Source organism: Pipistrellus kuhlii, unplaced genomic scaffold (assembly GCF_014108245.1).
Source record: "Pipistrellus kuhlii isolate mPipKuh1 unplaced genomic scaffold, mPipKuh1.p scaffold_m20_p_6, whole genome shotgun sequence".
NCBI lineage: Eukaryota > Metazoa > Chordata > Mammalia > Chiroptera > Vespertilionidae > Pipistrellus > Pipistrellus kuhlii.
The window spans coordinates 1-60,000 of NW_023425562.1; the positions used below are offsets into that span (position 1 = coordinate 1).

Sequence of the window (60,000 nt, forward strand, 5' to 3'; positions counted from 1 at the left end):
GGCGGGGCCGTGGAGGGGACGGGGCTATGGGGGCTATGGAGGCTATGGAGGGGGCGGGCTGTGGGCGGGGCCTAGTTGTGGGGGCGGAGCTACAGCCCGGAGGGGGCGGGCCAGACCCGGCCACCAGGGCCTCCTGGGGTCCCAGCCCGGCACCTGTCTGCGCCTCCCGCGGGGGCGGAGTGGGGCCTGGGCCTCCCGCACTAGGTCAGCTCAACTTCTGGGCTTTTCTTCCTTATTTGCTTATTTGCTGATCGATAGATTTTAGGAGAGAGGAACACGGATTTGTTGTTCCACTTACTAATGCGCCCATTGGCTGACTCCTGCACGTGCCCTGACCAGGGCTGAACTCGTAGCCTTGGCGTGTGGGGCGGAGGCTCTAACCACTGAGCCTCCCATGGGCGGCTCACTTCTGGAATCCGCTGGGAGCAATGTGTGGTTTTCGCGCTTTACGTTCATTTCTCCCCTTTTTGTCTTTTTCTTTGGTTGAAGATGGTGGACGAGAAGGTGTGAGCCAACAGGAGGTCTTGGAGATGGTGTTTCAGAGTAAGGCTCCACGGCAGCGGAATGCGTGCTTATTCTAGGTCCGAGCAGGCGCGGTGGCCCGAGCGTGTGATCCTTCACCGGAGGGCGTCCGGGTCCCAGCGCCGGGGGCGGGCGGGGCGGGGCGGGCGAGGCCCCGGGTCACCCGGTCTGGGCTCCGTCAGGTCAGCCCGCGTCCCGAGAAGCGCGAGAGCCGCGCCCTCTGCTGGCGGTGCGGGGCGCGGCAGAGAACCAAACCCCAGTTCCCCTGCGGGTGGGACCCGAGTCCTTTTCTGAGTTCCAGGTGCAGTCACGAAAGACAAAGATGAAGCAGCGCCCCTTCTGTGTGTGTTTTGTTTTGTTAACATGCCTCTTCTTATTTTTATATATTTTCATCTTTTTTGGGCGTGCATTTACGTTTATTCCATGCATTTCTGACAACATTGCTCCTCGGATTTCAATCACTGAGAGCACTCCTGAGCATTAGCATCAGTTATTTCCACTTTGAAGTTACAGAGATGGAGGTAAGGCTCTCTTTCCCCACAGCGGACTCGGATTCACAATGAAAAGTCCCAATAAATACCCATCGGTCGCAATGAAGAGTGCCATTCCCCTCCCTGCCACACACAGGGCCTCCCCACCTCCTCAGCCTGAGGGGCCCGTGCCTGGCTGGCCGGGCACTGGATCTACAGGGGATCCCTCTGGACCTGCCGCCCTAAACCTTCCCCCTGACCTCTGTGACCTCGGCTCCCAGGGGTTCCCCATGACAGAGCAGTTTGCTTTATGCAGATGCACTCAGAAGTGTCACTGAACCAGCCGCGTCAGCATGTTATCTGGGAGCCTGTTAGATGGCGGGCCCCAGCCTGGTCACTCTGCATCAGAAGCCCCGGGGAAGACACACACTCATAAATACCCATCGGTAGCAATGAAGAGTGCCATTCCCCTCCCTGCCACACGCACGGCCTCAGCTGTCAGGCATCCCCAGGCCTGGAGGGCTGGTTAGCCTCCCAGCTTCAGCAAAGTCCTGTGGAAACAACAGCAAAACCCTTTACAATTAGTAGCCGTGAGTCAAGGGAGTTCCAAGCTGCAGACAACATTTCTGGGACGGGCAGAAATTCTGATGCCCCACAAATTACTAGTATGCCCACCAGTCTCAAAACAGAAACAAAGATCTTTTTACCATATATACAGGGTTTCTTTCTGGTCTGTCTGTCCTACAATTTCAACAATGCCCAAAAGCCTGGTTATATATAATTTTTCTGGTGTATATTTTTAAAATAAACTCTCCTATTCCTAAGTTACATCACCCATCAGCCCCACCCCATAACAAAGTAACCCATGCATGCCTATGGTTAACTTTGAAAATACATGAAAATTGGGAGACAAGAATAGAAACATCATCTATAATTCCACCGTCATGGGTAATCTGTGTCACATTGTGGTGTATTTATCCTTCTATGAAAATCATTTTTACATGGTTGAGACCCTAAGAGAGACTTTTTGCTTGTTTGTTTAAATAATAATGCCTCTATGATTATATACACAATTCGACAATGATTGCATAATAACAAAGGACAGAACGAGGGAAATGAAATTATTAGACATAGGCATCTTTATAAATATGCAAAAACATCCTCCGGGAGAGTTCTATGTATTTGAAAACATTTATATAAATATAACATACTAGAGGCCCAGTGCATGAGGGGGTACTCTCAGCCCAGTTTGTACCCTCTTGCAGCCCAGGAGCCCTCTGGAGATGTCTGACTAATGGGGAAGTGGCCTAAGTTGTCAGTTGGACATCCTTAGTGCTGCCGCAGAGGCAGGACAGGCTCCCACCACCACTGCTACGCTCGCCAGCGTGAGCCTGGCTTCTGGCTGAATGGCACTCCCCCTCTGGGAGTGCACTGACCACCAGGGGGCAGCTCCTGCGTTGAGCATCTGCCCCCTGGTGGTCAGTGCACATCATAGCAACCGGTTAGGGTTAGGGTTAGGGTTAGGGTAAGAGTTAGGGTTAGCAACCGGTTGTTCTGTTCAGTCGATTTGCTTTTTAGCCTTTTATTATGTAGGATGGACTTTTAAGCAGGTGGAGGCATACAGTACACATTTTGTAGTTTGCTTTTTTGCATTTAGCAATATGCTTTATTACTAATATATTTTTGTTAATCCTTACCCAAGGATATGTTTCCCATTGATTTTTAGATAGAGTGGAAGGGAGGGAAGGGAGGTGAAATAAGAGAGAGAAAGCACATCTATTGGTTGCCTCCTACATGCACCTGGACGAGAGCTCGGATTGAACCTGCAACCCAGGTATGTGCCCTGATGGGGAAGTGAGCCCTCCTGAGTTCTAACCTCTGAGAGCACGGCCAGGGCTGCAATAGATGTTTACAACTCCACCCGGAAGCAAGCCAAAGTTCACTGACATCTTCGCTGAAAATAGCCACAACTCATGACTTTGTGCCAGCGGTTCTGACTCAGAAATGGGGCGTTGTTGGCCAAACGTACGGTGACATCATTAGAGCTCGTGAGGGCCTTGGACTTGGTGACTAATCCAGTCCTGGGGGCGGGGACCGCCACGCAGGGACAAGGCCGCCAGCGTGCGATGGCTCCAGACGTGGCGGTCAGCGTTCCACAGTGCTGTTCCCTCCCTTGGAGGCTCTGTTCAGGACACAATTCCCTTTGCGGGGGTTGGTTTTGGTCTCATCTTTCCCGAAAGAGGGAGTCCACCTCTGTAAACTGACGCCTTTCTCCCTCAGACTCTTCGCAAGTCCGAGTGCGATGTGGGCGCGGCTACAGCGTGTGGACTGGCTCAGGCCTCGGACTGAGGAGAGGGCACAGTCCTCATGGCCACGTGCAACCCCTGGCGTGGAGGGCAGAGCCTCCCAGCACAGTGACAGCCAACAGCTGCGGTTGTGAGCGTGAACCTGTGGCCTGAACACTGACCCCACGTGCTTGAGTGATAGAGGCTGCAGGTAAACAAAGCTGGATCAGGTGCATGTAATTGAGGAGGCTCAAAACCCACAGAATGTCGTAACCATCTTGACCACCGCCTCACTTTGCCACGTGGCATCGGCTATAAAATAAAGACTTGGTTTGTAGTCCCTGGCGCTGTCTCTCCATCCGGGGGCAGTGTCCCACTGAGACCCAGCTTTATTCTCTTGTCTGTCTTTTCTCAATCCTTCACCGTCCCCACTCAGGGTCAGTGAATCTGGCTGAGCCGGAGTGGCATATAAGGCACCTGGGGCTGAGGATGGCCGTGCCGGCTCACCGCGCTGCGGGTAGTGGGGAGAACAGCATTTCCCTCAAAAATTAGAGGCTTAAACCCGCTGAGGAGGGAAGAGGCTGAAGACCCGAGAAGTCACTCTTTTTGAGGAAGCTGACGCGGGAACATAAGGTCTTTCATAACATCCTTCGTTTGTTAAAACATGACCTCACCCATCGTTTAAAATTACCTTAAAGTATTGCCTTTCCACGAATACACAGATTTTTCAGCTGAGGGCAAAGTGTGGTAGTCGGGGAGCCTGTTTGTCCTGCTGGTGTTTGGTCGGCTCAGCGGATGAGATTTCTCTGGCTGTCAGCGGGAGGAATGGGAGATCAAGCATTCTAATTTTGCTGGGAGAGCATCTAACTAGTTGTCTGTGTGTTCATTGTTTTTCTCCATATTTTGAAGCACAGGTAGGGGTGGGGCAGCGGCATCAAAGCCCCAGCTCCCCTCCACCGGCTTCCATGCACCGCACCCACCAATCAACACCCACCGACCCGCGACGGACATGTCGCCAGGAAGGTCTACCACATGAACTCACAGGCCCGTCTCCGGGGCACCACGCAGGCCTTGCATCTTCACAGAGTGGCGCCACTGGCTTCCTTTCTCATGACAGAGCCGAGGGGATGCGTTCTGCCCAATGCCAGCCACGCCTCGGAAGTGCTAGGAGTGGCTTCCCCAGTACTGTTCTACCCGTCACAGCCACACTCATCTCAAGACAACATTTACAAAAATGTGTTTTTATTGATTTCAGAGAGAGAGAGAGAGAGAGAGAAACATCAATGATGAGAGAATCATCGATTGGCTACCTCTTGCACGCACCACACTGGGAATGGAGCCTGCAACCTGGGCATGTGCCCTGGCTGGGAACTGAACTGTGACCTCCTGGTTCATAGGTCGACCCTCAACCACTGAGCCACGCCTGCTGTCCACTTCGTGTTGTTCCTGCTGATTTCCTTTTTTTGCTTCAAAGTCCCTTCTACAGAGATGAGGCCCAAACCAGTGACCCTCTTGTTCTAAACATCAGCTGGTGCGTTCAGCTGCCCTCTGGAGCCTGCTTTCACAGCTTCTTCGGCTGAACTTGTCCGAAGCTCGCTCTCTCTGTGTGTGTCCCTGAACTCTGCTGTCTTCCCTATGTCCCACCACGGTTACTGGCACTGTGTGCACCATGAAATCTCGCGTGTGGAGAAGCGTCAACACAGCAAACCTGGAGCTGCTCACCTTAGAGCAGGGGTTGGCAAACTGCGGCTCCCAAGCCACATGCAGCTCAAGAGCTGCCGTTTGCCGCTCCGTTGACTAAAGAGTTTGCTGACCACTGCCTTAGGGAAAAACACCTAAAAACCATTTTAATAAAGTACTAATGTCTTTAACCTGAAGTCAAAACTTCTGGGTAATGCCTGACAGCAGCGGTCGGCAAACTCATTAGTCAACAGAGCGCAAACCGCAGCCCAGGAGCCGCCTGTGGCTCGAGAGCCGCAGTCTGCCGACCCCTGCCTTAGAGATTCTTGCCAGGAGGTCAGCTGTCAGCTGGCATCTGGGGACTCGCTGTCACACTCCCTCTGAATGGTAAAGGCTCACTGAGCCCCAGTTGTTTACAAGCGATGTGGACTGTGCCGAATGCCTGGAAGTCTGGGATTTTGGCAAATGCCAGGCAGTGGGTGCCTGAGACCAGTTCTTCACGAAAAGCCTGGGTGAGTCTCTGTGGCGGTTCCCCAGGGGGCAGCACTTGGCGAGGCTGTCACAACTCTTGAGAGCAAGGAAGCTCGTCCAGTGACTCCGAGGGAGGACTCAGAGGCCTGCACTGCTTCCTGTCGTCATCCATTTCCCTTCCACATCCTGACCTCTCCACCACAAATGTACCGCTAACTGCAGGATGAGCTCTCGGGGTCCTCCCAGCCAATCAGCAAAACGAGGGGCGGTCTTAGGGTCTCCTGACGTCCTTAGAATAATTCCAGCTCTCCTCTTCCCCTCGCTCTCCATGTTCAATTGATCAACTATTTCTTAGCTCTGCCTCTATCCATTTTGAAAAACATGTCTATTCTCCACCCGTACTGCCTCCATGCTGCAACTTTCTCCCCCGACTTCCCACACTCAACGCAGCAAAACAATGATGAGTTTCCATTTGTATTGTCTTCTGTGCCTCTCCTGGGGATTTTTTGTCTGAATAAAAAACCTCCTGGCGCCATGACAAAAATTATCCACAGTAGAAATAATGAAATCGTAGGTCTATAAGGAACATAGAGCTTACAGAGCTGAATCGTTAATTCTAAAATTCCATTTTATTAAAAATCTCAGAGATACCTTCGGATTGAACACACACAGGGAAAAGCAGCAAAGGCAAACCGGGTAGTCTATGAACTTTACTTTGAATTGTAATTGGGAGTATTTCATCAAACAAATGGACATATGAAAACTTCTGTGGTTGAACTGAGCAAATGCCTCATGTAGGAATTGATAGTTCTAAGAGCTCAATGAACTGGGAGTTAGATGAACATAAAACAAGAACCATCTACCTGTGTGCAAATAAATGCAATTTAACCTAAAAAAATTTTTTTTTAGAAGTTCACACCTGAAATCTTTATTATTTTATTAACCAACTACAGGCCCGGTGCACAAAATCCATACATGGGGGGATGGTTGGTCCCCTCAGCCCAGCCTACACCCTCTTCAATCCGAAACCCACCTTGGGGGATATCCGACTGCTGGTTTAGGCCCAATCCCAGGAATCAGGCCTAAATAGGCAGTCAGACATCATTTTCACAATCCTGGACCAGTGGCTCCTAATCACTCACCTGCCTGCCTGGTCCACCCCAACTGCCCTCCTCTGCCAGCCTAATTGCTCCAACTACCCTTCCCCCCCGCCCCAGCTGGCCTGGTTGCCCCCAAATGCACCCCCTGACACTGGCCTGGTCACCCCCAACTGCCTCTCCTGCTGGCCTGGTTGCCTCCAACTAACCCCACCACCACTGCCTGGTTGCCCCTCATGGCCCCCTGCTGGCCTGGTCGCCCCACGCAGTCTGCTTGTTCAGTTGTTTGGTTGTCCCTCACTAACTCCCCTGCTGGCCTGGTCATAGGCAGCCATCTTGTAAGAATGTGAGGGTCAATTTGCATATTACTTCTTTATTATATAGGATGTCACCCAGTAAGTTCAATGAAAAGTAATCCATTTGCCTGTTATCAACCTATGAAACAAGAGATCAGAGTTTGATTCCCAGTCTTGGGTGAGTGATTTAGAGAATCATATTCCCTGCTGTGGGTAATATAATCTGATCTAGACCACATGTGAGCCTTCTAAACTAGAGACCTCTCGCCTACAGTTAGAGGCCTCCTTTAATATTGTTAATGCTACTAGATTCATTTTAATGGCCCTGATATTGATCAAGAGCATTATCCACATAAAATGATCTAATAAAAAGGCCAAGGAAAACAAGTCTCAGTGGAAAAAAAACAAAAACAAAAAACAACATTAAGTTTGTGACTTCAATGCATTTTTGTCTTTTGGAAATTTGTTATCAGTCCCCATAAAACTTTGGATTTAGGTCAGTGATGATCAACCATTTTTGGCTTAAGGGCTCTAACGAAGGCAAAAAATATTAAAAATCTAAGGCCACATTATTTTCCTCTTCAAAATAAATATTGCTTTATGAAATTCCCGTGCGGGGAAGTAATTGCACAACTTTGCAGAGTGGAAGAAAGTAAGGAACCTGGTGCTGCTTTGCAGCTACTAGATATTAATATTCGGGGCTCAGCAATCCAGACGAAGCCTTCTGAGTTTCTATCCTGACGTGAGACGGCAGGCGTGCTGCGTAGCCGGTCAGGCTGTGGGTTGCTCATTGCTGACTTTGCTTGTGAGAATGATCAGAATAAGCCAATATCTGTTGGTTATGTTATTAATCATAACAAACTTTAAGAGGATATCTTCTAATTTCAAAATTGTACTCCATTGTTGACTGATTTAAGGAAAATGCTTTTAATAGTACAGCAAGTTGGTTATAAAAAACTCCTGGGGTTACATGTCCCTCCGTGTGAACATGTATTTACACAGGACACTGGCTGGACACAGAGCAGAACAGGAGCCAGAGAACCAAAGATGTGTTTCTAAGCCACAGAAACACGCGTGTTCGTCACGGTAGGTTACAGCGAGAAGGGTAGCTTGTGTCTGTGCGAGGAGGCACCGACCGAGGCATATAGACACCACTGGTGAGAAAGTGCACCGAGTATGAATGCTGACGCCAGTCTCCGAGGATAATTCGATAAAACCCAGGGCTCCTTCTCGGGGTCCATCAGCTCAAGAACATGCATAGAGGAACACCTACTACCTACGAACAACAGGCTTTTATTACTTCTAGACCTGCTATAGTAATAGCGACGCATTGTACTTGCACATTTCCCATTTTATCCAAGGACCGAAAAGCCACTGGACCAAGCAGTGCGATGTGAGGGCTCCAGATTCCAAGCCTGTTAATGGCCCAGGAAACAGAGTCACAAAAATATAACCAACGTAAAAGCTCAAAGAAGCGTGCACACACACACACACACACACATACACACACACAAACCCGTCCTGTGGTCTGTGATTTTCTGGATTTCCGAGTGTGCCACTTGCATCTGGCTCTTCCTACAATATGGACTCCAGGTACAAATGGCTTTTACATGTTAGGAATCAGACGAGGATCAACTCACACTGTGAACACTCTGTCTCTTGTGTCCAACAGCCCACCTCTGACTTCTTAATAATGCAAGTTCAGCCGAAACCGGTTTGGCTCAGTGGATAGAGCGTCAGCCTGCAGCCTGAAAGGTCCCAGGTTCGATTCCGGTCAAGGGCATGTACCTTGGCTGCAGGCACATCCCCAGTAGGGGGTGTGCAGGAGGCAGCTGATCCATGTTTCTAACTCTCTATCCTTCCCCTTCCTCTCTGTAAAAAAAAATCAATAGAATATATTAAAAATAAATAAATAAATAATGCAAGTTCACATGTCAGGTCTCTGAGACCATGGCTGTGACCCTGGGGTAGGAGGTCATTTTATATGGGGATGACATACATGCATGCGTGTACGGTGTCACGGAGCTACACATGTTAGCACACTTCCATGGAACACGAAAGCTAGAGGGCACGAGTTCATTGGAGGCCAGACCTGTGGTCTCTCAAAGGCTTTCTGTCTCTTTGTCTTTTTACTTACAGCTCTGCGGAGGTTTAACAATCAGGGTTGAACCGAGAGGCCCGAGTGAGTCCAGTTTAAGACGAGTTTCTGCGGAGCCCAAGACCCTGCCGGGCCCGCAGGAGGGGGCTGCCGGCCGCAGGAGCCACCGTGTGAGGAGGGAGCCCCGAGCTGTGCTTCCGGCTCCAGGCACGGCTCTTCGTGGCCGGGAACCTGGGCGGGCACCCGGGGCCTCGTCTGCTTCGGAGAGCCTCGGCGGCTCTGCTGGAGAGAGTGTCTAGGGCGCAGGTGGTGCTGGTTTCTCCTCAGTCAAATATGCAGCTGAGGTAGCTCCTCCTGTGCCGGCCTTGGCCTCCGAGGAGGCTCAGGATGCGCTCGTTTTGGGTGAGTTCTGCTGGGAGCTGGTTGGCCTGGGAGAAGGTGAGACAGGCGTGAGCGACTCCACCGCTGGGGTGGTTTCAGGAGCTCCAAAGAGTGGGAGCCCTCCTCCTCTGACCCCAACCTGCTTCTTTCCTGGTGAAAACCCCACGGCACTCTGCTGGGCGCCCAGCCTAAAGGTCTCTCTGGGATACCCAGCGTGCCTCTCACCAGACTGCCCTCCTGGACGCCAGGGCCCCTGCTTCTTGGTTGTGTGTTCCTGTTTCCAGCGCAAACTCCGTGTGCTTAGCATGTGCTCCACAAACACCGGTGTGTGCCTCGGAGGGCCCGCACACAGGTTCACGGCTCTGGGGCCCCGGCCGGCAGGTGCTGTGCTCACTGGAACCCCCACAACCACCTGCGCCACCTGAGATCCCAGAGGCACAGCCTTCTCAGCTTCTATAAGGTCCTAATGCCCCCGCCCCCAAACCCGCCCCTTCATTCAGCCCTGGAGGGCTGAGTCACAGGACGCTACTCCCTTTGGGACGTCCCTGTCCAAGGTCTAAAGATAAGACAGCGGCTTTATCACAGAAGAGCTGTGCCCGGTGCCTGAAGCACAGCTCAGGGCTCCCTCTTCACACAGCACGCTCACACGCCAGGCCGACCAGTGGAACCAATCTCAGCATCTCGGGAAGAGATAAGCAGAGCCCAGGGGTCAGTGGCAGGAACGAGGAAATGGCTCCAGGGTTGAGAGGAGAGGAGACGACTCTCGGCCAGTGGTTCCTAGTACTGCCTCCCATTTCCTTCTCAAAGGGCCCTGAGGGCTCCTGGCTTGTTTTCCTTATTAATGAGTCAGACCCAGTAGCAGGGGCCGATAGAAATTCCAAAGGGCGTTCCACCATCCCCCTCCCTCCTTCAGTGTGGCTCAGCACTGTCCTGGGCACCACAGGTGGCCGGTTCGATTCCCAGGCAGGGCAGTACCTGGGTGGCGGGCGGGTTCCATCTTGTTAAGGCAGAAACGGAAGGCAACCATTGATGTTTCTCTCTCTAAAAATAAACTTAAAGATCTTAGAACAAAAAACAAAAGTCAGCAGTGCAGTGTGCCTTCTCAGACCTGTCCTAGGCCCCTGCCCCCACCCACCCCGCCCATTGGGCAGCTTATGAAGAAGGTGAATACGAAGAAATATGACAACACCTGTGTTTTTCTTCGGCTACCGTGCACCTTCCACCTCCAGAGGTGGCCTGACTAAGCCAGAGAGTCTGAGTGGTTCTGAAACAGGGAGGTGGAGTCCCGTTCATGGCACCAAGGGGACCGGGGTCCTCGGCTCACGGCCATCCGGCCTCCGGGGCGGCAATAACAACCAGACTCGGGCATGTCCAGGCACTTCGAGGATGACAGGACACTCAGAACCCTGCCCTGCCCCCTGGCCGTCCCCTCCCCCATTGCCTCCCTGCCCCTGGATCGCACCCTTGTTAGCCGAAACCCACGAGGATACAGGGTTTGAGAGTAATTCTCTGGGTCCAGCCTGGCCGGCGTGGTTCGTGGTTGAGCGTCGACCTATGAACCAGGAGGTCCCAGTTCGAGCCCCAGTCAAGGGCCCATGTCCAGTGCAGGAGGCAGCCCACCGATGATTCTCTCTCATCATAGATGTTTCTGTCTCTCCCTCCCGCTTCCTCTCCGACAACAGAAAACATACATTTAGTGTAATTCTCTGGCTCCAAAGGTACTGCTTACCCACAACCCCATGACGGCCTTGCCTGCCGTTACCAGGCAGAAGTACGGAGAGAGTGAGTGACAGGAGCCGGAGAGGTGGTGCCTGACCGGGGAGAGACGCTGAGGCAGGCCGTACCTGGTTCCTCAGGGCCGGGTCCGCCCCTGCCTCCAGGAGCAGCGCGACGGTTTTGATGTTCCCGCTGAGCACTGCGGCGTGGAGCGCCGATGTCCCGTTCTGAGAGGAAAGACCGGGGTCAGGAGTGACTCAGCGGCAGCAGGGACCGGCCGAGGGAGGAGACGGCCCCTCACGCTCCCTCTCAGAGCCACGGCACCTCTGACAGCCTGTCCACAGGTGCACGGCCGCCGGTCAGAGTAAGTGCTGCCAACGCTCTTTTCTTAAAAAAAGAAAAATAGCCCTGGCCGGTGTGGCCCAGTGGGTAGAGCGCTGGCCTGTGAACTGAAAGGTCCCAGGTTCGACTCCAGTCAGGGCACGTCATGGAGCCGGGTTGTGGGCTCCATCCCCAGTGTGGGGCGTGCAGGAGGCAGCCGATCCACTATGATTCTCTCTCATCAGGGATGTTTCTATTTCCCTCTCCCTCTTCCTTCCTCTCTGCAATCAATAAATTTTTTTTAAATATATATTTTTTAATTGATTGCAGAGAAGGGAGAGGGAGAGAGAAACATCCACGATGAGAGAGAATCACGGACCAGCTGCCTCCTGCACGCCCCACCCTGGGGATGGAGCCCACACCCCGGGCCTGTGCCCTGACCGGAAATCGAACCGTGACCTCCTGGTGACCCCTGAGCCACCGGCCGGGCGAGAACAGACTCCTCCGCTCCCAGCCCCCTCTTCCACGCTGGCGACGTTCTCACCTTCAGAATGCCCAGGCTGGGGGAGAACTTGAGCAGCTCCTCGATGACCGCGTGGTAGCCCTTGTTGGCCGCCTTCAGCAGCGCCGTGGTGCCGTCCTTCCGAGACAGAAGACAGAGCGGGTCACCGCCAGCGTGGGCTGAGCGCGGGACCAGGCACGCCCCGCCCTGACCCCTGACCCCTGACCCCTGACCCCGGCGCCTCCGGGAGCACGCACAGCCGCCGATTCTGCTTAAAGGGGCCCGGCAGACCGGGGGCTTCTCACAGCACCCAGGGCCCTGCCAGGTGGGACTTCTCTCTCCCAGCCCTGGGAGCCCTGGGTGAGGGTGACGGACTGAAGGGCACCTCTGTAGCTCCTGACCCAGCAGGACTGTTTGCAGTGACTTAATTCCTGATCTGTTCTGGCTGTTCTAAGGGGTCAGAGGGGCTTTGCCTTTTGTCTTTTCTTGCCTGGGGGGGTGGGGCGCGGGGGGAGGGCTAGAGGAGGGAAGGGTAGATTGAAATCTATTAAAAAGAACACAAAGAGCCAAAACCAGTGTGGCTCAGTGGATCGAGCGTCGGCCTGCGGACTCAAGGGTCCCAGGTTCGATTCCAGTCAAGGGCATGTACCTTGGTTTCGGGCACATCCCCAGTGGGAGGTGTGCAGGAGGCAGCTGATAGATGTTTCTAACTATCCCTCTCCCTTCCTCTCTGTAAACAATCAATAAAATATATTTAAAAAAATAACGCAAAGACAAGCTGAAAGTTAACATCCACTCCTGTCGTCACTCGTTGGCCGAGAAGAGATTTCCCTGTTCATTTCCTCCCGCCTCAGCGAATCTGTGGTGGCCCGGGGAGGGCTTCCTCTGAGGAGAGGAACAGGCCGCCCACCAGCGCCCACGGCTCAGCTGGAGTCGGGAGGGAAGGGTTTTCCTTCTGGCTTCTGAGTCGTGGGGAGAGAAAGAGGGGGAGAGGGGAGTGAAGGGGCCAGGAGTGCCCCTCCGATTCCTCTTTCTGGGGTCAGACTGGGAAAGAGGGGGTCCCAGAAGCAGGAGCCTGCTGAGGGCACGGAGGCCAGACACTAGAACAAGAAAAACAGCGAGCAGCAAGCCGCCTCAGTTCCTATGGGGAGGCCTGCTGGGAGCCGGGGACACAGGCTCTGTGGCTGGGAGCTGAGCGAGAGGCGGGGTCAGCCTGGAGCCCTGAGGGACCCCAAACCACAGGCACCCAGCCGGGCCAGCTGCCCTTTGGTAAGTGCCAGCCGGAGGCGCGGTGCCCCCGGAAAAGCAGCGGCCGGGGACACACCCCAGGAGCCGGGGCCCAGGCTCCCCCGCCCCCCTCCCACCCTGTCCAGAGTCTGCGCAGGGCGGGAAGCATCCTGGAGGAAGCACACAGCTTGTTCTGTTTTCCGCAGAGAGCCGAGTGGCCTAAGCGGCACTGTTAGTTTCCGGCTAAAGAGCAGGTGGAGGCGCAGAGAACGCCCAGCTGGGTGCAGACCCAGCACAGCCGCTGTCTCCGTCTAGGCTGCCAGGCTGGGGCCTCGGCGTGCATTTCCCCTGGTCTCACCCCTCGGCCCCCTGCCCCGTGCATGCATCACCGCCCCCCGGCCCCCGGCCCCGTGCATGCATCACCGCCCCCGGCCCCCGGCCCCCGCCCCGTGCATGCATCACCGCCCCCCGGCCCCCGGCCCCGTGCATGCATCCCCGCCCCCGGCCCCCGGCCCCCGGCCCCGTGCATGCATCATCGCCCCCGGCCCCCGGCCCCCGGCCCCCGGCCCCCGGCCCCGTGCATGCATCACCGCCCCCGGCCCCCGGCCCCGTAGCGTGCGTCTCCCAGGCCGCGCTGGCAGCTGCCACGCAGACTCACGTCCCGTTCGGCGTCACGCTCGGCTCCCCGCAGCAGCATCACCCTCACCACCTCACTGTGGCCCATCTGTGACGCGATCCACAGCGGAGCTGTCCCATCCTGTAGCAGAGATCCACAGGGCATCCACAGGGCATCCACACGGCAGCCACATGGCAGCCCCACAGCAGCCACACTGCAGTCACGTGGCCTTCACACGGCAGCCACATGGCAGCCACACGGCAGCCACATGGCGACCACATGGCAGCCACACTGCAGTCACGTGGCCTTCACACGGCAGCCACATGGCAGCCACACGGCAGCCACACAGCATCCACACGGCAGCCACATGGCGTCCACGTGGCAGCCACACGGCAGCCACACGCATCGTGATGTCACCAGTGGAGGCCGGCAGGGTTGGCAGTGGGGAGCCAGGCCGTCTCGGTCACCGGGGCGGGTACTCAGGGATGGCAGGCTGGCCCAGTGGCACAGGGAGGAGACACCCCTCCACGCCAGGGGACGGCTGAGCCCCAAGAACGAGGCCGCTTTGGAGAGAAGGGCAGAGGAGGGAGGGGACCCAGGACTGCCACCCTGAGGCAGGTGAGATAACGTGGCCGCGGCGGAGGCTGCAGTCAGATAAGGCTGAGTTCCTCCTCGGTGGGGAGTGGGCTGAGAGCCGGGAGACTCAGCTAGGACACACGGCCATTTCCTGCCCGAGGAGGGACGCCACTCCCTCTGCTCACTGCTGTGCGGCAAAGGGACGGGGCAGCGGCGTTGGAGCCCAGAGGACCCTGGGCATTGGGTAGGAGGACCCGGCTCCTCTGAGTCTTGCAGAGACGAGGGGAAGAGGGCTGAGATGTGGAAGGGTCTGAAACACCTGCCCTCTCCACCCCCCAACCTGAGCGCTGAGCACCGTTAGCAATGCCAACACACCCTCATCGGCACTTTGTTACTGAGTACGTCTCACCCGTACCTAACGGACCCCCAGCTCAGGAGCATCGTTCACTCTCTCATCTAACCCCTGCAGTTCTACGTATCTTCCGAGTCCCCGCAGCCTGAGCTAAAAACAACACACGACTGCCCCTCGGAGGGACCGATGAACCAGGATTCCGGTCAGGTACAGGCATGGGCTATGCAGGAGGCAGCGACCCATGGTTCTCTCCCATCACTGGTGCCGCTCCCTCTCCCTTCCTCGCTGAAGTCCTTAAAACATTAAAAATAAGACGTGATCGCTGCTCTGGAAGGAGCCGAGCCAGTGCAGAGGCGATGGATCGGAGCCTGGCCTCAGGGCTCCAGTGGAGCAGACACAGAGCCCCATGGACCTGAGAGGGCCTCTCCTGGTGTGGATTACCGGTCAGCTTCCAGCCGGGGCGCTGGTGTCTGAGCTGGGTTTTGGAGGGGGACTAGGGTTTTGCCAGGTGAGGCGACAAGGGAACCCATGTGGACGGAACATTTCCGGTCCCAGTGGCCTGGGCAGGAGTTCGGGCTCAGGCAGGTGGGCAGTCCAGATGGCAAGGCCCAAAGGGCGCGGGTGTAGCCCGAAGAGTGTGGTGTGGCCCAGGGGAGTGGGTGTGGGCAGGGCCTGAGGGCGTGGGCGGGGCCCGGGGGTGTGGGCGGAGCTGAGGGGAGTGGGTGTGGCCCAAGGGGAGTGGGAGGGGTCCGAGGGGTGTGGTGTGGCCCAAGGGGCATGGGTGTGGCCTGGAAAATGTGGGTGTGGCCCGAGAGGCCTGGGTGTGAGCGGGGCTGAGGTGTGGTGGGGCCTGAGGGGCGTGGGCGGGCCCTGAGGGATGTGGGTGTGGTCCAACGATTGTGGGCGGGGTCTGGGGAGTGGGCGTCACCCGAGGGGGTGGACGGGGCCCGAGAGATGGGCGGGCCTGAGGGTGGGTGGGGCCCAGGGGAGTGGGTGGGGCCTGAGGGTAGTGGGCGGGGCCAGGCCGTGCGCAGGGCTGGGAGGTGGAGCAGGTGTCTGGGCTCCAGGGAGGGTTCCAGCCTCACCAGTGGTGCCTTCTCCCTCCCCATCCGTTGTGGCTCACTGCTCTTTGCGGATGTCGCCACCAGGGGGCAGCCAAGGAAAGGCTATGAGGCCTTGGGTGCTTTCCAAGGGCTTTTCAGTAAAACGCTATTAATTGGCACTAAGGCTCACAGAAGAGAGGTGCAGAGAGCTGCCCTGCTGGGAATGACTGGGAACATCACACAGCGACGCCAGCAGCTGTCGCCACAGGCAACAGCCACAGGGGGAAGGCCACCCTTCCTGGCCAAGGCCTCGGTGTCGGCCTACGAAACTGAGAGCCTCACAGACATTCCTGGGGGATAGACAGGACGGGGCCAGTCTGACCCGGCCAGACGGCCTTTTTTATAAGCTCTCGGCTGGTACAGTGGTTACCTGTGGGGCACAGAGGGCATCCTGGGGTGAGTGTCCCAGGAAAAGGAAAGATTCTGTCCCCCCAAAGCAATTCCTGTGCTATAAACACCGGTTCCTTTCGGAGCGGGACTCACAACTCCAGTCACATCGGACACAATCCTGGAAAGGGCAGTGGCTTGCCCCTCGACCCCAGGCGTCCCCTCTTAAACGAGGCCGTCCACTGAGCCGGTCACCTCCCCTCTGGGGTGCCCTGGCTGCCACAGCCACGTGAGTCCCTCAGAACTCCCGGGTTCCGTGTCATCGGCACAGGACAATCCATGCAGCACATGAAGTATAACCTTATACCAATGTGGCTTTTTACAGACGGTGCCTTAGGCATGTGAATAATATGATTTACTTTACAAATAGATTTCTCAAAACACCAGAAATTATTTTAGTAGGAGGTTCAGAGGAAGACTTGACCATCTCTCATTTCTAAATTCACAGGGGCCTCCTCCGTAGTGACCTCCTAACCTATGCCATCTGAAAACAGCCAGTCTTTTTTTTATTTTGTAAAATTAGGCCTCTCATTCAGAGTCAAGCAACAATTTCAAAATAAGAAGGACCAACAAGAAAATATTAAACTCTGATCCCCAAATGTCAATTCTGACAGGAACAGAAGAGCAACTTTTTCTAAAAGTGTCCTTCCCTGGAAATATTCCTGAGGCCATCGGAGCTAAGAATATCTTTAAGATTCTGAAGATACAACCTCACGTTTATAACAAGGTCTGGCACTTGTTAAGTTCTCACGAAATACTGACTGCCCATGGAATAAGACAGCCACAAAATACCGGGAGCTTGTGCCCTGGCCGGTGTGGCTCTGTTGGCTGGAGCATCACCCCATATACTAAAGGCGGTGGGTTCAATTCCCAGTTAGGGAACGGACCTAGGTCGTGGGTTCGATCCCCACTCGGGGGACCTGCTAGAGGCAACCAACTGATATTTCTCTATCACATTGATATTTCCCTCCCCGCCCCTCCCCAATGTTAAAAAATTAAATAAAAAGGTGGGGCACGTGGAGAGATCGTCAGGATCCCACCCAGCCCCCTACATTTCATGAGGGACAGGAGGTCAGAGAGGCCGGCTCACATGTGCAAACCGCACAGGCAGTGACTGCAGGGCCAGATCTGGAACTCAGGATTCCTGACCTCAGACCCACTTTGCCCAAAGCCCCTTTCTTTTCTCGGGCTCCTTTGGCACCTGGACTCCTCTGGACCGAAGAAGCCGGAGGTCAAGACCTTGGACCAACCTGAAGGCCTGAAGGCTCCCCTAGCTCTTCCTCACGGAATGGCAGGTCTCACTGCTGTGGGGAGCGCGGCGCGACCCCATCTGAGAAGAAACCAGCTTGACTTTCCCCTAAAACTGCAGTTAAAGTCACGGCACCGTACCCGGAAGTGTTCTGTTAAAAACAAGTTAATCAGTGAGGGGGCAGTTCCCCTGTGAGAGCAGCTGATCGCAATGCCTCACTGTGGACGGTCCGCCACACTCAGAGGGCGACCTGCGTTGCCTGGCAGTTCTGTTCTTTTACGTATCACGTAGCTGATTTACCGGCTGTTGACGAAAGAAGTCTCAATAGCGTTGGGATTGTGAGGGATGGGGGTGCGGGACCCGCCAGGGACTGCACTGGGCCCCCTGTGGTCGGCAAAGGCAGTGAGGGAGGGGGAGAGAAGACAGCACCTGGGGAGGGCCTGGGTGGGTACCAGCCACCTGAGCCCCCGTCCACCTGCGCCGGGCAGCCCTCGCTCACCGCACCCCCTCGGAGCCGCTGCCTTAACCTGGAGAGGCTGCGGCAGACTGTGCACCAGACCTCAGACACCCACACCACGTGTGAACACGTCCGTGGTGACGTCGGCCTGGCTCCGGGGGAGCCCAGAGCAGAGAACGGGAGGAACCCTGAGCACAGGCGGGCGGTGCCAGGAAGCCCGGGTGGGAAGGCACCCAGAGGTGACCGGCCTCTGGGGGACACCCGCCGAGAGCTGCCCCCCGGCCCGGCCCCAGCACCCCGACATTACCTGCCTCGGCTGGTTGACTCTCGCTCCGGACGACAGCAGCAGCCGAGTGACGTCCAGGTAGCCGCCCTGGGCAGCCAGGAAGAGGGCAGTGGCTCCATCCTGCGGGCAGCAAGGGGGAGGGTCAGAGGGCACCTCCATGTTTGCTCGGAAAGAAATCACCTTTGAAACTCATGCACTTAATACGGTTTCCCCTTCCACCCCGTGGTCCGCACGCACAGTTAGCGCGTTATCTTTGGAGAAGGGTTCTGAGAGGTCACACGGAGTCGCACAAAAAGGCAAAGGTCAAGAGAGAGCTTCCGGGGGAGGGATGATGTCTGCGACCTCCAACTGCACACGGTCCCGAGACCAGAGCTGCTGACACCATGAGCCTGGTGGTGGCCAGGTCTCCCCGACACACAGCCCGCCTCTTCTCGTCCACACAGACCTGCTGGCTGCTCTGTGTGGCGTGATCTGAGACCACCCACGTTTTACTTCATTTATTTAAAAATGTATTTTTATTGATTTCAGAGAGGTAGAGAGAGGGAGATAGAAACATCCATGATGGCAGAATCATGGACCGGCTGCCTCCTGCACGCCCCCTACTGGGATGGAGCCCACAACCCGGGCAGGAGCCCCAACTACGAATCACACACTGGTTCAAACCATGTTTCTCCGAAAATAAGACATCCTCCGAAAATAAGACCTATTACAGGTTTCCTTCTGAGTGAAATATAAGGCATCCCCCCGAAAATAAGGCCTATCTCCAGACTCTTGATATTGCAATAAACAAGCCATTCAAAGACAATTTGCACATGGAAATTAATGACTACATTGAAAATAGAATGGAGAGACATCAGCGTGGAAACTTTGTGGAACCTAAACTGCAAGAAGTTGTGACTTGGGTGAAGAATTCCTGGGAGAAAATCACTGACAGTTGCATTGCAAATGCACTGTGAGCAGGCTACCTTGACAAGAAGTACTCATTTAAAGACAGTGCTATTGCTAAACATGAGAGATTTGGTCCACTGATTCTGAAAGAAATGGAGTCACAAGAAATTCACCAGGAAATTCAGGAATTGGATTGTTATGATGATGTTCCAGAAGATGATGACATGATTGTCATTGAATAAATGAGTAAATTCTTGATAATGTAGGATTCACAGTTTGGTTTGTGTTGACAACTACCGTACTACCGTACCGTGTACAGGTAATAAATTTCCTTTATTTTCAATAAATGTGTACAGTATTCTTCTTCATGGAAAAATAAGACATCCCTGAAAATAAGACCTAGCGCATCTTTGGGAGCAAAAATTAATATAAGACACTGTCTTATTTTCGGGGAAACTGGGTAGGTCGCTCACTCACCGAGCCACGCCGGCCAGGCCGTTGGTTACCTCTATCCCGAGTGGAAACACCTGGCTCACCGGCTCATCCCCCCCCCCCCCAGGGGCACAAGCCACAGGTGCAAACACGGAGCACCCTCCCTCCCTCCAGCCCAGCCACACCGCGGTGCGGAGCTAACCGTGCCAACGCCGGAAGGCTGTCCCAATGGAAAGGCTCACACCCACACGCTCATCACACGCGTGTGAGAGCACACGGTGCCCCGGGCGTGAGGGCCAGGTGTCTGGTGGGAGGAGGGCCAGGAATGTGTCCTAGATGCTGCCACTCCTCAGGGTCGTCCTCAGCCATGCCCTCTCCCGCCTTAGTTTTTCCTACAAAACAGATCGCATTTGCCACAAACCCTGTGGGATCACAGTGACCACCAACGAAGAGTGCTTGGAGGTGTGCGAACCGCCGATCGCCACCAGCAGGCCAGCACGGCCGGGGCTGCCTTCCAAAGGGCCAGGTCTCCATCCACCGGCCTCACCTCTTTCCCCAATAACCTGGTTTCTTTTTTAAAAAAATGTATTTTATTGACTGCAGAGAGGGAGGGAGCAGGAGAGAGAGAGAAGCATCAATGACGACAGAATCACCAATCGGCTGCCTCCTGCTCACCCAATACTGGGGATCCAGCCCAAAATCCCAGCATGTGTCCGGACCAGAATTCGAACCATGACCTTGAACCATGACCTCCTGGTTCTTAGGTTAATGCTCAACTACTGAGCCACATCAGCCGGGCCCAATAACCTGACTTCTCCTTTTTGTGTGCTCTTTTTCCCAAATAAACCCACCACAGAATGTATTTTTGTTTCCGGCAAGTCCACAGGCTGGGCTTGTCATGTTGCAATGAGTATGGATCCCATGATTTTTGAAGATCCTAACGGCACAGAGATAGGAGATCCTTCATGTGTAAGAGGTTTAAAAGGGCAAAACAAAGGGGTGAATATGATTACGTGGCTTCTGCGCAGAAATGGTCATCGGGTAAACATGTGTTTTGTTCTTCTGTCTCAGACAAAGTCCCATTGCTCATGGACCTGCCCCTGGAGCTGCCCTCTCAGGCTGGGAGGGCCGGGGACGGGGGTGAGCGAGGGCGGCGGGGGGATGAGGGTGAGAGAGGCCGGGGGATGGGGGTGAGGGAGGCCGGGGGAGGGGGGTGAGGGAGGCGGGGGACAGGGTGAGGGAGGCGGGGGGACGGGGTGAGGGAGGCGGGGACGGGTGAGGGAGGCGGGGACGGGGTGAGGGAGGCGGGGATGGGGTGAGGGAGGCGGGGAACGGGGTGAGGGAGGGCGGGGGGGGGGGTGAGGGAGGCGGGGGGGAGGGTGGGGAGGCGGGAGGCGTGGGGACGGGGTGAGGGAGGGGGGCGGGGTCGGGGTGAGGGAGGCGGGGGGTCGGGGGTGAGGGAGGCGGGGACGGGGTGAGGGAGGCGGGGGGACGGGGTGAGGGAGGCGGGGACGGGTGAGGGAGGCGGGGGAGGGGAGGGAGGCGGGGACGGGGGTGAGGGAGGCGGGGGACGGGGTGAGGGAGGCGGGGACGGGGTGAGGGAGGCGGGGACGGGGTGAGGGAGGCGGGGGACAGGGTGAGGGAGGCGGGGATGAGGGTGAGGGAGGCGGGGGACGGGGTGAGGGAGGCGGGGACGGGGTGAGGGAGGCGGGGGGACGGGGTGAGGGAGGCGGGGATGAGGGTGAGGGAGGCGGGGATGGGGTGAGGGAGGCGGGGGACGGGGTGAGGGAGGCGGGGGACGGGGTGAGGGAGGCGGGGATGAGGGTGAGGGAGGCCGGGGGACAGGGGTGAGGGAGGCGGAGGGACGGGTGAGGGAGGCAGGGACACTCACGTAGAGCTGGTCGTGGATGTTGGCGCCGTGCCTCAGGAGGGTGTCCACCACCTGCCGGTGCCCGCACTGGCTGGCGGCCAGTAGGGCCGTGCCCCCGTCCTGCGGGCACACAACGCACAGGCTTTAGAAGCGGCGCGGGCCCACGCACACCCACGCTGCTCCCCTCAGGCGAGAGCTCGGGAGGATAACTTTCCAAGATGACACCCAGCTCACCTTCCTCGCTGGCCCCTCCCCGTTCCTTTGTATTTTTGGTTCATCCCCACAAGGGTATTTTCCCATTGGCTTTTAGAGAGCAAGGACGGGAGGCGGAGAGACTGTGAGAGAGAGAGAGACACCGAAGGGTTGCCCCTACCACACCCCGACCAGGGCCGGGGACCTGCCATCGAGCTGGTCTTGGGAGACTCACAGATTGAGAGCCACTGCTGGAGAGATGAGACCGTCGGAAACACAGATATTTACATTACAATTCCTAACGGGAGCAAAATTATGAAGTAGCAATGAAAGTAATGTTATGGTTGGGGGTCACGACCACATGAGGAGCTGCATTAAAGGGTCGTGGCATTGCCGAAACCGGTGTGGCTCAGTGGTTAGAGCGGCGGTCTGCGGACTGAAAGGTCCCGGGTTCGATTCCGGTCAAGGGCATGTACACTGGTTGCGGGCACATCCCCATTGTAGGGTGTGCAGGAGGCAGCTGATCGATGATTCTCTCTCATCAATGTTTCTAGCTCTCTATCCCTCTCTCTTCCTCTCTGTACAAAATCAATAAAATATATTTAAAAAATAAAATAAATAAAGGGTCGCAGCATTAGGAAGGCTGAGAACGCTGCTCTATGACAGATCACCCCAGCGCGGGTGTCTCAGGGGACAACTCCCTGCTGGGGCCACAGGGTCGGACGGCTCTCCCAGCACAGCCTGGGGTTCGCCCGGAGGCAGAAACCACCGGTGCACACAGGGAGGCGGGAGCATGGCCGTGCCGTCCTGGTGCACCAGCTCGGGTCCGGAGCAGAAGCTCAGGACGAGCAGGGAGTCTGAGCTCCTCGCCAGCCCCGCCGTGAGCCCCCCGCGGGGACAGTCGTGTTTCCCGGACCCGCGCCCCGCCCGTGAGAAGGCAGCGCAGCCCGCGGCCGGGGAGGCGTGGCGCTCGCGGGCCGTGCTCCGGTGAGGGTTCGCGGGCTGACTTACTCTGGTCCGGAGCTCCGTGGACGCCCCGAACTGGAAGAGGAGCCGCACGACGTCGTCGTGGCCCTGCTGGGCGGCGAAGAACAGGGCGGTGGTGCCTGACTGGGGAGAGGGGCTGGTTTCATCGTTTTATTTTGTGAAAAACGTATCTTACTGATTCTTTACAGAGAGGAAGCGAGAGGGATAGAGAGCTTGAAACATCCATGAGAGAGAAACATCCATCAGCTGCCTCCTGCACACCTCCTGTTGGGGATGTGCCCTCAACTAAGGTACATGCCCTTGACTGGAATCGAACCTGGGACCGTTCAGTCCGCAGGCCGACGCTCCATCCACTGAGCCACACCGGCCGGGTGTCGTTTTACCCTGACCTACCTCTCTCTGGAGGTTGATGTCGGCGCCCTGGAGCACCAGCTCCCGCACGCAGGCGATGTGGCCGGCGTAGGAGGCGACCATGAGGAGCGAGGTGCCGCCCTGGAGGAGGGGAGACGGGAGTGAGCCGGGGCCGTCCTGTGGCCGAGGGAGGGCCGGCGAGGGGGCCCGGACCAGCCCCACCAGGCCCCTCCGAGTGCCCGTCCCGCCGTGCCGGCCTGGCTGAGCCAGACTCGGTGGGGAAAGCAACTGGGAGGCTGGTTTGCAGTTTAAAATCCGGCTCCGGCCATCTCCTCCAGGAACGCAGTCCCCAGCGGGCAGGGTCCCTGCGCCTGGAGGCAGCAGGAAGCGAGGACCTCAGGTTAGGTCCGCAATAAAGATCCTCAGCCCAGCTCTGCTGTCCATGCAGGAATCGGTCCAAGGTGCCCTGGTGTTCTGGGCTCCGTCTGTCTTCTCGGGTTAGGGGAGAGGACGGGCACGGCCATGAGACGAGTCTTTAGAGCAGCGGCTCTCGGCCCTCCCAACGCCGCGACCCTTTAACACGGCTCCTCATGCTGTGGTCACCCCCAGCCATGACATTATTTTTGTTGCTCCTGTTATGAATCGTAATGTTAATATCAGTGTTTTACCCAAAGGTTGAGAACTGCTAGCAGGGTCGCCTAAGACCGTCGGAAAACACAGGTATCTACATCATGATTCATAACAGGAGCAAAATTATCAATAGTTATGACGTAGCAATGAGAATGATGTCATGGCTGGGGGTCACCACACCAGGAGCAGCCGTACTAAAGGGCCCGGCCTCGGGAAGGTGAGAGCCGCCGCTCAGGGAGGGGGAGCCAGGAGCCGGCTCCAAGCCGACCTTTGTCCTGAGCCCCGTGTGAGGGGCAGGCGCCCGTGTTGCGGGCTTTCGGGGTGGCTCCCGGGTTCGGGCCTGGAGGGGCATCTGATGCAGACCCTCCCATCCAATGAGCCTTCTGTAACTGAACCCAGGTTTTTTCCAAGGGCTTGAACGGTGACCTGAACCACCGCCTCGGCCTGGCCGGGAACAGAGGGTCCATTGCAGCTGGGACACAGGAGGGACGTTTCATAAAACCATCTGCAAGGCTGCGCCCGGGGCGGGGGGGACGGAGGAGGGAGGGGATGGGACTGGGGGGCTGAAGGCATGAGGCCAGCCCCCCCCCCTGCTGCTGCTGCTGCCAGACGGAGCAGTGAGGGGGAGCCCTGGGCTCCCCAACATCCCTGTGCCCCCCTCGATGCCTGCCAATGCTCCCGGGGCCACACCCAGCGGGAAGCAGGGGGAAGTGTCCGGGCCAGCACACGGCTCAGGGCTGGGCGCCCGGGAGGCCCTGTGGGCGGAGCTGCAGCTCGAACCCAGACCCGCCCCCCACGGAGGCCCTGAGGGCACGGAGCCGCACGCCTCTCCCTGGTGCTGGGCGACCCCCATGCCCACGTGTGCCACAAAAGCTGGAAACGGCACATCCTGTTTTCAGGAAAACAATAAGGCTCCTCTGAAAAACACTTTTATTTAAGCCCTAAAATCAAAACATCTCTGCTGTCTGGACGCCCCCCCCCCCCCCCCACCCCGTGTGTGTCTCTCTCTCATTTAGGTCCTGCTCGCCCCAGACATGAAGCCCTCTGGGCAGAGAGGGTCGGCTGGGATGCCGCCAGGGCGGTGTCTGTTCTTAGTCCCTTTAATTGCCAATTAGTGTAGTGTGTTGGCATTCGCAAAGGTAATGAGAGGATGAGGGCCAGGGAGCTCCATTCTCCTCTCCCTCTCCCTCTCCCTCTCCCTCTCCCTCTCCCTCTCCCTCGGCCAGGGAGCTCCATTCTCCTCTCTCTTCTCCCCTCTCCCCCCTCCCCCTCCCCCCTCTCCCTCCCTCCCTCCCTCTCCCTCCCTCCCTCCCTCTCTCTCTCTCCCTCCCTCCCTCCCTCCCTCCCTCCCTCCCTCCCTCCCTCCTCCCTCCCTCTCTCTCTCCTTCTCTCTCTCTCTCTCTCTCTCTCTCTCTCTCTCTCTCTTGGCAGCCCGGGGAGCAGCTGGTTTGAATTCTGACTGCGCGCCCATCTCTGCCTGGATCGGCTCATTCCGACTCCGGAAGTGCCTCCCCTCGTGGCCTCCGCTCTGAGCCGGATAACTGCTCCGGGCAGCTCTACGCTGGTCCCCCGGCCCCCGCCCCCAGGCTTTGGACACGGACAAAGCGAGCACACGCGTGAGAGCAGCCAAGCCCGGGAGGGGACGTGTTGGGGGCGCCCCTGCCGGGGCCGGCGTGGGCGGCACGGTGCCGGGCCCGCTGCGTACGCTGTCCCTGCAGTCCACGTCCACACGCCCGCTGGTGAGCAGCAGCCGGAGCAGCACCAGGTCGCCCCTCCTCGCGGCCCAGAAGGCGGCGCTGGCGAGCGGCGTCTCCTTCTGCGGAACCGAACAGACAGGATCGCAGTCAGCACGGCCACGGGACACGCCGCCAGCACACGCCCTCCACAGGCGTGCCCCAGCCCGCGCGCGCTGACACACTGTGACGGAATACTCTGCTTCGTTTGTAAATACGTTCTTACCAGTGACCCGGTGCACGAAACTCCTGCACATTAAAAGGAGATTAATTAGAGAAAGTAACTTAGTATTGCTATTTGCCCTTTCTCTATAATAGGAGTGTCTGAGATGAAGGAAAATTAGTAAAATGTGTATGAAAACCTTCCTCCTGTCAGAGTCTGGGGCTCACCATGGAACCAAGAGTCAAGTCCCCGCCCACCCACATGCACCTCAAAATCACATGAGACCCAGACCCGGCCAGTCCCACCCTGTCAAGCCTGCCGGGCGGGGGTATAGCCTCAGGCCCCCTGGCCCGCACCAGGACAGGGGCATGGCCTGAGGTCCCCAGCCCAGACAGGGGCAATGGGCGTGCCTTGAGGTCCGCCATCAAGCACCGCTGGGGGGGCGTGGCCTCAGGTCCCCTGGCAGGGCACTGGTGCAGGGGGTGCAGCCTGAGGTCCCCTAGCCTGATGCCAGGACAGGGGGCGTGGCCTGAGGTCTCCTGTCAAGCCCCACGGGGGCGGGGGAGGGCGTAGCCTCAGGTCCCTGCTGACTGCTCATTAAGGCTCCTTGTGGGAACTTGGCCTCAGCTGTGGGTGCAGCCGTCTTTATGATGGAGTGATGGTCAATTAGCATATTCCCTCTTTGATAGGATTGATTTCTGAGAGGAAGGGAGGAGAGAGGGAGAGAGACATCAATGATGAGAGAATGGATCTGCTGCCTCCTGCACGCCTCACACTGGGGATCAAGTCTGCAACCGGCATGTGCCCTGACCAGCAATCGAACCCTGACCTCCTGGTTCAGAGGTCAGCGCTCACCACTGGACCATGCCGGCCAGGCTGGAACCCGGCTCCTGACTCCTCTGGAACGCTGTGGGCCGGGGCTGTGAGGAGGCGGGTTGTTGATCACACGGCACTATTAATACCGTGTCCCACCGAGGCCTGGCCTTCCTGCCGGGGCCTTTGTTCGAGTTTCCTTTTTGCCTGAAGTGAGCTCTGCTCCATCCTGATGGCTAAAGCTCTTGAAATGCCATTTCCTCCCCGAAATGCTCCCAAACTCTCTTCACCCCTTGGCTCAGAAAACCACGCCCGGCCCAGCCTCCCGAGGGCCTGCACTCCCGTCCTGCCCGCCCCGCCTCCCGAGGGCCTGTGCTCCCGTCCTGCCCGCCCCCGCCTCCCAGGGACTGTGCTCCCGTCCTGCCCGCCCCGCCTCCCAGGGCCTGTGCTCCCGTCCTGCCCGCCCCGCCTCCCAGGGCCTGTGCTCCCGTCCTGCCCGCCCCGCCTCCCGAGGGCCTGTGCTCCCGTCCTGCCCGCCTCCCAGGGCCTGTGCTCCCGTCCTGCCCCCCCGCCTCCCGAGGGCCTGTGCTCCCGTCCTGCCCGCCCCGCCTCCCAGGGACTGTGCTCCCGTCCTGCCCGCCCCGCCTCCCAGGGCCTGTGCTCCCGTCCTGCCCCGCCTCCCAGGGCCTGTGCTCCCGTCCTGCCCGCCCCGCCTCCCAGGGCCTGTGCTCCCGTCCTGCCCCCGCCTCCCAGGGCCTGTGCTCCCGTCCTGCCCGCCCCGGCAGCCGGGCGGCCTTTCGCCGGGAGCTGCCGGAGGTTCCGGCTGAGACCCAGGAGCTCGGGGCGGAAACCTCCGCTTGGTCCTCGTGGGTCCTTCAGGCTGCGTTGTTTTAAAGTTGCCTGGCCGGCGTGGCTCAGTGGTGAGCGTCAACCTCTGAACCAGGAGGTCACGGTTCGATGCCCGGGCAGGGCACATGCCTGGTTGCAGGCTTGATCCCCAGGGGGGCGGAGGGGGGGGTACAGGAGGCAGCCGGTCCATGATTCTTTCTCATGGATGTTTCTTTCTCTCTCACCCTCCTCCTTCCTCTCTGAAATCAATAAAAAATATATTAAATAAGTAAATAAATGATAAAGTTGCAAAGTTAATGCTGGCAGCGGGCCTCTGGGAGGAAGAGAGCCGGAGAACAGTCCCCGAGCGGGAGGGCGGAGCTGGCTGCCGTACAGCCGCCTCCTCCAAGCCAGGGACGTGGGTTTGGAGAGAAGGTGTGTGTGTGGGGGAGGGGGACAGCGGGAGGAGGGCAGGGGACCGACCCCCATGGGCCTCAAGCCCAGCCCTGCACTGGGACACGGGTGGCCTGATGGGGCTCGGTCCCTCCAGCTCAGACGGAGCCACGAGGCCGGCCCTGAGGTCTAACCTGCGGTGTGGACGGTGCTGTCACTGCAGCCCACACATCAGGAACACCTCCTTCTCTCGCTCCCGGTCCCCCTCCCCGCCCAGTGTGAGGGCCTCATTCCAGCACCTTCCGCAGACACCGCTGGCGCTCTCTGCATTCTCGGAGCAGAGCAGGCAGACCGGGGGCGATAAGCGGATTGCAAACATACTCGGAATAGCTTCCTGGCTCCGGAGGAGGAAAGACTCACTTCAGATTCCAGGTGAGAATTCCTTCCCCTGGAGGCGCCCTGTGACCGGCCCAGGCGTCTGCGGGGACTCCGGGGAGGTGTCCACGCCCAGGGCCGGGAGGTCCACGCCCAGGGCCGGGAGGTCCACGCCCAGGGCCGGGAGGTCCACGCCCAGGGCCGGGGAGTGTCCACGCCCAGGGCCGGGAGGTGTCCACGCCCAGGGCCGGGAGGTGTCCACGCCCAGGGCCGGGAGGTCCACGCCCAGGGCCGGGAGGTCCACGCCCAGGGCCGGGGAGTGTCCACGCCCAGGGCCGGGAGGTCCATGCCCAGGGCGGGGTGATGTCCACGCCCAGGGCCGGGGAGTGTCCACGCCCAGGGCCGGGGTGTCCACGCCCAGGGCGGGGGAGTGTCCACGCCCAGGACCGGGAGGTCCACGCCCAGGGCCGGGGTGATGTCCACGCCCAGGGCCGGGGAGTGTCCACGCCCAGGCCGGGAGTCCATGCCCAGGGCCGGGGTGATGTCCACGCCCAGGGCCGGGGAGTGTCCACGCCCAGGGCCGGGGTGTCCACGCCCAGGGCGGGGGAGTGTCCACGCCCAGGGCCGGGAGGTCCACGCCCAGGGCCGGGGTGATGTCCACGCCCAGGGCCGGGGTGATGTCCACGCCCAGGGCCGGGAGGTGTCCACGCCCAGGGCCGGGAGGTGTCCACGCCCAGGGCCGGGAGGTCCATGCCCAGGGCCGGGAGGTCCACGCCCAGGGCCGGGAGGTGTCCACGCCCAGGGCCAGGGAGTGTCCACGCCCAGGGCCGGGGAGTGTCCACGCCCAGGGCCGGGAGGTGTCCACACCCAGGGCCAGGGAGTGTCCACGCCCATGGCCGTGGCGCTGCCCCAGGCGGGTCCCATTAGAGCTGCTGTGAGCCGGCCGGTGTGCGTGGACCATAAGCCACCAAACAACGCCCTGTGATCGCAGGATCGATTGCGGAGGCGCCCACGCCCGGAGGGTGAGCAGGAAGAGCGTCGAGGAAGCCTGCAGGGCCCTGCCGGCTGGTCTCGGAGCCGGGACTCCACAGGCACACACGGCGGGGCCGGCCGGTGGTTCTGCCGCCTCACAGGCACCCTAAACCCTCTCCACATCTCGTCCCAGAACAGCCCCATCGAGCACACGCCGTTTCTAAGCTCACTGTGATGACTGAGCCCACGGTGATGACTGAGGCCAGACAGCTCGGAAGAAGAGGGTTAGAACCCACGTCTGCCTGAGTCCAGAGTCCGGGGTCTCCGATCTTACTACCCCGTGAGGAAGGCTGAACCCAGACCTCAGGGTGCCGTGTTCTCGTCCCTTCCCCCCGTTTATGGCCAGGATTTGGCTCCCGCAGGGCTCATGAGGGCACCTTCAGGAACTAAGCACAGGAAGGAAGGGAGAGGAAACGGGGGCTGGGGAGGAGCTGGGGAGAGAGGGGGGAGAATAATGGTTTTGGGGCAGAACTGGAATTCCGAGGAAAAGACAGAGATCAAAGCTCCGGGTTTGAAAAGGGGGTTAGAAGAGTGTGGGTTTCAGTTGTACCCCGTTAGGTCAACCAAGAGGACGTGAGCTCCGTTCCCCAATGTGTGACGGAGGCCACCTCAAACCAGCACCGAGGAGCGCCCAGGAGCGCCGCGCAGGAGGGCGCCCCGCGCAGGAGGGCGCACGTGTTACTGCTGCTCCACCGCACTCCCACGTGGTGCCCAGAGGGTTCAGGATATGCACTAGGCTTTGAAGGAGCCGCACCCTGTGCTCTCAGCGCTGCTTCGCTTTGTGGGAGACATCGGAGGAGAAGAAGGTGTTTGCCCCTGGCATCCTGCCTCAGAGGGGGCTTGTGTCACCCCAGCACCTCCAAATCTGAGCTGTAGGCCATGGCTGGTCTGTTCACAGTGACCAGAGCCGGCGAATCCAGAGCGCGCGGAAGCAGAGGAGCAGAACTAAGGCTGGGAAGTTCGGGGGATGGAGTGTGACTGCTGCTGGACTGGGGGCCAGTCCCAGCGTCCATACTGCAGGAGTGTCATCGGAAGGCAGGTGGGACTTGGGGACTCAACAAGGGCTGAGTCACATATGTAATCGGCTGTTGGAAATAGCTAAAGGCATTTCCCCAAACCTGAAAAGGATGATTGTTTGCTGCCAGACAGCCCAGGGCATCTCAATCTACAAGTTATTGCCAACTCCTGGACAAACACCTGAACAGAGGGAGGTAATTCCCCAATCTGACAATGGTCTCTGTAGACAAGATCCTACCCTTTGATGTGTATATCTCCACCTCACCTTAGAAGGATTTGTGTTAATAAATAGCAAGGGGTCCTGAGACAAGGAGAACTTGGTTTCTTTAGCCAAGCTCCTCTGCCCTCCATTACCCCCCCTCCTCCCTCCCATATGTCTTTCAAAATTATATTTCGTCGAAACCAGTTGGGCTCAGTGGATAGAGCGTCGGCCTGCAGACTGAAGGGTCCCATGTTTGATTCCGATCAAGGGCATGTACCTTGGTTTCGGGCACATCCCCAGTAGGGGGTGTGCAAGAGGCAGCTTATCGATGTTTCTAGCTCTCTATCCCTCTCTCTTCCTCTCTGTAAAAAATCAATAAAATATTTATTTTTTAAAAATTATGCTTTGTCCCTGGACTCTTATTTAATTTATTCACAACCCTGTCTCCGGGATTCCTGAACCTTCCAGATGGCGGATCAAGACCACCGATGATACTGCTGGGCATGCGACTTCTTAAGGGGGTGAAAACATCCTAAAATTAGCTGTGCTGATGGTGGCACAACTCTGGGACCATACTAAAACTGAAATGCACACTCTAATGCTTTTCTTATTGATTTCAGGAGGAGGAAGGGACAGGGAGAGACAGAAACATCAATGATGAGAACGATCAGAATCACTGATCAATCGGCTGCCTCCTGCACCTCTCCTGCTCCCTACAGGGAATCGAGCCCACAACCCGTGCATGTGCCCTGACCTGACCGGGAATCACAGAGACCTCCTGGCTCATCAGTCGATGCTCAACCACAGAGCCACCGCGGCCAGGAGGCAGCTCAGTCTTTTGGACGGTGAGTGATCCTGCTGTCCGGCCAGAGCAGCTGGTGGATGCATGTGTGCCCTCCCCCCACCAAGTCCTTACCCCCGGCGATGCACTGCGAGGTGGGCCTCCGCAGGCGATTCAGTTCACACTGGGCCCTGGCGGGGGAGCCCCAGGGCAGGGGTGGTGCCCGTAAGAGACACGAGAGCTTCCTCTCTCCCGTGGGAGGTGCTGGGCACCCCCTCCGGCCATGGGAGCTACGGGGACCCCTGAACGGCAGCCACGCGGACCAACTGAACACATCGCACTTCCCATCGCTTGCTGGGCCTCGGGCTGTCTGCACTGTGGAGCTGTTAGGAGGAACAGCTGTGAACGTTTGTGTGTGCGTTTTGGTGTGAACATATGTTCTCGTTTCTCTTGGGCTTATATCTGGGGCTGACATTGTGGGTCATGTGGCAGCTCCATGTCTGACTTTCTGAAGGACTGTACTGTGGCTGCATCATCTCCTCTTCCTACCAGCCATGTGTGAGGGTCCCGTTTCTCCACACCTCTGCCAACCACACCTGCCATTGCCTCATTGATTAGTCCTCCTAGGGCAGTGGTCAGCAAACTCATTAATCAGCAGAGCCAATTATCCACAGGACGATTGACATTTCTTCTGAGAGCCGAATTCTTTAAACTTAAACTTCTTCTAACGCCACTTCTTCAAAACAGACTCGCCCAGGCCGTGGTATTTTGTGGAAGAGCCACACTCAAGGGGCCAGAGAGCCGAATGTGGCTCGTGAGCCGCAGTTTGCCGACCACGGTTCTAGGCGGTGGGAAGGGGTATCTCACTGTGATTTTTAAAAAATATATATTTGTATTGATTTCAGAGAGGAAAGGAGAGGGAAAGAGAGACAGAAACATCAATGGTGAGAGAGAATCACCGATCCGCTGCCTCCTGCACACCCCACATTGGGGATGGAGCCTGCAACGTGGCATGTGCCCTGACTGGGAATAGAACCGTGACCTCCTGGCTCATAGGTCGAGGCTCCATCACTGAGACTCACTGTAATTATGACTGGCGTTTCCCTGACGACTAACAATGTTGAGCATCTTTTCAGGGGCTGATTGGCTATTTGCATATCCTCTTGGGAGAAGTCTGCATTCGTGTCCTCTGCCCATTTTAAATATATTTAATTGATTTTTTTTACGGAGAGGATAAGAGGATAGTTAGAAACATCGATGAGAGAGGATCATCGAGCAGCTGCCTCCTGCACACCCCCTACTGGGGATGTGCCTATAACCAATGTACATGTCCTTGACCGGAATCAAACTTGGGCCCTTCAGTCCGCAGACTGGCGCTCTATCCACTGAGCCAAACCGGTTTTGGCCCTCTGCCCATTTTAAAATCGGGTTGTCTTTTTATCGTCGAGACATCTATCATCACCTAAGGACTTTCAAATGCCTGCCACTTTCAAGCACACAGACGGGGCCACGTCTGATGCGTCTGCAGCCGCCGTGTCTGGCGGGTTCCTCAGGGCGTTCTCCTCACTCGTGGTTCCTCCACCTCTTCGCGCGGTTTCCGTCGGGCTCCCTCCCGAACCCACGGTCCCCCCGCTGCTCTCATCGCGGCCACCATGGGCTGTTTGGTTCCTAAATTCAGTGGCCGCCCTTCAGTCCTGAGCGCGGTTGCTTTCTCTGTGGTATTGAACTCCGAGTCCCTCTCCATGTTCATCCCACGGCTGGAGGTCCTTGGCTTACGTCCCGGCACACCTTCTGTATGTTCTCAGACATTTCGTCCAGCTGGCACCACTGAGTTTCCTTAATGGGCGTCTCATTTGCTGCTCATTCTTTTTTTAAATGCACATTTATATAATATTTATTGATTTCAGAGAGGAAGGAAGAGGAGAGACAGAAACATCCATGATGACAGAGAATCATGGATCAGCGGCCTCCTGCATGCCCCACACTGGGGATCAAGCCCACAACTTGGGCATGTGCCCTGGCTGGGAATCGAACCCTGACCTCCTGGTTCCTAGGTGGATGCTCAACCCCTGAGCCACGCCGGCTGGCCACGCTTAAGTCTTGATCTTCAAGACTGTGTCCTCAGACCCTCTTACTTTCCACCGTCACCCGGATTGCTGGGTGATGCCACTCATTCACAGGGTTCAGTACCACCCAACGCTGCTCCCTCCTCAGCCTCCTTCCCCCTCAGCCCACGCTGCCCTCGGGCTCCCAGCTTCCTCCGGGAGGAGCAGGTCTTCCTGACGCCCCTCGATCCCTAAGCTTACCCGTGCCACGTGGACGTCCGATCTTTACCTCCACGGCCGGCCCTAACTCTGCGCATAACATCCGCTACTGAGTTCTGCAGACTGAACGTTCGGAAGCCCCTCATCCTTCGACCTTGGACATCTGTGCGTTAGTGCCGGGCCATTTGACAAGGTGACCACAACATCCTCCGTGCGGCCTCCCAGCTCCACTCCCCACGCTGCAGCCAGGCACCTTCCCGAGGCCTGAACCTTGCCGGTGGGTCCTCGCTCCGGGAGCTGCGGCAGAACGTGGCCACGTGGCTCTGGAGCCGGACACACCAGGGGTCACTTCCTGCTGCAAGACTGAGAGCAGCTCATTAACTAGCTCACCAAGCTTTAGTTTTCTTGCTTCAGTTTGTTTGATTTATTTTTAAAGCCCAGTGAATAGAGCATCGGCCTGCGGACTGAAAGGTCCTGCGTTCCATTCCGGTCAAGGACATGTACCTTGGTTGTGGCACATCCCCAGTAGGGGTTGTGCAGGAGGCAGCTGATCGATGATTCTCTCTCATCGATGTTTCTAACTCTCTAGCCCTCTCTCTTCCTCTGTTAAAAATCAATAAAATATATAATTTTTAAAAAGAAGAACCAGGAAAGTACACTCTCTGGGTCTGTGGAGGGCTCCGGGCTGGCACATTGCAGCTGTTCAGACATCTTAGCGATTATTTCCACTAACCCTCTCACAGGGTCCCCGCTGCCTGGAAATGTGGGGGTGCGGGTGACCTCAATGAGCTCTGAGCTGCTCTCTGCGCTGGCCCCCCGCCTGGGCCCCAACCAGGCCTGGGAGGCAGCGGCGCGACCTGAGGACACAGACCGGTCTCCGCCCGCACCTGGTCCCTCCCCGTGTCCCTCCGATCCTCCCTCCCTCCTTCCATCCCTCCGATCCTCCCTCCCTCCTTCCATCCCTCCGATCCTCCGTCCCCCCTTCCATCCCTCCGATCCACTGTGCCTCCTTCCATCCCTCCGATGCTCCGTCCCTCCTTCCATCCCTCCGATCCCTTGTCCATCCTTCCATCCCTCCGATGCTCCGTCCCTCCTTCCATCCCTCCCATCCTCCCTCCCTCCTTCCATCCCTCCGATGCTCCGTCCCTCCTTCCATCCCTCCGATCCCTTGTCCATCCTTCCATCCCTCCGATGCTCCGTCCCTCCTTCCATCCCTCCGATCCCTTGTCCATCCTTCCATCCCTCCGATCCCTTGTCCATCCTTCCATCCCTCCGATGCTCCGTCCCTCCCCGAGCGCGGCCGCAGGAGGCGGGACCGGCTCCTCCCCGCGCGGCCGCCACCGGAGACCGCCCCGCCGCCGCCCGCCGCCTTCCCTTCCCCGCACCGACCCCGACCGCGGGCCCAGCGCCGCCGCCAAACCTCCGGGTCCGGAGCCGCCAGCTCCGCGTCCCCCGCCCCCGCCGGCTCCGGGCGGGGCGCACCTGCAGCGGCCTCGGGTGCGGGTCTGAGGCCCCGCGCCCCGCGCCCCGCGCCCCGCGCCCCCGCCCCGCCGCTCACCTTGAAGGACATCCTCCTCACGTGTCCCCGCGCCCGGGGTCCCCCGCACCGCGGACCGCCCGGCCCGGCGCCGCTGCTCCCGCCACCCGCCCGCCCCTCCGCCGTCCGCAGGCCAGGCCTCCCGCACCGCCGCTCCCGCAGCCGCCGCCGCAGACAGGGCGGGGCGGGAGGGGGAGGGGCGGGAGGGCAGAGCGGGGCGGGGCGAGGTGGGTGCCTGGGGGGCAGGAGAGGGTGGGGTGGGACCGGGCGAGGCAGAGGTGCTGGGAGCTGCATACGCCCTCCAGGTCCCTTGCCACTCACACTCCTCCATGCTCACGGGCTCACACGCAGGCATCACTCCACACCCACACCCTCCCCTGCACCACTCAACCCACACACACCCTCCAAATGGCACTCCACCCTCGCACCCCCCCCCCCCGTCCCCGCACACAGCGCTGTGCACACACCTGCACCCTCACACACTCATACACCACACACACACACACCCTCCAAACTGCACCCCACACCGGCGCACACACCCCCACACATAGCGCTGTGCACACACCTGCACCCTCACACACTCATACACCACACACACACACACCCTCCAAACTGCACCCCACACCGGCGCACACACCCCCACACATAGCGCTGTGCACACACCTGCACCCTCACACACTCATACACCACACACACACACACCCTCCAAACTGCACCCCACACCCGCACACTCCCCCGACTCACACACAGCGCTGTGCACACACCTGCACCCTCACACACTCATACACCTACCCACACGCACACCCTCCACACCCCACACGAATGTACAGCCTCCACATCCCCACATGCAGGTTCACACACGATACTTCCCACACACACACACCCCTCCCACACACACTCTTACACACACACACACACACACACACACACTCACACACACACACACACACACACACACTCACTCACACATTCTCACACACACTCCACACACACTCCCACCCCCCACACACACACTCACATACACATACACACTCTTCTACCCCCCACCCCCACACTCCCACACCCACCTCCTCCAAAGAGCAGGGAGCAGCGGGCGCCCAGCCCTCACCAGAGCCGGGAATGAGGAGGATGGCAATGGAACAGGAGACCATTCACTCACCACCCACCACCCTTCTCATCGCTTGTCATTTTATTCCTTCCTTCCAGGTGTCCCTTTCTCTCTGCTCCTTTTCTTTTCTCAGAACCCGCTGTTTCATTCCCTCCTGGGGAGACGCAGGAGGAAACAAGCCTTTGGTGGAAGCAGTAATGAGTGGCCTTTCCTTTTCTGCAGGCGAGGGCACAGTTGAAATATACTCATAGCTCCTTTTTATTTATTTATTAATTACTTTTAAGAAACATTTTTATTATTGATTTCAGAGAGGAAGGGAGGGAGGGGGACATCCATGATGAGAATCATTGATGGGCTGCCTCCTGCTCGCCCCACACTGGGGATGGAGCCTACAACCCAGGCCTTTGCCCTGATGGGAATCGAACTGTGACCTCCTGGTTCCTAGGTTGATGCTCAACCTCTGAGCCATGCCGGGCAGGCTCATAGCTCCTGTTGGTTACACCTGTCACCTGTGCGCCTGTGCTGCACACCTGGAGTACCGTGGAGCCGTGCACGCCCTCGCCCGCGGCTTGCTGCCTGCCCAGGGGTGGTTTAGGCCGTAAGGTGACCAGACATTCCGCTTTTGGCGGGACAGCTCCGATGTTTAACAATTTGTCCCGTGTCCCGCGGCGTTTTAAAACAGCCCAAATTGTTAAAAATCAGGACTGTCCCGCCGAAAGCAGGACGTCTGGTCACCTTACCCAGCCCTCCCCCGCTGGGGCTCCCGGGGAGACCCTCCCTGTGTCTGTGCCCCGGCCCTGCCTTCGCTCCCCTGGGCTCCTGGGCAGTGCCGTGCAGGGGGCCACCAGGCGGGCTGCTGGGTGGGAAGCACAGGCCACGTGGCTAGGGACTCCCCGCCGCCTGGCCCAGGATGGTGCAGGGCCCCCCCAAGCCTCACCCCCAGCCTTCCCCCTCCTGAGTCCAGCCTGGGCCTCTGCTTCCTGGAGCACCTGGGTTGACAGGAGCCAGCAGCTGGGTTGTGGTGCCCATTTTCTAGATGCCAACACTGAGGCTCAGAGAGGGTAGCAGAGGACCTTACCCCCAGCACACCTTCCCCTCCACTCAGCCCAGCTCACAGGTGTTCCCCCAGTGGCCCCCTGGTTGCCATGGTGTCAGAAGGAGGGGGGAGGAGGGGATTTCTGAGAAGCAATCCAAAAATACACAGCAGCGGGCCCTCCTTCCTCATCCCTCTCTCCAGCTCCACAGCCTCCTTTGGGGCAGGGGGTGGGGCCTCTTCCTGGCCAGGCAGCCAGGAGAGGAGTTCCAGGAGGCAGAGGGTCCCGGTATGGGTTCTGGCAGGACAGCAGATATCCTGGATCTGGGCCCCATCGCCCTCCCACAGCTCCAGACCAGGCGGCTCTTTCCTGCCTCCCTGCCTTCGCACATGCAGTTCCTCCACCTCCAGTGCCCTTCCTCGTCCTTCAGGGCCCAGCTCCGTTGTAGCTCCACTGGAGAGCCTTCCCCAAGTCACTTGGGGCTCCCCGAATCCTGCACCCACTCCAGTCACCACCGTTTTCTGGGTGATGCTCTCACGGGGCGGTGAGGTCTTGGGTGTGAGCTTTGCCTTTGTGCCCCAGCCCCTGGCAGAGACGGGTGCTGAGTAAATCCCGAAGGAGGGGAAGGAGGGAGGGAGCAGAGAAACACCTCTCAGGATTGGAGGGGATCTGGACCGTGAGCCCCTGGCACAGGGCTGAGCACAGAGCCAAACCCACTCCCTTCCTGCCGCCTCCATCTGAGCCTGGGCCCCAGCACGGTCTGCCTCCTCCCATTTGGAGCCAGCTCAGGGGTCAGGGGTCATCTCCATGCCCATGGGCCTGTGTCTGTTGCCCATTTGGATGCGAGGTAATGACACCAGGAGGCAGATGGGCACTTGGCTTCATAGGAGCTGGTGTGTTAGGGAGAGAGGCCTCCATTCCCGGAATCCTGAAATCCCAAAGTCCTGTGCAAGGGCCTGAGGGCTGACCTTGAGCAGAGTTTTCACCCGGAATACTTTCTGCAAATGCCTCACCTGAGCCCAATACATAAACCAGGTGGAAGCGAAGCTGCTGGGGGTGAAGTGATGAGTGTTGAAGGCGCCTGGGAGATGGGACCAGAGTCCCCTTTCCCTGTGGCTCTGGGTCCCGGGAGATGGAGGCTGGGTTGGTCCTGGCGGTGGGAGGGGGCAGCCAGGGAGGGGGAGCCTGGGCAGAGTCCAGGGCTGACATTTACTAACGTACAGAGGGCTTCAGTATGAACTGTGTCCGTGTCCGTGTGGCTGGGCCAACGGCCGCCTCTTCCACAGCCAGAAGTCAGTCTGTGCACAGAAATGAAAATACGTCCTTGGGGAAAATCGTAATGACTTCAACCGTTACCGTTCTCACAGCTTCTTTTTCTTCTTCTTCTTTTTTTTAACCTTGAAGGGATATTTTAGGGGAAGTATCTCTTGTCTAGAGGAAACTTTTATATGAATTGAGCAATTCCATCAACTTTTCTTTCTTTTTCTTTTGTGAAATTCAAGTAAAATTAAATTTCAAATTGTATCTGAAAAATAATGAAAATAAAATAATTTTAAAGTAAAGACTTCCGAAATGTGATATAAATTTTCAATTTTTAAACCAAGAAAGGCTCAACAGGCTTTCCTTGCCTTGAGTGTCTCCGGAGAGACAGTTTGGACGTGGCCACACTCCATTAGAGGAGATGGAGCACTGGGGGTTTGCTGTAATAGTTTTGATAAACAAGAAGAAAGGAAAGCATTAACATTTTGAGTGCCAGGTGCCTTCCTTATAAAGATCAGGTGAGGTGGTTTACGCCCATCCCACAGGTAAGGCAAAGGTCCTGAGAGAGGAAGTGAAGGAATTGGCTGACGAGTGAATTAATTAATTAGCCCTCTTATTAAGTCTGTCTGGCTTCAGAGCCAGTCCCTCTGCACTCCCCATACCCACGCCGAGCGCTCAAAGTGGGTTTTGGCGGGTGTCTGGCCGAGCTGCTGCTGGGGTCACCGTCAGAGTCACGGGATGGAATCTGGCCTGCACCCCACCCCACCCCACGCACCAGGCCAACCTCATCGTCATTAAAAAAAAAAAAAGCCCCAGAGGAACAGAGTTCTCCTGGTTACAGGCAGGAGGAGGAAGGAAGCACTAGCCACTCGTTGCAAGCGCTTGCTATGCTGCATCCACTCCGCAGGGTCTCGGTTGCAATCGTGTGCGGCAGCAGTCTGCAAACTCATGAGTCCACAGAGCCAAATAACAACAGCACAACAACTGAAATCTCTTTGGAGAGCCACATTTTTTAAACTCAAACTTCTTCTAACGCCACTTCTTCAACATAGACTCGCCCAGCCGTGGTATTTTGTGGAAGAGCCACACTCAAGGGGCCAAAGAGCCACGGTTTGCCAACCACGGGTGTATGGTAAAGACTGCTGTAACTCCGTTGTGTCCTCTGATGCCCAAATCTATTTCTTCAGGGATCCCTTCTTGACAGTATGTTCTTCTTCACTGTACCTTCTGAAAAGAGTGTTCTTAGAATTGCATTTGCTAAACTTTTTCTATTGTTCATTGAACAACTGTTTACAGATGTGGGTGCTCTGCGCCCGCTTGCAAAGTCTCTGTCTCTCTCTGTGTGTGTCTCTCTTTCTCTTTCTCTCTCCTTCTGGGTAGGCCATTCCAGTGTGCCCCAGGAGCACCCTGGTCCATGGAGTCAGGGTTCTGGCGTGGCTTTGTGTACAGGTTGCCCTGGGACCCAGCAGAGGGACCCCCTTTCAGGGAGCCACCCTGGCACAGAGGAACTTCACAGAATGTTCCGCTGCCCCCCACGCGGCCCACAGCCACCCTGGCCTCTTCTGCGCCTTGCTTTCAGTACACGCCAATAATTTGCTTTTATTATCCATCCTAGTGAGTGAACACAATGCCAGCTGCCTTTCATTTCTGCCGTCAGGGTCAGTGATGCCCTCAGGGGGCCAGTCCCTTTGCCCCATCCAATGCTTTGCCGCTTAAAACTTGTCGTGATGAGCTGAGCCACACACGAGAGTTTCTGGGAGACTCGTCTGTGACCCGGTGGTCCAAGCACCGCTGTAAATGCCAGCCCCACAAGCCTTCTTCTCTCTGTCGGATGTCAGAGCGTGTGTCTGATTTTTTTTTCTTTTTTAAAATATATTTTGTTGATTTTTTTACAGAGGAAGGGAGAAGGATAGATAATTAGAAACATTGATGAGAGAGAATCATCGATCAGCTGCCTCTTGCACACCCCCTACTGAGGATGTGCCCGCAACCAAGGTACATGCCTTTGACTGGAATCGAACCCAGGACCTTTCAGTCCACAGGCTAGTGCTCTATCCACTGAGCCACACCAGTTTCGGCTGATTTTCATTAGGACAGTCAGCATGCTCGCGTGACTCTCTCAGCTTCCTCCGCTCTCAGCATTTGTTTGAGGAGAGGCTCATGGTTGGAAAGCACCCTGGCCCTCCTTGGACCTTTGGGCATCGGGGCCTCTGTGATGGACAGACCCAGAGGAGACGCATCCTGACAGCAGCTGCCGAGTGTTCTGGAGGCTTCCGCGTGGCCACGCGGGAGAGCACCAGCCTCGCGTGTCCTGAGGACCCTGGATGCTGGCGGGGCTCACAGCCCGTCCTCACGGTTCATTGTCAGGTGGCTGAACCCATGAGGGGCAAACGCGTGGCAGATACACAGACTCAGCTCTGAGCTACTTCCAAAGCTGGCACTAGGTTTGCTTCATCTTTACGGAGCACAGACTACTGAAAAGAAGCCAAAAAAATAAAAAATAAAATAAACAAATAAAAAAGCTGACTCTAGTCCTTGGGGAAAACAGCCCGGAGACTCTCATGCCATGGAAAGTCCCCTCGGGCCCTCCGGGGAGCCGGCGTGAACTTCACATTGAAGTTCGTTTGTGGAGAAGTCAGACCCCTCCCTCCACGGCTCCACACGCAGGACGGAGTGTTTTCCGTTGGCTTCTGACTTTGGGGGCCCTTGTCTGGCGTTACCTTCCCTTCAGCCGCCTCCGGTTCAGAACTGAGCAGTCTCCCTGGGGCTTCGCTTCTGGGTGCCCATGGGGCGCCTAATTGTGGGGGCCCACGTCGAGGGCACCCACAGGCCTTGGAAACGGCGAGGAGGCCGGATAGAGCAGGTGTCTGTGAGACCTGAACTGACACCTCGTGTATGTGGATGCATGTTTTGTATATGCGGACATATGTTTGTGTATGTGGAAATATGTTTTTGTGCACATAGGTTTTGTGTGAACATACATGTTTTGTGTATGTGGGTGCATGTTTGTGTTTGTGGACATATGTTTTGTGTGTGGATGTATGTTTTGTGTATGTGGGTGTGTGTTTCGTGCAGGTGGACATATGATTTGCGTATGTGGAGGAGTGTCTGGAATTTTGAAGTTGAACAAGGGTCCTTATGCTTGTACAGGACGCCCACTCCCACTCTGCACCTCCCAGAGGTGCCCCCAAACCAGCGATGTCACCGCCTTCATAGACCACCGGCGGCATGGATGCCTTTGACCTGTAGAGGAGTAGGCCTCTCTGTTCCCCACCCAGCGGGATCAAACCAAAGAAGGAGCCGTAACAAGAACGGAGGGTCTGGGGGGAAACCTGAGGACTCACGGGAAAGAGAAACGTCAGCAGATGCTCCCAGGAGAGCCGCCATCAAACATGGTTTCCACACACAAGGGTCCTGGTGACATCTGCCCGCAATCCGGTTGCCGTGGTTACAACACCACAGGGACATGCCAGGCCCAGGATGGCACCAGTGCCCTTGTTGTTCCGTAGCAGGTCCTGTTTACTCTGGCTCAGCCGGTGGCCTGAAGGCCAGTTCGTTCTGTCAGTCCTGGAGCTGGGCCGGTCCAGCGGGAAGAGGAAGGGGGAGGTGAGGGTTGGGGGGAGGGGGAATCCGGAGCTCCCAGCAGGAAGCGAGGCAGCCTGGAGGTGGTGGTGTCCTGGGGTCTGGGGCAGACAGCAGACGTATTGACCGGAGGATCTCAGGGCAGCGGGAGCTTCTGTGACTCCCTCTGAGGGGCTGGGTTCTGGCTGGGTGAAAAGCGGGAAGCAGGTGCCTGGCTGGCGTGGCTCAGGGGTTGAGCATCAGCCTATGAACCAGGAAATCTTGGTTCAATTCCTGGTCAGAGCACATGCCCTGTTGTGGTCTAGATCCCCAGTGGGGGCTGTGTAGGAGGCAGCGATCCATGATTCTCTCTCATCATGGATGTTTCTATCTCCTCTCCCTCTCTCGTCCTCTCTGCAATCAATAGAAATATATTTCTTAAAAAGTGGGCAGCAGTAGGGAACTCTGTCCGGTAGAGAAAGTCAGCAGGTTAAGGCAGAAAGGGGATGTCTGAGTGTGGGAGCCCCTTTCGCGTCCCTATGTCCTACTATTCAGGGTTCAGGTTCAGGGTTCGGGCTCTGGAGAAGGCCTCACACAAATGAAAGAGACTTGAAAAGTTTTAATTTGGGAATATTGGGCCCCAGGGGGGAGCCCGCCTCTAGAGGGAGGACTCCACCCCGCTCTGGCCCTGCCATCCCTTTTATTAAGGTTAAGGGATACACTCATACCTTTAAGCAGGAAATTCCAATAATAGCCAATCAGCAAGAACTTATGTAGGACTAACAGGTGGAGGCTGCTTCAGCTACCAATGTATCAACTAAACCAGTGTTTCCCAACCTTCTCTCATGATGAGAATCACCTGGTGGAGTTGTTAAAACACAGATTCCCGAATCCCAACTAAGAAGTGCTAAACTAGAATTTTTGAGAACATATAGGTAAAATTGCATACCTAACTTAGTGCTCTGTATATAAAATCTGTCTTAGAGCACTAGTTAAGTATACAATTTTACCTATATGTTCCCAAAAATTCTAGTTTAGCACTTCTTAGTTGGGATCCGGGAATCTGTGTTTTAACAACTCCACCAGGTGATTCTCATTATGAGAGAAGGTTGGGAAACACTGAACTAAACAATGAGTGAATAGCTCCGACCTTTCACAGCAATTAAGGTTGACCAGTCTTCTGGATCCCCTGTCCACATCTCTCTGTTTGTAGGACAATGATTGGTTTCCGGCATCTAAGGACGGATACATAATGACAAGAGCAGAGAAAGCTTCCAGGTTCGGAGAAATCAGAATCCTAGACAGAAGCCTGCACAGAAATTTAGGCACAGAGGGTCAAGCTGAGCTTCTTCCAATCGGGAGCCGAGTTGGAAGCATAGTACATGTGGAATTGCATGAGGCCCTTTATAGCCTGACTCTTTCAAACATCATGCCAGGGGTACAGCTGTTCAGACGAAGAAACCGAGACTTAAAAGTGGTTGTAAAACGGCCCCAAGTCTCACCTCACGGGGAGTAGCAGAGGAAGCTGGGTCCGGAGCCAGGCACAGGGAGGGGCTGTGACGGGAGCGCCAGCCGGTCTGTCAGCCCACGCAGACATGGCACATGCATAGCCACTAAACCCTCCCAGTGTCCTCGTCTTTATTATTGCTCTTCCAGGCGAGGGATCCAAAACATGCAGAGACGTGAGTACCGTGTGTGAAATCACACAGGAGGGGGACCATGACACAGTGAAGGGGACCGGAGGACATGCCAGGGCAAGGCCAGCAGCCAGACTGCCCAGGCCACGTGCTGGGCGGAAGAAGGACCGTGACCCCCGCTATTCCCGGCAGAGGACAACTCCCAGGGCTCCGGCTTCCTGCAGGACGTGTGAGGCGTGGCCTCCACCTGATCTAGCCCAGCGACGCCTCTTCTTCACAGCACGTGTGTCATGGAGCCAGCCCTGGCGTGGCATCCCGTGCCGCCCACCCAGCTCTCCGCGCACAGGCAGCTAGTAGTGGGAGCTACTTTTAACTTGAGCATAAATACCTGCCATTTCTTTGAGTTCTCTAGACTCGGGTTTAATTGACTACTCACACCGAGCCCAGAGAATTAGGCAGGTTACTTCATGCCCTTATAAAAAGAGCTATAAAAAGCTGACGTATGCTTGTTGTATGGACAGTTGAGCAGATGACAAAAGATTTAACCTAACAGAGCACCATAGCATTAGGAACTGTGCATTAAGTAACCATCAACCTGTCAGCGTGTGTGTGTGTGTGTGTGTGTGTGTGTGTGTGTGTATGTGTGTGTTGGCTGCCCACACTGGGCACCGTCTTGTCGGAGGCCTGAGGCTGGAAGGGCACTGGAGAGTCATGTAGACCAGCACTTCTTTAACTGTCAGTAAAGGAAGACCATTTTAAAAATGTATTTTATTGTTCTTTTTACAGACAGGAAGGGAGAGGGATAGAGAGTCAGAAACATGGATGAGAGAGAAACATTGACCAGCTGCCTCCTGCACACCCCCTACTGGGGATGTGCCCGCAACCAAGGTACATGCCCTTGACTGGAATCGAATCTGGGACCCTTGAGTTCACAGGCTGATGCTCTATCCACTGAGCCAAACTGGCCAGGGCATCAATCTTTAATTTTTTAAACTTATGTTAATGGAATTTTCAACACTTGGTGAAATGATCAAAGAAAGTCTTTGAGTCAAGGTAAACCACGTCTCCACCCCCACCCCCCCCCCAACTGAAAGATAAAGGAGAAATGCTTTTTTCCAAAGCTCAACCTATAAAAGATACACAAAGAATGAAAGAAAGAAATATAAACTACACACCAACGGGGCAGGGGAAATGAGGCCACGGCTGTGCTTGAACGCGAGGCTCGCAGACTGTCTAAAACCCTCTGACTCCCACGATAGTGCCAATGGCCTGTCTGACAGAGCGGGTTCACACAGACACAGAACGAAGAACTCTGTTTGGATCGAGCTGTCCTTCCTGGCATCGTTGTTGGGGCTGAGGCACAGTCACAAGAACTTTCTTTTCTTTTTTCTTTCTTTCTTTTTTTTAACTTGCAATAAAATGAACAGAGCGATTTGGCGAGAGTCAAAAATAGGACATGAAGCTCATGAGAAAAAATGTCTCTTCTCCCTGGATACTTATGCAGGGGCAAACGCCAGGAAAAAAAAAAAAAGAAAAAAAAAAGAGAGAGAAACCCAATTTATCTTAAAGACATTAGATACGTAGAAAAAAATCCTAAACATGAAAGTCAAATTCTAAAATCCTAGGAGCTTCTAGAAGTGAAACTTCCTCACCTTGATAGGAAAGAGTGCTCTACAGTTCACTTCGGATCTAACTTAAGGTGTTTAAGAGTGGGACCCACAGCCCTGGCCAGTTTGGCTCAGTGGATAGAGTGTTAGCCTGAGGACTGAAGGCTCCCAGGTTCGATTCCGGGCAAAGGCATGTACCTTGGTTGTGGGCACATATCTAGTGGGGGGAGGGGTGTGCAGGAGGCAGCTGATCGATGTTTCTCTCATCAATGTTTCTGACTCTCTATCCCTCTCCCTTCCTAGGTGACATGTACCAGTTCATGCTGATGAATTCTTCCAGAGAGAGAATTCTGAGTGCTGTGGTTGTGTGCTGGTGTGTAAGGAGCCACCCCTAGACCCAGGGCTTCCAACAACCACTGTTTGTTTACAGCTCCTGGTGCAGCCGCCTGGGCGGGGTCAGCCAGGCAGGTCTGCGGGTCTCCCCGGGGTCTCGCATAGGCGCCTTCCTCTGACGGCCTGGACGGGGCTGTCCGATGAGGCTTCTGTGGTCTCACGTGTCCCAGACCTCTTTCTGCATCCCGCCCCCTCCAGCGGGATGGGGTTCTTACCGCTCAGGTTCTAGTCTCAAGGGAGAATGCTAAGATGACAAGTGATGATGAAATTTCTGTTGACCTCACTCTTGTTAATGTCTCACTTGCTAAAGCAAGTCACATGACCGAACTCAGACTCACTGTGGAGAGAGAGACTTCCCAGAGGCCTGCTTCATCGGAGGCCATCGATGTAATATAGGGGTGTCGAACTCAATCAGAGAAGGGGCCAAAATCTAAAATTCAGCCTAAATCGTGGGCCGAATGGTTTACTGAACAGTCATAAACTGTCATTGTGATGGAAACGCAGCGGAGTGCAGTGATGACAGCGCGGTGCGGGCCACATTGCAAGGCCTGGCGGGACGGATTTGGCGCGCGGGCCTTGTGTTTGACACATGTGATGTAATAAATGGCCCATCATAAACTAAAAAAATTTTTTTTAAATAAAATGTTTAAAAATTACATAAATACGGATTCAAAATTAGGTTACTTGGAAAATCCAGCAGATGTTCTAGAGCTTTGTAAGATGGCACTGGTATTTGGGGATTTTTTAAAAAATGGCTTGTGGGGCTATTAAAACTCACCCAGATTAGCCCTGACCAGTTTGGCTCATTGGATAGAGCATCTGGCTGTGGATTGAAAGGTCCCAGATTCAATTCTGGTCGAGGGCATGTGCCTTGGTTGCAGGCTTGATCTCCAGTGGAGGGTGTGCAGGAGGCAGCTGATCGATGTTGCTCTCTCATCGATGTTTCTAATTCTCTATCCCTTTCCTTTCCTCGCTGTAAAAAAATCAATAAAAAATACTAAAAAAGAAAGAAAGAACTCACCGGATTAGCCCAACCAAGTCAACCAATCAATCCATAAATATTTATTGAGCGCCTATTAAGTCATTATCACTATGCAATGATATGGGTATGGAAGACATGCTTTCCTGTATATAGGATAACCCCAATGGAGTCAGAGCATACAAATGGTAAAAACAATATGGGAAACAGAATAAGGCAGAATATAGCCAAGTGCTTAATTGTCCCATGTAGAATACAAGGTACTAAAGAATTTAAGACTTTTAGTTATGCTTTGTTCTGATGAGGCTTGCAACACATGGGGACATGGTCTAAGCGTTGGAATCATCTTCGACAATCCAAGTCTGAGCATGCAGACTTGACTATGGCTACCGTCTGGCTCTACCGGTCCTTCTCTCTGGGGAGGAGAGCACTGCTTTATGGCCACGTAAGAAAGGGGATTAGACTTTTCAAACCCGAGTCCTTGCCCTCTGAGAAGGCAGGTGCTTGCACGTCAGTTTTGCAGCATCTGCCTGGCTCCCTTTGTCTTCAGCGATCTGCTCTGGGCATAGAGCTCACTCAGCTGTCCTGGGCGGGAGCCTCAGAAGAGTCAGGCTGATCAATGGGGATGTGATGGCTTTGGCATAGCATGTCCTCCTAGATAGGAAGGACGAAAGAGGAAGGGAGAGCTAATACCCACTCAGCACCTGCTTGTGCTCCAGACACTGTGAGAAAATAAAAAAAAAATTAAACACAGATAAAAATAAATTAAATACGGTGCCTGCCCCCCAGAGAGCTCGCAGTCTGGTAAGTAGGCAGATCAAATGCTACAGTAAGGCATGAATGGTGTGCCCAGTGAGAGGCGGCCCAACTCTGAGGGCAAAGGAGCGATCTGGGTGCGGCCAGGGAAAGCCTGCCAAGCAGTGGGGCCCCAGGTAAGTTGTGGAGAATTAACTGGAGCTCTATGGTGGCGAGGGAGTTCCTGACAGGTGATATGGCCCGTGCAGTCGTGGAGACCCACCGAGGATGGGAAACTGTTGGAGAAGGTGGAGACGAGGCCACTCCAGCCAAGTGAAGGAGCCAGGGCAGAAGGGCAGGCCAAGGCTCGCTTACGAACCATCCTACGAGGAGTTAGTGGATAAGAAGCAGTAAGTGATGGTGAGCAGAGTAAGGATATACTTCCATTTGCAGCCTGGTGACAGCACTGCCTGATAGAGCTGCCTGTGTGTTACAGTCCTCTGTTCAGTGTGGCAGCCAGGAACCACACTAACACTAACTACCTGCTTTCATGGGGCATCCCTCAAACCTGGGGGCTCCATTCCTGAAGAGTCTGCTCCTTGTTTACATAGCAGCCCAGGGCAGGTGTGTGGAGCAGACCCCCATATGGGCCAGCCCCAGGCCCCTCCTGTCTTGTGGGTTCCCCCGTCTCCTTGGCATCGAGCCCTTATCTCCAGGTACTAAAAGAGAGAGTGGGAGGGATCACACTGGGGCTCAGCAGATTGTGTGAATGGTCCTCACGGCTCTATGGTGTTTCTCATCCTCGCCATTATTCCCATACTATTGACTCAGTCCCTCTCTTAGTCTGGTGCCCCCGTTCCACCATCCTGCTGCAGCCAATGCCCATGTTCTACACATGACCCCTGGTGGTCAGTGCATGTCATAGCAACTGGTTGTTCTGCCATTTGGTCTATTTGCATATATGAGCCTTTTATTATATAGGATAGCCTTTTATTGGGCAAATATTAATATTTGCCAAAATGTATGTCTCTGAAGTGATATATTTTGGACACAGGAACCAAGTGTAGTGTGGCTGGGCCCCTGCAAGTGACATATTTTAACACTGCCTGTGGTGAGAACTCCTGTGGTCGCAGAGACTGTATAACAGGATTCATATCCTTAAACTTACGGTGACCTGGAAGGAGAAAATTTGAAGATGATACAAGAGGATATTTTAGAGGCTGCTTTCTACTTTTCACCCCAAATCTCTGCCAGATAAATGACCAACCTTCATGCCAAGAGAATGAAAGCTCCCTTTCTTAAATCTCCACTAAGCCCAGGCAAGGTGATTTAATTTCTCTCTGCCTTATTTTTACTCATCCACAAAATGAAAATAATGGCTTCCACCCACTTGCCTTTCAGGATTAGCTCTGGGCTAATGGGGAGAACTTCACTGTGAAGAAAAGGCACTGCCCAGCCAGCGTGGCTCAGTGGTGGGCGTCAGCCTATAAACCAGGAGGTCACAGTTCGATTCCCAGGCAGGGCGCATGCCAGGGTTGCAGGCTCAGTCCCCAGTGTGGGCATGCAGGAGGCAGCGGATCCATGATGCTCTCTCACCCTTGGTATTTCCATCTCTCTTTCTCCTTCTTCCTTCCTCTGTGAAATTGATAAAAAATATTTTTTTAAAGAAAAGGTACTATTACAGAGAGGTAGGCTTCCTTTCACCCCAGTACTGCTGCTTGCAGTAACACAGACCCAGAATAAAGAAAAGAATTTCTTATTAACTAACATATAACATTACCTGCTCTGCCCAACCGCACATTCCACATAAAGGCCAAACTGGAGTGTGTGCAGCGAGAGCTGGAGAGGAAATTCATGCGATTGGAATGTGAATTCTTCACAGAGTCCTTGACAGACTGGCGGCCAGGGAGTGCCCTGTGGGAGGCACCGGAGACAAGGTTCCAACCAACCTGGAGTCTGCCAGCTGTGAGCAGAAGCTCTGCTCCGAGAATTCCACTCAGGTTAGGCGAACAGGGGATGCTGAGCTCCAAACAGACCGGACACAGGCCCTGTGCGAGGGAGCATCACTGCTTTCCAAGGAGCCCTCAGACCAGCGGCCTAGGGCAGGGCTGGGGCCACACTGAGCAGTGTGTGTGTGTGTGTGTGTGTGTGTGCGCACACACACGTGGAGCAGGCATGTGGCTGGGTTCTGGATTTCGGGTTCCATTTTGTGCTAATGAGGACTTGGGCCATTTCCTTAACCTTGACTTCTTACCTATCAACAAAAGAGGGTGGTGTTGAATCTGTGCTTTCCACTGCCAGTGGGCTAGGGAGATCTAGGGGCGAGTCTCAATTTTCCAAGTGACTAGCAGAATGGGCTGGTGTCGATATGTACATGTAGGTAAAGAGCACATGAAAGGGCATGTTAGAAGGTTGGTTCTGAAAGATGCCCTCGACCTTCGCAGTGGAGCTAACCTGGTGGACCATCGACCTTCCCCCATTCCCGCGTCACCCCTGGTTTTCCAGGGGAGGCCTGACCAGGGTGTGGCCTCCCCAGAAGTAGAAACTTCTCTTACTTTCCCGTGTTGTTGGTGCTCTCTTCACGCCTGTTGGTGACCCACATGCTGCTCGTGGCCCAGAAGGACGTCACGGTCATTGTTTTCTCCGTGCAGTGATGGCGGAGGGGGAGAGCCACAGATGCAGTCAGTGGAACCAGCCAGTGGCGAGCTGTTGCCTCGAACAATACAATTCTAAGAAGAATAAGCAGGACCAGGCTTTATGATCCCAGCTCAGATTCCCAGGGGGACGTGGGAGGACAGGGAAACGCTGCCCTGCTGGAGATGGGGGAGGGAGGAAGGAGGAGGATAAAACCTAGGCTTTGACTTAATGAGCAGAAGCCATGAGTATGGGAGTCCAGACACTGTGAAAGGAACTTGCCGAGTTTGATTATGCCCCTGCAACAAGGACACAGTGAGTTTACCAGGGTGCACATCGAGGGTCAGACCGCTAGGGAAACCCTTTCCAACTATGTCCTTCAGATCCCCCCTTGAAGTCTGAAGGGCATAGCTATGCATGAATCACTTCTGAGGTATTGGGAGGCCGGCCAATCTCCCGATTCCCGGGTGTTAGTTTGGGGTTTGTTTATTTCCAGCTATGCACGTGTCACACCCTCGGCCTCCAGAGCTCAGCAAACCCATCGCTGCCGTGTGCCATGTGCCGTGTGCTGGGGGCTCCTGCAGCTTCACACCTCACACAGCCTCACCTGGACAGCTTTTCCGTCTGTCCTATTAGAGCCCTCTGGGAGAATGGACTGCGGATAAGAAGTCCTGGGTCTCTGTTATTTCTATTTTTCTTAAAACAGGGGCAAGTTATTTAATTTCTTTAGGTGTCATCTTTCCCCACTAAAACACAGCAGCCTCTTGCCTGGCCAGTGTGGCTCAATGGTTGAGTGCCAACCTGTGACCTGGGAGTTAAAGGTTTAATTCCAGGTCAGGGCACATGGCCTGCGTTGTGGGCTCCATCCCTGGAGGGGGGCAAGGGGGCGTGTAGGAGGCAGCCTATCTGTGATTCTCTCTCATCATTGATCTCTCTCTCTCTCTCTCTCTCTCTCTCTCTCTCTCTCTCTCCCCCTTCTTCCTCTCGAAAGCAATAAAAATATATTTTTTAAAACCTCACAAAACACAGCAGCCTCATCTTGCCTTTAAAATAGCAGCGTGCCTTACATTTGCTGCTTTAGTGTTCAGAAGTACTTTCTCATCCCTTCCTTCAAACTTCAGGGCAGCCTTCCCCCCCTCCCCAGCCAAGCACCATTACGCTCCTTACATCTTTGATATCTAGGACTGTGGATGTAGGTGCTCGGGGTGTTTGCTTTGGATACACAATCTTTAGAGAGATAACTTCACTGGCAAATATTAACTTGAGATATTTAGCTTCTATTTGATCATCTTCAAAGCTGTTCTCGGTGGGCAAACACACTTATCGCACTGTGAGGTCACTAACTTATTTCTAAGCTGCAGTGACAGTGTGAAGTCAGTGACATTCCATACCTGCCAACTGTGGCATGTAATACACAAATCAAAAAGTTACGTTACCATTTACAAGACAGGGCACCTGCATGTCATGCTGGTAATGGTTGCCTTTTTAAAAAATATGTATTTTACTGATTTTTTACAGAGTAGAAGGGAGAGGGATAGAGAGAGAAACATGTTCTGATCCCAGCATTCCCAGCAGCAGAACCGTCCACCTGAGGTTCAAAGCCAGGCTCCTTCCTCGCAGCACTTTCTATTCTGCTATCAAAGGCAACAATTAGTCCTAACTGGCTTGGCTCAGTGGATGGAGTGTCAGCCTGTGGACTGAAAGGTCCCAGGTTCGATTCCGGTCCAGGACATGTACCTTAGTTGCAGGCACATCCCCAGTAGGGAGTGTGCAGGAGACAGCTAATCGATGTTTCTCTCTCATCAATGTTTCTAACTCTCTATCTCTCTCCCTTCCTCTCTGTAAAAAATCAATAAAATATATTTAAAAAACAAACAAACAAACAAACAAACCATATAAGGGTCCAATTTCTTCACATCCTCACCAACTTATTATCTGTTTTTTTTATTATTTTTTCTTATTATGGGTGTGAGGTGACATCTCACTGTGGTTTTGGTTTTGATTTGCGTTTCCCTGATGTCTAATGATGTCTTCCTATGTGCTTCTTGGCCACTTACATATATTCTTTGAAAAAATTCTAATAAAAGTCTAATATGCTAAGTGTCTGGACGTTTGGTTGTCCTTTCAACCAATCAAAGCTTAATATGCTCATTATAGGTTAAGGCCACTCAACCACTCACTACGACATGCACTGACCACCAGGGAGCAGATGATCTGACTGGTAGGTTAGCTTGCTGATGGGATCCAGCAGGTCAGGACTGAGCTACATGGGCCAGACACAGCCTGAAGCCCTCCTGAGGTCCCTCCCCGGTTGGCCAATCCCCCACATCCCTCTCCAGCCCCAATCATGCACCAGTGAGGTCCCTCTGCCTGGACTGCACCCTCTCAAAATCCAGGATCCCTTGGGGGATGTTGGAGAGCTGGTTTCGGCCCTATTCTGCAAGTCAGGCTGATTAACCCCACTAATGCATGAATTTGTGCACTGGACCTCTAGAATCTATTAAAATCTCTTTTCCATTAGTTAATTTTTTAAATGATTGAGTGGCAGTTCTTTATTCTGGATTTGAGTTTCATATCGGAGAATGACTTGTAAATATTTTCTCCCATTCTTTGGGTTGTGATTGCACCTTTTTTGATGGTGTTTTTCGAAACACAAAAGTTTTAAAATTTGATGAGATTCAATTTATTTTTTCTTTTGTTCTGTGTGCTTTTGATTTCATATGTAAGAAACTTTTGCCTGTTTCAAAGGCAGAAAGATTTACTCCTACCTTTTTATCTAAGGGTTTTATAATGCTAGTGATTACATTTAGGTCTTTAATACACAGTGGGTTCATTGTTGTGTATGGTATGACCTTGTAGTATTTCACTATGTCCTATACCACAACTTATCTAACTACCTCTTTATTAATGGGCACCAAGCTCTGGTAAGTACTTGCTATTAAAGCTCTGCAAACTTCCTGAATTATTTCCTATATATAAATCTCTAAAGTGGAATTGTTAGGGCAAAACCTGTGCACATTGGGGTCATTTGCTAAGCATTGCACACATTTGCTTCCTGAAAGGTGACAAGGTTTTTTTTTACTTCTACGAAGGGTATGGCACTGGGTTCCCTGAATTCTCAACTTGTGGTGTTATGTAAAAACCTGTTTGCTTGTTTGAAAGGTGACAGATGAGTCTCATTGGTGCTTTGCTTGCATTTCAATTTCAGGAAGCTCAAATATTTTTTATATGTTTCTTTTTTTAAAAATTAAATTTATTGAGGTGACATTGGTTTAAAACATTTTTTTTCTTTGAATTGTGTTCAGCTTTACCTAATTGTTTGGTAAAGTAGTTCATACATGAAAGTCACCAGTCTTGTGCCTTTCAATGGTGGACGTGCCCTCCTCTCTCGGTTACTGTGCATTCTGTGTAATTGTGGTGCTTTCCATGGGCACATGCTGCTTCCTAAGTGTCACCACATCGGCCTTCGGCTTCTCCTTGTGGTGTCTGCTCTGTCCTTCAACGTTCCAGCCCTGCTCCGGGCATGTCTGTTCCCTATGGCCAAAGCTAGGCCGGGTGGCTCTGCGCTGGTGCTGTGCCTGGTCCATGGGAGCCTCCTGAACCCGGGTCAGGCCACAGCTCCAGCCTTTCATGTACCAGCGCTCAGCTTCTCTGTAGTTTAGCGGATTGCGCATCCAAGGATTTCCTCCAGGGCCCCTGTCCAGATGGGCAACTACATCCTCCACTCAGTTCTCTCCCTCCCTCCCTTTCTTTCCTTTTTAATATGTTTTTATTGATTTCAGAGAAAGTGGGATTGGAAGAGGGAGAGAATCATGGATGGGCCGCCTCCTGCAGGCCCCACTCTGGGGATGAGCCCACACCCTGGCGTGTGTCCTGACTCTGACCACCTGGTCCATAGGTGTCCGCTCAACCACTGAGCCCCGCTGGCCGCGCTTGGCTGTCTCTTAAACGTGTTCTTTCTGCCGCTCAGATCCCCCTTTGCTCTGACTCAGTGCGGGGCTGCAGGGCCCCGGATGTCGGATGTTGGCGACCAGGGGGCTGTGAGGCTTCGAATGTAGGATGTCGGTGACCACGTGGCTGTGGGGCCTCGGCCGTTGGTGACCACGTGGTTCGGGGCCCCGGATGTCGCATGTAGGTGATCCACATAGCTGTGGGGCCTCGGATGTTGGTGACTATGTGGCTGCAGGGCCCCGGATGTCGGCCCAGCCCCAAACGCACTCGGTGACCACGTGGCTGTGGGGCCCCAGATGACGGTGACCACGTGGCTGTGGGGTCTCGGACGTTGGTGACCACGTGGCTGTGGGGCCCGGATGTTCGTGACCAAGTGGCTGTGAGGCCTCGAATGTCGGATGTCGGTGACCACGTGGCTGTGGGGCCCGGATGTTGGGATGGCGGTGACGACGGTGTTTGAGGGTCACGGACTTCTGTCAGCGGAGGCCGGTCTGGGACCCGACTCCTGTGGTGAGATTGTGCACGAGGCCCCTCCTCTGCTGCCACCCAGGTAGGTCCCGGCGCCGCCGCCTTCTCCTCCTCCCCCTCCCCCTCCTCCCCCTTCCCCACCCCCGGGTGCGGGGCTCCGGGCCGCGGGGCCGCGGGGCCGCCGGTGCCCAGGGCGAAGGCAGGGCTGCCTGCTCTGCCCGCGGGAGGAGGGAGCGGTCCGCCCGCCGAGGAGCCGCCAGGGAGCCGGCCGGGCACGCCCCACCCTCCGCCCGCCCGCCCGCCCGCGAGGTCGCTGCGCCCCGCGCTCCAAGGCGAAGGCGCGGCAGTTCCTGGTCCGCAGGGCCCGCTCCGCCGCCGCCGCACCCGGAGGAGCCGCCCGCCGCTCCCCACCGAGCCCCTCGCGGCGCCCAGGGCCAGGCCGTGCGCCGCGGGATGGCTGCGGGGGCGCGGGCTCCGGGCCGGGTCCCGCCGCCGGTCCGGCTGCTGCTGCTGCTGCTGCCCGCCCTGCGCGCCTCCGCCGCGGAGCCCCCGGGCCCCGAGCCCCCGGCGCCGCGCAGCCTGCACCCGCCCTACTTCAACCTGGCGGGGGCGGCGCGCATCTGGGCCACCGCCACCTGCGGGGAGCCGGAGCCGGGGGGCGCGCGGCCGCGGCCCGAGCTCTACTGCAAGCTGGTGGGGGGGCCCACCGCCCCGGGCCGGGGCCACCCCATCCAGGTGAGGCGGGCGGGCGCGCTGTCCCGCCGGGGGTCCCCGGGAGCTCGCCCGGGCCCGCGCGGCCAGGCGGGGTGGGACGGCGCGGGCTGACGCTCCCCGGCTCGGCGAGCACCCAGGGGTGCGGGCGTGCGGTCCAGTCTGCCCCGGTCCGCCCGCCCCCAGGCAGCTCGCGGCCAGGCCCGAGTCCCCCAGCGCATCCCCTTCAAAGCGCTTCAAACCCCCTTTCGAGGAGAAGGGGCTTCGGAGTGAATGTTAAGACAGAAAGTTGGGGTCCTATCAGTCGTTCCTCCGAGGAGAGCGGGTCACTCTCCCGGGTCAAACAGGGCTTAACGAGGACGCACAGGGCGCCCATCCCGGGGACGCAGGTGTGACCGATGGAGCTGGCCGTGCTCAGCAGCGCCTGGACGTGGTCAGGTCCGTCCACGGAGCCTCCTGGCAGCGCGGGGGCTGGGTCAGGGGCGGGGTGGGGGGTGCTGGGTCAAGGGCGGTGGGAGCTGAGTCAGGGGCAGGGGTGGGGGGGAATGGAGGGAGCTGGGTCAGGGGCGCAGGCTCAGAAACGCCCCTGTCCTGATCCCAGAGCCACTCACACTGACCGAAACCAGGAGCAGGAGCAGGGACGTGGAGTAATTTGGGGCTTGTGTCCCAAAGCGAACCATGTCACTGAGAGTGGTAGGAATTTTTGACGGAGCACATGTATACATGACAAGCTGTTGAACATGCAGTACATGCTTGTTTGTAAATTATATGCATGTATTACTTTACTGTGTATTATGTGTCCTTAAAACACTTAGAAATAGAAATTTAAAAGAAAAAGAATGAGGACGAAAATGCTTCTTATTTTATTGATTCAAAGGTCAAAATAATTTTGCTTTCTTTAAATTTTTGTGGTTGTGTACACCTATTTATACATATACAAACATACAAAAGTCATCATAGATGTAATGATTTTTGAACAAGTTTAGATGAGCATTTATGATACGATTCAAAGTTGTTTTATTTTAATACTTGACTTCAATTGTCACCTCTGAAAAGATACTGGAAAAATATGTAGATTCAAATGGAAGAACTGAATTGACCGAGCTCCAGAACCAACTCCATGACTTAGGAAGTCCCATGCCCAATGAGAACGGGGAGTCCCTGGTCAAAATCATTAAGGATTTCGAGGTGGTGACAGAGAGCAAGGAAGTAAGCGGAAGGACTTTATTTTTATTTTATTTTAAAAAATATATATTTTATTGATTTTTCACAGAGAGGAAGAGAGAGGGATAGACCGTTAGAAACATCGATGAGAGAGAATCATCAACCAGCTGCCTCTTGCACACCCCCTACTGGGGATGTGCCCGAAACCAAGGTACATGCCCTTGACCAGAATCGAACCTGGGACCTTTCAGTCCACAGGCCGACGCTCTATCCACTGAGCCAAACCAGTCCTGGCGAGCGGGAGGACTTTTAAAGCGGGGCCCTGTGTGGCTGCCCACGCCTCAGGCTGCCTGAGCACGCTACATCCTGGTACTCATAGTTCGGCCCCATCCTTCAATTATCTTAAAATGTTGTAAAGGAGAAACATGCCAGAAAATGCCCGCTTTTCAAGAAAGGTGTTGTGTTTTAATGTTTCAAACAATAGATTTGAAATGCATTGCAGGTCCTCTTTTAGAAAAATAAGACTATGTTAAAATTTTCTGTTTCCCTGTTTTCAAAATGTGCAGCTATGGGAATTTTTAGAGCAACGGTTCCGTGCTTTTGTAACAAAAACAAATGAAGTATTTCCAAACATCTATTTTTCAAAGCTGCTCTTTCCAAGGCATGCATTTCCCCTTCTTTCTGTCATTGCAAATGGGGTTTACTGACCCTGTAGCACGTCCTTCGTGGCTGATGTCTGGTGCTGGCCTTGGCTTTTCACATAATTGCTGATCAAATTGTGATGTGCTTCCCGGTGCTTCTCCTTATTGATTTGATATTTATTTTAATGAACTTTATTGTTGATAGTTTTATAGATATCTCCTCTTTTCCCCTCCTTTACCTCATCCTCCCAGCCCCCACCCCTCACCCCCACTCCCCAGATCTTCACTACCCTATTGCCCATGCCCATGGGCTAAGCCTGTAACTATAAGTTCTTGGGTTTATCTCTTCTCTTCCCCCAATCCCACATCGAGGTGTGTCAGTCTGGTCCATGCCTCCCTGCTTCGGGTCTTATTTTATTGGTCGATTCATTCCACTCATTAGATTCCACAAATAAGTGAGACCGTGTGATATTTGTCTTTCTCTGACTGGCTTATTTCACTTAGCACAATATTTTCCAGGTCCATCTGTGCTGTCCCAAAGATCCCTCTTTTTTTTTTTTTAGTATTCCTTGTGTAAATGTCCCCCCGCCCTTTTATCCACTCTCTGCTGATGGGCACTTGGGCTGTTTTCAAATCTTAACTATTGTAAATAATGCTGCTATGAACATAGGGGTGCATACATTCATTCTGATTGGAGTTTTAAGCTTTTTAGGATATACTCCCAGAGGTGGGATCTCTGAGTCAAATGGAAGTTCCATTTTTAATTATTTGAGGAAACTCCACACTGTTTTCCAGTGACTGCACCAGTCTGCATTCCCACCAGCAGTGCACTAGAGTCTCTTTTCTCCACATCCTCGCCAGCACTTGTCGTTTGTTGATTTTTTGATGATAGTCATTCTGACAGGTGTGAGGTGGTATTTCATCGTGGTTTTAAAATGCATCTTTGATGATCAGTGACTTTGAGCATGTTTTTATATGTAAATTAGCATCTCCTCTTTGGAGAAATGTCTTTTCAGGTCTTCTGCCCATTTTTTAAATTGGATTGTTGGCTTCCCTTTGTTGAGTTGTATGAGTATATACTTTGGTTGTTAACCACTTGTCAGGTGTATCATTGGTAAATATGTTCTCCCATGCAGTGGGTTCTATTTTCATTTTGATGGTGGTTTCTTTTGCTGTGCAGAAGCCTTTTATTTTGATGTAGTCCCATTTGTTTATTTTCTCCTTAGTTTCTTTTGCTTTAGGAGATGTGTCCATAAAATATTGCTACATGAGATGTATGAGATTTATTGCATACTAGAGGCCCGGTGCATGAAATTCGTGCATGGGTGGGTCCCTTAGCCTGGCTGAAACCTGGCAGTCCGACATTCCCCTGGGGGATGTAGCAGAGCTGAAATGGTAGGTAGCCTGGGAGGAGCCCCAGCCGGGCCTGGCACAGCTCCATTGCCGCTCATCCCGGCCCACTGCACCTGCCATTCCCGATGCTGCAGCTGCTCTTGGCAGCCATGAGCCTGACTTCTGGCTGAGCAGCACTCCTGCTGTGGGAGCACACTACCACCAGGGACAGCTCCTCTGTTGAGCGTCTGCGCCCTGGTGGTCAGTGCATGTCATAGCGACTGGTTGTTCTGGTCAGTTGTAACAGTCGTGTAGGCCTTTTATCCATTTTGAGTTTATCTTGCATATGGTGTAAGTTGGTCTAGTTTCATCTGTTTGCATGTGCCAGTCTAGTTTTCCCAGCACCATTTGTTGAAGAGACTGTCTACTCCATTGTGTTTCTTGCCTTTTTGTCAAACATTAACACACTAGAGGTCCGGTGCATGAATTCGTGCACATGTGGGGTCTGGCCAGCCCAGCCCCAACGGGTGGATCGGAGCCAGGCCTTTCAGGAGAAGGAGATAGTGGGAGGTTGGCCGGTCACCCCTACCCCCGATTGGTTTGGAGGGGGGTGATCAGGGGTGGAGCTAGCTAGGGAGAGGGGCTGTGGGCAGTGGGCCAGCTGGCCCTGATCAGGGTGGAGGGGTGATCAGGGGTGGGAGAGGCTTTTCAGGGGAGGGGTCTACCAGGGGGAGGGGCTGTGGGAAGTTAGCTGCCAGCCCCACCCTGGATCAGGCCAGTTCGCTGGCTATCGTGGGCATCATAGCGACCAGTATTTCTGGTTGTTTCGGCATTCCTGTCATTGGCTTTTTATAAATAGAGATTGTGGACCAGTAGTTCTATTGTTAGTTTTACCTGGTGGCCAGATAAGTTTCTATTGAACGAGTACAAAAAATGTTTTACATAAATGTTAAAGGCAAGTTTTAAAATTAAATACCCACTCATTTTGAAGTTATTTGTTGCATGTTCTTACAAGCTAATATCTTTTTAAAGTATGATACTTTGTAAAACACTGTGTAATATGAAGGGAGAATTCTCTTGTTCCATCCACAATGTGTTCATTGAGGGTAACGGTGTGGGTCAATTTCTGGAGTCTCTGTTCTAATCCGTTGGTTTATATGCCTGTTCCTGTGCAAGTACCAGGCTGTTTTGGTTACAATGGCTTTGTAGTATAGTTTGATATCTGGTGTTGTTATCCCTCCTACTTCATTCTTCTTTCCCAAGATTGCTGCAGCTATTCAGGGTCGCTTATGGTTCCACACACATTTCTGAAGTATTTGTTCTAGCTCTGTGAAATATACCTTTGGTATTTTAATAGGGATTGCATTGAATCTATAGATTGCTTTGGTTAGTATAAACATTTTAATGATGTTAATTCCTCCAATCCATGAACATGGTATATGTTTGGTCCATTTGTTTATATCTTTCTCTATTTCTTTTTTTCAGTGTCCTATAGTTTTCCAAGTACATGTCTTTTTTCCTTCTTGGTTAAGTTTATTCCTGTCTTTTTTCCTTCTTGGTTAAGTTTATGCTTAGGTATCATTTTGTTGTTGTTACAATGGTAAATGGGATTGCTTTTTTAGTTTCTCTTCTTTTTTTTTTAAACTATTTTTTTTCAATATGTAAACTAAATCTATTACCAGGCTATAGATACAAAATAATTAACCATCTATATACAATAAATATTAATAGTTTAAGAAAAACGATTTTAAATATAATAATGGGACTGCAGGAGGTTGGCTCCAAGGGCGTGTCCGGCCCATCTTGTCCAGTCTCTCCCTGCTGACCAACTTCTAATTAATTTCCTTTCAATTTGCATAAATCCATGCACAGGGCACTAGTTTATTATATTTAAAATATTTTTTTTCTTGAAATATTAATGTTTATTGCATGTAACATGTTTAAAATCATTTTCTTGAAACATTAGAGAAACTATTTCCTCAAAAATTAAAAATAGTTTCTCTTTCTGAGAGTTTATTATTGATATATAAAAAATGCCATTGATTTCTGGATGTTGATTTTGTATCCTGCTACCTTGCCAAATTCATTTAAGTCTAGTAGTGTCCCAGTGGAGTTTTTAGGCTTTTCTATGAACCATCATGTCATCTGCAAATAATGACAGTTTTACTTCCTCCTTTCCAATTTGGATGCCTTTTAGCTCTCCTT

At 54.8% G+C, this 60,000-nt stretch overlaps 2 protein-coding genes across 3 annotated transcripts in view; one reads left to right on the top strand and one right to left on the bottom strand.

Moving 5' to 3' along the window:
- Positions 1 to 8,744: 8,744 nt before the first annotated feature.
- On the bottom strand, positions 8,745 to 34,645 carry ANKRD29 (ankyrin repeat domain 29). The gene is made up of 10 exons (XM_036418636.2): positions 34,602 to 34,645; positions 25,148 to 25,258; positions 22,855 to 22,953; positions 22,486 to 22,584; positions 21,304 to 21,402; positions 18,114 to 18,212; positions 13,725 to 13,823; positions 11,882 to 11,977; positions 11,145 to 11,243; positions 8,745 to 9,347 (listed from the first exon to the last, which is right to left on the bottom strand). Exons 1-10 carry the CDS (start codon positions 34,611 to 34,613, stop codon positions 9,243 to 9,245), a joined length of 918 nt encoding a protein of 305 aa, XP_036274529.1. The 5' UTR covers positions 34,614 to 34,645; the 3' UTR covers positions 8,745 to 9,242.
- A 19,740-nt stretch (positions 34,646 to 54,385) lies between these two features.
- LAMA3 (laminin subunit alpha 3) overlaps positions 54,386 to 60,000 on the top strand; it is a 133,522-nt gene continuing 127,907 nt past the window's right edge. For both annotated transcript variants that reach the window (XM_045574212.1, XM_036418463.1), the window contains exon 1: positions 54,386 to 54,682. In XM_045574212.1, the coding sequence (XP_045430168.1) occupies positions 54,401 to 54,682 (282 nt within the window). In that variant the 5' untranslated portion in view covers positions 54,386 to 54,400. The remainder of the gene's footprint in view (positions 54,683 to 60,000) is intronic.

Bases quoted from the DNA above. Each gene is read 5' to 3' on its own strand.
- ANKRD29 (XM_036418636.2), bottom strand. The intron at 22,585-22,854 runs GTAGGTCAGGGT...CCCTCTCCCCAG, and splicing joins ACATCAACCTCCAGAGAGAG to TCAGGCACCACCGCCCTGTT. The intron at 11,244-11,881 runs GTGAGAACGTCG...CTTTCCTCTCAG, and splicing joins CCAGCCTGGGCATTCTGAAG to AACGGGACATCGGCGCTCCA.